Below are 72,089 nucleotides of genomic sequence, written 5' to 3'. Positions count from 1 at the left end.
CTCCCCGTGCCTGCGTGGTTTCGCCCCCACAACCCAAAGATGTTCAGGGCAGGTGGGTTGGCCACGCTAAATTGCCACTTAATTGGGAAAAATGAATTGGATACTCTAAATTTTTTTTTAAAAGATGAGAAGAAACTTTTGCTCTCAGAGGGTGACGAATCTTTGGAACTCTCTTCCTCAAAAGGCGCTGGAAGCAGAGTCTTCACATTTTTAAGACAGAGCTAGATTCTTATTAAGCAGGGGGACAACTTTTGTAACGTAATCAGGGGCAGGTGGGAATGTGGAATTGAGGCTACAGTCAGATCAGGTATGATCTTATTAAATGGCAGAGCTGTCTCGAGGGGCTGAATGGCCCACTCCTGCACCTAATTTGCATGTATGTAATTTAATATATATTAGAGAAACGGAATGCATAAAGACGAGGAAGAAACAGGAGAGTGCAACTAATTGGATTGCTCTTTGAAAGAATCAGCACAGAGTCGAAGGGCCAAATGGCCTCCTCTGTACTATACTATTTTATATTTCTTCAATTCCATAACCGTTCTTAAGACAAATTTTTTTTTAAACGTAACATCAGATTTTAGAAATATGCTTAGGTCAGTCAGAGTGAGATGCCATTTTATAAGATTTTATCCCGGTTACAATATAATCAAATGACGCTTCAAAAACATGGAATTCCTTCCCTAACAGCACTGTGGGTGTCCAGAAGCCACAGGAACTGCAGCGGTACAAGAAGCCGGCTCACCACCAACTTCTCAAGGGCAATTAGGAATGGGCAACAAATGCTGGTCATGCCAGTGACCCCCACATCCTGTAAAGGAATAAGTAAAAAACATTTGACTGCTCATAGAGCCAAGCCAAGAACATGTCTTTGAGTCTGTTAACACATGTTGGCATCTCCCAGTCATTCCTCTTTATACAGAATTTGATATTTGAGGATATGTCATCAGAGTCAGAAAGTTCTGGTAACATCATAAATGGGAACAATTGGGTGTAGGCCTCAGCCGGAGCAGGATTTCACAATCTTACACAAGGGTGGGATATTTCCCAGAGTATCTGTTCCTGGGCTGAATCTGGTCGTGTACATTTGAACAAAGCTCAACGTGCAGAAAGAAATTAACGACTGTGGTGTGCGTGCTTAGTCCCTCACACCCTCCACTGCTCAATTTGCTGTCCACTGTTAAACTGAACCCGACGGGCTGATTCTCAACTCTGATCCAAGATTGGCAGTGGTCAATTGGCATCAGTGCCTTAGGAGAAAGACAATCATAGATTATCATAGAATTTGCAGTGCAGAAGGAGGCCATTCGGCCCATCGAGTCTGCACCGCCTCTTGGAAAGAGCACCCTACTCAAGGTCAACACCTCCACCTTATCCCCATAACCCAGTAACCCACCCAACACAAAGGGCAATTTTGGACACTAAGGGCAATTTATCATGGCCAATCCACCTAACCTGGACATCTTTGGACTGTGGGAGGAAACCGGAGCACCCGGAGGAAACCCACGCAGACACGGGGAGGATGTGCAGACTCCACACAGACAGTGACCCAAGCTGGAATCGAACCTGGGACCCTGGAGCTGTGAAGCAATTGTGCTACCCACAAGGCTACCGTGCTGCCCCGGTACGGGCACGATTTTGCAGGTCCATTAGCCGCGGGTGCAAATCCTGTTATGGCTGCTAAATCGTGCAACAGGGACGTGACGGGATTTGCATCGTTGAGATATCGGTTTGAAACCTCACCCCCATTCCAACCCCGAATTCCCCCCCCCCCCGCCAGCCCCCACTCGCCGCCCCCACCCCCCCACCCCCCGCCAGCCCCCACTCGCCGCCCCCCCCCCCCCCGCCAGCCCCCACTCGCCGGCGATGTGATCAAGTTCAGGCCCGGGTGTAAATGGATAATTGATGTAATTAATGCAAATTAATTAATGCCCAGAAAGGACGTCAACCTGATTTCCATTAATTACATTAATTTAATATAATTAAACGGCTTTTCCCTGTGGGGTCTGGCCCCACGGAATGCTCCTCCCAATGGCAGCATGATGTCATGCTGACGCGAATCATTACTGGTTTTCGAAAGCGAACACTCCCTCCCCCAACACAGAAATATCGAGCAGCACTCTCCTCCTCTGCCCCACTGCATTGTTGTTGGCGTGCACTGCTTTCACCCAACCGCACATAAAGAAAACCCCCCCCGGAAAAGCCAAAAACAATCATGCTGATCACGCTGGAGTTGTGGAGGTGCCTGGAGGATCCGGAGCTGAGGACTCGGATCACTGCCCAGGGGTATGGAGGTGGGCACTGCCAAGGTGGGAAAACCTCCTCCATTGGGGGTAGGGTGCTCCCTATGTGTGGCAGGGGTGAAAGGAGTGCGCGTCGACAACAGCCCAGGGGAGTGTCCCTCAATACTTCCCTTTTGGAGGGGTGGCCCAAAGATTGAGAGATGGGGGGGGCTCCTCCATTACCATGGGGGGGATGGTGAGCAGAATTTCTTTTTCACAGATTGGGGTAGAAGGTACGCTTTATTGGCAGCTATCCCTCTTAGATCTATTTCTCAATTACTCAATATTTATTTGCACAAGATAAAGTAGGTGTCAAGTGCTTACGTTTTCTGCTATTGATACTTCTGTGTGCTGGTTCATCAACACCTTTATAGGGCTGTAGTAAAAGGAGTTTTTTGTAAGAAATTTATGATCAAATTAAGTTTTTAAAGCTTTTTCACACAGATGACATTGTTACCATTGGGTTTATTGGTTCTGTACAGTTTATATACCAGGTAAATGGGCAATTTTGGCAGAGGTTGACATTGCGGGTCTGAGCCGCCACAAGGGGTCGGTGGGGGGCATGATTTGCCAGTGAGAGGACATGGAAAGTGTGTGGCGGTGAGGGGGTGTGATGGTGAGGTTTTTATTGTAAATAGGATGAAATCCCAAAGCACCGAGATGGGCCTTTCAAAGAGCCCGCCTCCTCACCCAGCAAGCCATGTGGCTTCTTCCAAACTGCATTTGGGGTCAGAGGGCCTGACTCCAGATAGCCCCTGCCTGCCCTGGAACAAAAACCCCGCCTTTGCGGGCACGTTCTCTGAGGCAGGCGAACCGAGTCTGGAAGTTTCCCGACTCCCGCTGCCCACATCAAGAAAGAAAATACAACTTGTGGTGTCTTCTTGGTGCCATATTGCACCTCTGGGTAAGTCAGACACAGAATTTCTCCATGTAGATACCCTCATAAGACCAGACAGCCTACAAACCTTTGAATTAATTGCTTTGGTACACTTTGTAGTACCAAAGCCACAAGTGATGACTGATGGTCATGGACTCATTAACAATATATATTCATAGAAGTTGCTTACAAGTAAACCATGATTTAAAATAAAATAAATATTCCACAGTGACTTATACTCAATGAGGGCATTTGTCACCATGCTACTTACTGTCACTCACTGTCACTATAAGCCCACTAGCGGTTACCTGTGTCACATGCAGCACGGTAGCAGTGTGGTTAGCACAATTGCTTCACAGCTCCAGAGTCCCAGGTTCGATTTCCGGCTTGGGTCACTGTCTGTGCGGAGTCTGCACGTTCTCCCCGTGTGTGCGTGGGTTTCCTCCGGGTGCTCCGGTTTCCTCCCACAAGTCCAAAGATGTTTGGGCCGTTGCTGTTTGTCATTTTTATAAATGACCTAGAGGAGGGCGCAGAAGGATGGGTGAGTAAATTTGCAGACAACACTAAAGTCGGTGGAGTTGTAGACAGTGCGGAAGGATGTTGCAGGTTACAGAGGGACATAGATAAGCTGCAGAGCTGGGCTGAGAGGTGGCAAATGGAGTTTAATGTGGAGAAGTGTGAGGTGATTCACTTTGGAAAGAATAACAGGAATGCGGAATATTTGGCTAATGGTAAAATTCTTGGTCGTGTGGATGAGCAGAGGGATCTCGGTGTCCATGTACATAGATCCCTGAAAGTTGCCACCCAGGTTGATAGGGTTGTGAAGAAGGCCTATGGTGTGTTGGCCTTTATTGGTAGAGGGATTGAGTTCCGGAGCCATTAGGTCATGTTGCAGTTGTACAAAACTCTAGTACGGCCGCATTTGGAGTATTGCGTACAGTTCTGGTCGTCTCATTATAGGAAGGACGTGGAAGCTTTGGAACGGGTGCAGAGGAGATTTACCAGGATGTTGCCTGGTATGGAGGGAAAATCTTATGAGGAAAGGCTGATGGACTTGAGGTTGTTTTCGTTAGAGAGAAGAAGGTTAAGAGGTGACTTAATAGAGGCATACAAAATGATCAGAGGGTTAGATAGGGTGGACAGCGAGAGCCTTCTCCCACAGATGGAGGTGGCTAGCACGAGGGGACATAGCCTTAAATTGAGGGGTAATAGATATAGAACAGAGGTCAGAGGTGGGTTTTTTACGCAAAGAGTGGTGAGGCCGTGGAATGCCCTACCTGCAACAGTAGTGAACTCGCCAACATTGAGGGCATTTAAAAGTTTATTGGATAAGCATATGGATGATAAGGGCATCGTGTAGGTTAGATGGCCTTTAGTTTTTTCCATGTCGGTGCAACATCGAGGGCCGAAGGGCCTGTACTGCGCTGTATCGTTCTATGTTCTATGTTCTATGTGCAGGTTAGGTGGACTAATTAGGTGGACAATTAAGGCTAAATTGCCCTTAGTGTCCAAAATTGCCCTTAGTGTTGGGTGGGGTTACTGGGTTATGGGGATAGGGTGGAGGTGTGGACCTTGGGTATGGTGCTCTTTCCAAGAGCCGGTGCAGACTCGATGGGCCGAATGGCCTCCTTCTGCACTGCAAATTCTATGATTCTATGTCTCTACAACAGCTTGCACTTATTTATTTTTAAAAGCTACTTTATGCCAAACACATGTAACATCAACAAAATACACAGTCCATCAAATCACAATCCAGTTTGTACAATTTTTCCCCTTTTATTCCTTCCCCTCCTCTTCCCTCTCGCGATGAACAACTCCTCAAGTAACATCATGAACAGTCTCCGCCGCACCTCAAAGCCCTCCTCCGACCCCCTCAACTCGAACTTAAACTTCTCCAACTGGAGATAGTCGTACAGATCCCCCAGCCAAGCTGCCACCCACGGCAGTGTATCCGACCTCCGATGTAACAAGATCCTTCGCCGAGCAATCAGAGAGGTGAAGACTACAACATCGGTCCTCTAGAAGCTCCAGCACGTACAAGACGCCAAAGTACGTCACCATAGGGCCTGGCCTAACCTCCACCCCCATTATCTTGGATAACCTTCCAAACACCACCTCCCAATAGCTCTCTAGCTTCTCACAGCCCCACAGCATGTGAGTATGATTCGCCCGCCCCCCGCCCACACTTCTCCTACCCATCGGTCACACGCTGGAAGAACCCACTCACCCTTGTCCGAGTCATGTGCACCCTGTGCACCACCTTGAACTGAATCAAGGTCATCCTCGCACAGGAGGAGGTTGAGTTCACCCGCCGCATCGCCTCAAACCACAGTCCCCAACCTATGTCCTCCCCAGCTCCTCCTCCCATTTATTCTTGATCCTCACCTCCTGTGCCATGCCCTGCTCCCCCAACCACCCGAATATATCTCCAATCCTGCCCTCCCCCAAGTCGTCAGGAAGCAGCAGTTGCTCCAACAGTGTGTACTCCGGTAACTGGGGGAACATCCTCCACTCCTTTCGCGCAAAGTCTTTCACTTGCTTATACCTAAACTCACTGCCCCTCGACAGCTCGAACCTCTCCCGCAGCTCGTCCAATCCCAGAAACTTTCCCTCCGAGAACATGTCCCTAACCTGCTCCAGCCCCGCCTCCCTCCACTTAACAACAGTGCATATGTGAATGTAAGAACATCGGTCAACATCCCAGAACTCTGTCCCTAATAGCACTCTGCTTCTATTTTCTTAACCAAATAAACAAAATCAACAAACTGAGGTATAAATTAAACATGCAGTTCCTTAAAGGGATATTGCATCAAAGTAAACAGAATATCAAAGGAAATTTAAAACATCAAGACAGCATGTGATTAAAAGGGTGGATAATGAACCCCAGGCCCCGCAGTGCACCCTAATTGCGCTGTGTGCGGACCTACACCACATGGACTGCAGAGGCTTAAGGTGGCAGCTCACCACCATCTTAAGAAGGGCAATTAAGGATGGGCAATAAATGCTGGCCTAACCAGGGACACGCCCATCCCAAGATTGAATAAAAGGAATAGGAGCAGTAGTAGTAGGTCACCCATAAGTGCCCTCGAGCCTGATAAAATTCCAGCCGAACATTTACAACAGCTTCCTTTCCTGCCTTCTTCCCATATCTGTTGATACCCGATGTCCCAAAATTGCTGTAACATAGTAAAATATTCCCTGATCCTTCAGAGGGTGTCATGCTGCGCAAAACCTGGCACCAAGCTATTAAAGAGACATTAGTACAGATGACCAAAAGCTTCTTTTTAAAAAAGTATTAATGTTTGTGATAAAGAAGCAGAAAGAGGAAATATGTTTTGGGGAGGTAATTCCTTGAACTTAGGGCCCAGGTCACTGAAGGCAGTGCCAACAATGTTAGAGCAATTAAAATCGGGATGTGCAAGAAACCAGAATTGGAGGAGGGTAGAGATCGTGGGGGATTTTTCCATTTTAATTCTTTCAGGGTGTCGTTGACAGGGTCAGCATTTGTTGCTCACCCCTAATTGCCCTTGAGTTGTGTGACTTGCGAGGTCATTTCGGAGGACAGTTAAGATTGGACCATGTTGCTGCGGGTCTGGAGTCACTTGCAGGCCAGACCAAGTAAAGGAGGCGGATTTCCTTCCCTGTAGCACATTAGTGAACCAGATGGGTTTCATCAATCAATAGCTTCATGATCGCCATTTCCGAGACTAGCTTTATATTCCAGATTTTATTGACCAAATTTAAATTCCAACAGCCGCAATGGTGGGATTTGAACCCAAGTCCCCTGAGCATTAGCCTGGACCTCTGAATTGCTAGTTCAGTGACACCACCACTACAACCAGGTTCCAGGGCTGGAGAAGATGACGAGAGATAGCGCGACACAAGGCCATTCTGTGATTTGAAACAAAGGGTGAGAATTTGAAGATTGGGATGTTGACGCGAACATAAGTCAGCAGTAATAGAAGTGACGACCGAACAAGACTTTATGAAAGTTAGGACCCAGGCAACACGAGTTCAGGACGAGCTGAAGTTTAAGGAGGGTGGGAGATGTGCGATGGCCGGGAGAGTGTTGGAGCATTTATGTCACGAGGTAACAATGGCAAGGATTAGGGCTTTAGGAACAGATAAGCTGAGGCAGGCACAGAGTCAGGCAATGTTGCAGTGGTTCTTCGCACATATCTCATGAAACATGATAATCATTCAAAGCTAATGGTATTTTCTTTAAATCTGTATATTGCAAAGAATAACAAATACCTGACAGTAGGATTTAGGCAATAATTCAATCTGGAGGTTCGGCTAATGTTCACAAATCATTTGTGCTCTGTTCTTGTGGTTTGTGATGTCATTGTAATGGCTATATTGAATTACTACTTGTACCGAGCTGCCACTCATTTATTATCTGATATTAAATATAAGGCATGGAGAACCACAAAGACGATAAAGATCTACATCTCGAACAGGGTGGGAAGTGTTTGGTTTTCTTCTTGCATTCCGGTTCAAACACCTTTCACCGTTTGAAGCGAACTCTTCCATATCATTTCGCAACTGGGGTTAAACGTAACTTTTAAAGTTCAGACCATTCCACTTGGATCACAGATTCATACAAGTCCAGCTCAGAAGGAAATCATTCAGCCCAGTTAGCCAGATATTGGGTCGATTCCTTCACTGTCGCTGGGGCAAAATCCTGGAACTCCCTCCCTAACAGCACAGTGGGTGTACCTACACCTCAGGAACTGCGGTTCAAGAAGGCAACTCACCACCATCCTCTGAAGGGCAAAGAGGGATGGGCAATGAATGCTGGCCGAACGAGCGACGCCCGCATCCCATAAATTAATTTAAATAAAAATCATTGAGCACCTCAGCAGGTTGTGGGGCTGGAGAAGATTATAGAGATGGGGAGGGGGCATGGATGGCATTTAAAAACACAAATGAGAATTTTAAAATCGAGGCAATTCAGGGGTGATGATTCTATTTGCAGCAGGCACAGGTACAGGATAAGTCAACAAAGGTGCTTTCTGTCTGCAGGCCTTAATGAAAACCAGCCTCAATATGTGACATAATAATATAATACTGCAAAGACGTTACTGTGAAAAGCCCTGAGTCACCACATTTCGGCGTCTGTTCGGGTACATAGAGGGAGAATTCAGAATGTCCAAATTACATAACAGTGCGGCTTTGGGGACTTGTGGGAGGAAACCGGAGTACCTGGAGGAAACCCATACAGACACGGGGAGAACATGCAGACTCCGTACAGACAGTGACCCAATCCAGGAATCAAATCTGGGACCCTGGTGCTGTGAAGTCATAGTGCTAACCACTATGCTATCGTGCTGCCCACAGTATTTGTGTCAGGTCCTGCTCGGAGCAGCTATGGCCTGTGCAAACAAAACCTGCCAGTCAGGAGGGGGGCGCATGTCCACTTGCTCTTGTGTGTAAGGGTTTGAGAGGTCTGTTTGCCTTGAGAGGCTGCATTCGGGCTGTTTTTACTGCCCGCTTCTCTTCCCTGCTGGCTGCTATCTCTGAATTAACGAGGAGCTGTGAAGCGATGGCATCAGCATTGATTCTGGGTCACTGATGTGGTTGTTGTTCAGCTGTATCCCAGGCAGTCTTGGTTTTCACGGTGCTTAGCTTAAGTGAGTGAAGTAATTCTTTGCTGATTCCTGTCATCTCAAAGAGACTCAACAGACTCCAACCTTCGCGTGGTTCTCCTATTAAAAAAAGCTTTCCAAACTGAAAACCTGTAAACTATTGCCGCCAAGAACCCCAGCCACCAGGCTCCTGGCCCAAGCAGTAGAAACCCTCTGGGAAACAGAGTAGGTGAGCTGACCTCCACAAGATTATACAAGATACCAAATGACCTGTGGCCCAACGTTTGTAATACAGCCTTCAGCACACCCGAATGTCTATAAACCAGCATCACATCTCGGGCTAGCTCAGCAACAACACTGCGGTAGAACAACTGTCAGACTGGACCTCCCCATGCTTGGCCTAAATCTTGTGTATGACTCAAAGCAGCCTGGTACATTCCAAGACTACTGACCTGAGCTTTGCTTCATCACCCACAACAGCAACGAGCAACCACTGAAGTGCTTCTCGACAAGAAAGCTGCCCACTTCCAACATTGCCGAACCGTCACTCACATCAGTCTCAAATCACAATCTAGAATTGCAAAGCCCAAACTGCAGTGGAATCAGTGGAAGGGTAAACTGAGCAGCAGATGAGGTAAGAGAGGAAAGGTGCATTGTTACTGAGGTTGAAATAGGTGAGCTTTGTCTTGGAAAGGATTGGGGGGGGGGGGGGGGGGGTCAAGAAAAACAGCTTGCTGTCAAATAGCTTACAAACAATCAGGTGCAGCCTGAGGCAATGGTCTGGCAGGAGGGCCACAATGAGGAGCAGGGGCACAGAGTTTTAATGGAGGCTGAATCCAATAGATTTGGTCTTCCAGGTATTAATAGAAAAACCTGCATTGCATCCAGCAAGAAAGAAAGAACTTCCATTTTTTACAATGCTTTTCACAAGCGCAAAGAAGTTATGGGGAGCATCAGGGATATCAATGTGTTATTTTTGTTATTGGCCATTCTAAGTGAACCGCAGCAGTGAGGTCAGTCTTCTCAGTGTGCAACACCCTGTATTCCCCTATCATGGGCATCCAAATCTTGCCACAGTTAAGAATTTTGCAACAGAATCTGGGCGAAAGTGATAATTGATGAGGCCTGACAGGACAACATCATGGACTTACCTAGCACATTATCGGGCGGCACAGTTGTTAGTACTGTTGCTTCACAGCGCCAGGGTCCCAGGTTCGATTCCTGGCTTGGGTCACTGGCTGTGTGGAGTCTACACGTTCTCGCTGTGTCCGTGTGGGTTTCCCCCGGGTGTTCCGGTTTCCTCCCACAAGTCCCGAATATCGTGCTGCTAGGCAATTTGGACATTCTCCCTCAGTGTGCCGGAGTGTGGGATTGGGAAATTTTCACAGTAACTTCATTGCAGTGTCAATGTAAGTCTACGTGTGACAATAAGAGCGATTATTATTATTAGTGCAGCAAATTGTCCCAGGGCACTTCACAGACTGGGGGAAGCAGGACATTGAGCTGAAAGTGGAAATAGAACTGGGGTGACGACCAATGGTGCGCTTGAGTAGAGGCCACGCGGAGGTGTCACAAGGCCAAGAAACTTGAGGAAAGTTCCAGAGTACACAGATTGCAAGATTATCTTCCTGAAGGCAAAGAAATAACAACACATTTTTTGCTTCCAATAATGAAAATGATGTAAAGGTTGGAAGGTTTTTGCACCAGAACAGTGAGAACCTGGTGCTATTATTATTCAAAGGAGAGAGTTGTTCATCAGCATGTTATCAAAATACCACAAGGATGTAGCCAATCTATTCATTTTGCGATATTGAAATAAGAAGGTCTGTCTTGGTGCATTCTCAAGGCAGATTTCTCCCCCTTTTGCAATGCTCCCCAAGCTGCACGGAAAACGAAAGCTGTAGTGTGTTACCCATCAGAGCAAAGTCTAACTCAATAACAGGTGTATACCAAGACTAGGAAGTAAAATCAGGGTGTAAGGGGGGGAAGACTGGGTTTTTGGAACTTACATTTTTGAAATGACATCTATAATTATCAGGAAAAGACTTAATTGAAATTTGCTGCAATTACCGCAGCAAGGGTTGAAATATGTTATTGAAGTAGGCTGCTCCCAGGACAGGTTAACAGCTGCTATAACTTGTCTTGCAGTATTCTTTACCTGCCAAAAAGGCTCCAAGCTAAACTGAAGTGGGCGGTCTCAGACACGGACATTAAATTTTCAACAGTTACCAGTCTTTACAAAGCACAGACAATTATGATTAGAATGTGACTCGGTGCCAAATAGAAGACGCTGCTGTAGGGATGGATTTAGTCTCCATTTTATCACCTGAGAACCTGCTTTTGGTAGCCCGCTTAAATTATAATTAATATCGCCTGGCAAAATGTCACGTCGATGTCCTGAAAGGTAAAATGGTCTCCATTTTCTTTTGCCTGAGCTTTCCACATAGTTTCCTAGACTTGTGTTGTTGCTGTAAGGTGGGTTTATGTTTATCAAGGGCTTTAGGGAGCCATAATGCATTTCAACATGAGATTAAAAGCCAGCTAAATCTTTGAGTCAGCTGTCAACTATCCGACTTCACAGCAGTACCTGTGACACCAGACAATGAAAAGATCTTGAACCAGAGCCAAATTGTCTAATCATCGTTAATTTTAATTAGGGGTCAGTACAGAACTGAAACCTGAAATCTAAACACATCCAAATCTTGGGCGGTTCCATTGGGTTGGGCTAGAATTGGACCTCATCCAGAAAGCCCTCGAGCTTCTTTAATTAAAGTTGGGAAAGGGTTTTTAAAACAAACACTAGCTCATGGGATGTTTGTAACGAGCCCTTTTGAGCCCGACAGTGACCTGGGCTCGCCAGCCTGTCAATGTGAACTGGGTGCAGAGAACAATCCCCAAGCCTGAAAGAATAGGCCCGAGGCGGATCAGACGTTGGGCCTCAGGCCTTACTTAAATGAGAGCAGCAAGCTGCTCACACTTGCTGACTGGCCTCCTCCTTGCAGCTTGTTGGTGAAGAGAACTTCAATTTGTCACCAGCAGCTACCTTCAGGTAGGATGTTAGGATCAGATATGAGGGGGAAGGGGGGGGGGGGGACCAAGGCAAGGGAGGGTGACCTGGAATTGATTGGGAAAGGGAGTGCATTTGAGATATTGGGATGGAAGCCAGGGGTTCAGGGGGTGGAGTTGGGGGGGGGGGGGGGGCATAATATCAGGTCATCAGAATATCAGGACAGGGCGAGTCAAGTTGGTATCAGGGTGGGGAAGATAGGGGGAGTGCCGTGTCCTGGTCAGTGGTAGCTTGTGGTTTCAATGCAGGAAGAGGAGGGGCACTCCAGATTGAAGTGCTTGTTGTTTACAACCCCACCTTTTTGCAGGCAGCTTTCAGGAAGCCAATTTTGTCACATGTAGACCTGGATTTGTTGAACTTTGCAATGAGGGCTTCAAAGAGGCCTCAGGCTCCTTGGTTACGTGTGCTAATATCTGTTACAGCTGCAGAGCCTGGAAAGGCAGATGAGACGTTCTGGCTCTTCATCAGTGTTTACTTCCTGCCCACTATCTGCCCCAGAGAAACCAGAAAATGTCTCCAAGTGGTTCCAGAAATCACCAGTCTCAGATATATCTTTCATTTTTACGGCTGATTTCAGCTAATTTCTCTTGTTATTTCAATGAGAATGCAAAAAGAACCAAATATTTTTCTATACAAATGGGGAGTTCTTGTTAATTTACTCATTCCCTGGAATGCAGGCGGGATTCTCCGCCGGCGGGATGCTCCATTTTGCCGGCAGCCCGGAGGTTTCCCAACGGCGTGGGGCTGCCCCACAATGGGAAACCCCATTGACCAGCCGGTGTATCGGAGCATCCCGCTGGTGGGGTGAAACGGAAATGTGGTGCGGCGGGGCGGACAATCCAGCCTGTGGTTCTTGTGTACATCCATTCATAAACTTCAGAGATAACCTGCTACAGGAACCCCTAAATCTCTAAGGTCAGAGTTGGATAATTGTCTGCAGTTCCGGGCACCGCATTGAAGAAAATATCTTGGAGAGCTGGAAAGGTTGCAGCAATGATTCACAACAATATCGAGGAGGTGAAGCTGCAATTATGACAGAAAAAGGCTTGAAAATTTTATATTTTAAAAATCTGGATGGGAGGAGGACACCCGAGGATCTAGTCTTCTTCTGAGGCAGTCTCTCGGGATCATATACACATACGTACGTGCATAAGAACATACCAACATACCAATTAGAAGCAGGAGTAGGCCACTCAGCCCCTCAAACCGAATCCACCATTCAGTATGATCATGGCTGGTCTGATTGTAACTTCAACCTTGACACTCCTGCTACCCCGATAACCTTTCACCCCCTTGTTGATCAAGAATCTATCTAGCTCCGCCTTAAAAATATTCAAAGATTCTGCTTCCACTCATCTCTGTCTCAAATTAGTGACTCTTTGGGCGGGATTCTCCGACCCCTCATCGGATCGGAGAATCGCCGGGGGGGGGGGGGGGGGGGGGGGGCGGCGTGAATCCCGCCCCGCCGCTCCGACGCCGGCTGCCGAACTCTCCAGCGCATATTTTTTTGCGGGTGCGGGGATCGCGCCCCGCCGGTCGGGGGCCGTTGGCAGTGGCCCTCCGGCCATCCTCCGGTCCCCGATGGGCCGAGCGGCCACCCGTTTTCGGGCAGTCCCGCCGAATTAGATTAGACCAGGTCCGTACCGGCGGGACCTGGCTCTGAGGGTGGCCTGCGGAGTCCTCAGGGGGGGGCGCGTGGGTACCCAACCCTGGGGGAGGGCCCCCACGGTGGCCTGGCCTGCGATTGGGGCCCACCGATCTGCGGGCGGGCCTGTATCATGGGGGCACTCTTTCCCTCTGCGCAGGCCTGTGTAAAGCTCCACCATGGCCGGAGCGGAGAAGAAACCCCCTGCGCATGCGCAAGAATCAGGCCAGCAGTTCTGGGAACACAGTGGCGCTCCTGCGCATGCGCCAACTCGTGCCGGCCAGCAGAGGCCCTTCAGCGCCGGTTGGCACGGCGTCAACCACTCCAGCGCTGGCCTAGCCCCCGAAGGTGCGAAGGATTCCGTACCTTCCGGGCGACCCGATGCCGGAGTGGTTCACGACACTCTTTGGCGCCGGTACAGCCCGCCCGCCGGATACCAGAGAACCCCGGCCCTTATTTTGAAACAGTGGCCCCTAGTTCTAGATTCTCCCGCAAGAGGAAACATCCTCTCGACATCCACCCTGTCAATACCCCCCAGGATCTCGAAGGTTTCGATCAAGTCACCTCTTACTCTACTAAACTCCAGTGGATAGAATCCTAACCTCTCCAATCGTTCCTCATCAGACAACCCACACATTCCTGGTATTAGTCTCATAAACCTTCTCTGAACAGTTTCCAACACATTTGCATTTTCCCTTAGATGAGGAGACTAATATTGTACAGGATTCTCCAGATGTGGTCTCATCAATGCCCTGTACAACTGAAGCATATTCTCCCTATTTCTGTCATAAATTCCCCTCACAATAAACACTAACATTCTATTAGCTTTCCTAATTACTTGCTGTGCCTGTAAACCAGCCTTTTGTGATCGAGGATGACATGCTTCTACTCCAGTTTAATGGGTTCGGAGATAGCTGATAATTCCAATGCACAATCTGCAGACTCTGCCACATGTGGGACAAATGTTTTGCGGGGTTGGGTTTATGGGTTGTTTGGTGGTTTGTGCACTTCCTCCGGTGCCTTGACTTTGCCTCTGCACATTCCCAGTGAAGACTCTCAAAGTGTCCAACACTTGCCCAGATGGACCTTTTCGTTTTTGGTCAGTCACAAGCCAGGGATTCCCATGTGTCGGCAGAGACAGAGAGCGGTGGGTGTGGGTGGGCCCGGGGGGAGGAGATTTTCCGGTTGTTCTCGCCAGCGGGAACTTCCGCTCCCAGTGATGCCGAACCCCCGTTGCGTGTTTCCTGGTGGCAGAGAGTGGAAACAGTGGGAAAACGCATTCCCAATGCCGGGAATCGCGCTGCAGGGGGCACGGAAAATCCACCCCCCCCCCCATAATATCTTCAAGGATGCTTTGAGGACATCTGGAAAGTATCTCCACTGGATCCAATAAACCTCCCATTGCACATCCAATTGGCTCGGAAATGATTCCAGGCATCTCAGATCCACCATTCAGTAAGGCGTCCGTTCTATGTATTGATAATCTAGCATTAGGTAAAGAAGAATTTCCTGTCATCAGTCTTAAACTTGCCTTGCACTTCATATGAACTTGAGATCCTCTTAGCACATTACAATTTAATTTAAATGTAAATTGAAGGATTTGCCTTTCCAATGCTGTTTATTTCTTATCTCTAGGTTTTAACCCTCACGAGGACAACAGGGGATCACTATTCGATCTCCCCATGGGACACGTGGAGTCATAGTGCAAAAGACTGGCCCCGTTTTGTACAAGGTAAAGACTAAAGAGAAGATCATACAGAAACGCATGGACCCTCTGAGGAGCAAGGAACCCTCCACTGTTGAAACGACTCCGGACGCCCAAACCTCCAGGCTGAGGACTCAGTCAATGGTAAACCTGAGAGCATCTCCCTCAAGGGCGGGGACTCAGGAATGGAGACTGGGATGACTGACCCCAGGCAGAGGCCAACGTCGAAATCGAGCTCACAACAGTGGCCCTTCGACGCTCTGCCAGGAAGCTACGATCCTCTATCCACTTCACGCCACCCCGACCCGTCTCCACTGATGGTTGACTCAAGGCCGTGCGCCAAGAGGCGAAGGAGGCCTCATCGTCATGGAGGTGGATGATCTGGACTTGGGGGCGGGGTGGGGGTGGGGGGAATGTGATAACCCTGACGAGGACCACGGAGGATAACTACGCAATCCCCCCATGGGACTCATAGAGTACGAATTCCCATGTTAGTGGGCTAAGTCCTGCCTGCTGAGACATGTTAATGAGCCCTTAAAATGCTGCTCCCAGACCCGGCGTTCTGACACCCCCCGGGCTGGAACATTAGTGCTGTACATCGTGGTGGCGGCTGTACATTTTGAGTTAAAATAAACCTGTTTAGCTTCTTCTTCGTATCTACCAGATTACTATGCTCTATTTCAGATGTTTCTCTTCCAGTCTGAAAAACACATGGCTCCATTCTTTCCCCGCAACTTTGGTGCAAAGGATCAGTCTCATGACATCTTTTTTCACTGCCTCCAGCACTTGAATGTCTCCCTTGTGACTCAGTTACCAAATTGTTTACTTCACTCAAGATGTGGCCTGACCAGAACATTGTACAATGTGATCATTACTTCCTCTAACTTGTATTCTACTAGTATCACTGTACTGTTCAACACTCCATTTGCTTTGCATGTTGCTCGACGTTAGTTGGACATGTTCAGCGTTGGCTTCAGGGCCTCTTTCATCTTCAGCCTTAGCTACTCCAGCATGGAGAGGCAATGGTGCAGAGGTATTGACACTGGTTTGGTAATCCGGAAACCGGGCTAATGCTCTAGGGACCTGGGTTCGAACCCTCAAATAACCCACCGACCCAGGTCAGCACGGTATCACAAGTGATTAGCACTGTGTCTTCACAGCGCTAGGGTCCAAGGTTCGATTCCACGCTGGGTCACTGTCTGTGCGGAGTCTGCATGTTCTCCCCGTGTCTGCGTGGGTTTCCTCCGGATACTCTGGTCTCCTCCCACAGTCCAAAGACGTGCAGGTTAGGTGCATTGGCCATGATAAATTGCCCTTAGTGACCACAAATCTCAGGAGGGTTTATTGGGTTACGGGGATAGGGTGGAATTGGGGGCTTAAGTGGGTCGGTGCAGACTCGATGGGCCGAATGGCCTTTCTGCACTGTATGTTCTAATTTGAATTTAATTTTTAAAACATGGAATTAAAAGTCTAATGATGGCCAATGTCTTAAAAAAAACATCTGGTTCATTAATGTCCTTTTAGGGGAGGACTCCTACCTGCTCTAGCCTACATATGCCTCCAGATCCAAAGCAATGTGCTTGACTCTGAAATGGCCTCGCCGACTCAGTTGAAGGGTAATTAGGGATTCCCACATCCTGTAAATTTTTAAAAATCACTTATGAAGTGTGTTAATTGACCATTTTTCTTTCCTTCATGAAATAATTTCCACTCTTTGACAAATTCAATTTAATGTGTTTCTGCTCACTTGCTCATTTTGTCCGACACCTGCCAGTCTCTAAGCTGCCTTCCCCGATTTTCTCAGCTTGGTGCCATCCGCAAATGTAACCAATTCACCAGTTCAGCTTCTGAATTCAAATCTTGGGCATTCTTCAGAAACAGCAGCGACTCCCAATGCTGACCCCTGAGGAACTCCATTCGTTAATCCTGGACCCCCTCCCTCCCCACGACCACTACCCCGGCCACCAGGAAAACATGGGGCTGGATTCTCCGTCGGCGGGATCCTCCGTTTCATCGGCTGCGCACTCACGGCCACGGATTTCCCGACAGTGTGGGGTGCCCACAATGGGAAACCCCATTGGACAGCTTCCGGGACGGAGAATCCCGCTGTCGGTGCCACACCAGAAAACGGGTGAGGCAGGACGGAGAATCCTGTCCATGAATTTGAAACTGTCACCAGATGTAGCAATAGAGGCAGGAATTCACACAGAGGATTTTTTTTTTTGCTCGTCTAGTAGATTATTTTATTGCAAACAGAAGTTGGCTTCTCATCCCATATGCTAGTTGCAGCCCATCTAGTAAGGAGTCCATTGCCAAATTAAGGTGGAAATTGTAACATCATTTAAAAGGGAATTAGAGATGTGGTTGAAGGAAAGAATAAATAGGAAATGAGGAACTAAGTAGGTCATGTATTTCTTCAACTGTTCAGCCTTTCAATGAAGCCAGGATCGATCTGTAGCTTAATTCCGTCTACCTGACCTGACTTGGTAATCGTTAATACCCTCGTCAAACAAAAATCTCACAACCTCAGTCTTGAAGTTTTCAATTGACCACCAGCCTCACACAGAACTTTGGGGGAGAAAGTTCCAGATTTCTGCTACCTTTTGTGAGGTGAAGTGCTTTCTGACATCACCCCTTACCTGCCGAGCTCGATTTTAAGTTTGGGCCTCCTTGTTGTGGGCCCTTCCTCCAGAGGAAATAGTTTCTCATTGCTGACCCTATCAAATCTTTTTAATAATTTTAAATATCTCACTAGAACTGCCCCTTAATCTTCTACTTTCAAGGGAATACAAAGCTATTCTACGTAACCGGCCCTCGCAATTTAAGCCTTTTTGTTTTGCTATCATTCTGAGCATGTCGAGAAAGAACAGGCTAATAATAATAATAATTTTTATTAGTGTCACAAGTAGGCTTACATTAACACTGCAATGAAATTACTGTGCAAATCCCCTAGTTGCCACACTCCGGCACTTGTTCGGGTACACTGAGGGAGAATTCAGAATGTCCAAGTCACCTAACAAGCACGTCGTTCGGAACTTGTGGCAGGAACCCAGAGCACCCGGAGGAAACCCACACACACACAGGGAGAAGGTGCAGACGCCGCACAGGCAGTTACCCAAGCCGGGAATCGAACCTGGGACCCTGGAGCTATGAAGCAACAGTGCTAACCACTGCTACCGTGCCACCCCACTATCTCATTGTATGAGACAGTTCCTATTGATGAGATAGCTTTCGCACAGCCAGAAGCTCTGAATGGTCTCCTCCTGTGCTGTCAATTCTTGGACCATTATCTGAGAAAATTTGAACTGCTATGTGCAGGTGTTCAATACTGTCTTCAGTGCAAACACAGCCTTGAGCATTAATCTAGGGAGTCCGGTACATCCCACAGAGGAAACATGAGACGTCTCATGGGATAAACCTAAAGCCCTGATTTAGATACGTCTAGAATGTCAACTTGGGAATGTCCACCAAAGAATAATAACTATTATAATACTAATGTTTATTGTCACAAGTAGGCTTACATTAACACCGCAATGAAGTTACTGTGAAAAGCCCCAAGTCGCCACATTCCGGCGCCTGTTAAGGTACACAGAGGGAAAAGTCAGAATGTCCAAATTACCCAACAGCACATCTTTTGGGACTTGTGGGAGGAAACTGGAACACCCGGAGGAAATCCATGCAGACACAGGGAGAACGTGCAGACTCCACCCAGACAGAGCCCCAAGCCGGGAAACGAACCTGGGACTCTGGCGCGTGGATCAGATTCCATCTGCCGCATCCATATCTTCCTGTGGCCCAAGACTCTCAGCCTCACTGTTAACCACCTGGCCTATCTTTGTGTCATCCTGCAAGTTTACTAATCCTACCCCCCACATAGTCATCTAAGTCATTTATATAAATGACGAATAATAAGGGACCCAGCACAGATCCCTGTGGTACGCAAATGGAGACTGGCTACCAGTCACTAAAGCAACTGTCTGTTATCACCCTCTGTTTCCTACAGCTCAGCCAGCTTTGAATCCACCATATCAAATTCGCCATGTGCATTTGCCTTCTTTATAAGACTCCCATGTGAGACCTTGTCGAAGGCTTTGCTGAAATCCATGTAAACTACATCAACTGCACTACCCTCATCTACACACTTTGTCACGTGCTCAAAAAAGTCAATTAAATTCGTTAGGCATGACCGCCCTCTCACAAAGCCATGCTGACTATTCCTGATTAAACCTTGCCTCTCCAAATGGAGATACATTCTCTCCTTCAGAATTTTCCCATGTAGTTTCCCCACCACTGAAGAAGCATCTCTGTGCAGTCGACTCGGAGTAAAGTTTGACACTTGATCTGAGCCTTCTGCAGTGTCCAGTAGCAAAAGCCTACAGCATTGATCCAGGGAGCTTGGAAATGCTGCAAGCAAGGGAAGTATCCTTCAGGGCAACTTTAAACTAAAATGATTCATTCCTCTTTTTTTAGATCAATGTTCCATGTTGGCAGCGAAGTTAATATTCTTAATGCACTCCTCGATCTTTGGCATTCGAATTGGTGAAGAGGAATTTAATATCTGGGCGTGTTTGTATAATATCTGACATGATAGTTTGAAAAATAAATAGTCTTGCTATGCATTCAATAAATTTTCATCAACTTAATTGAAATTGAATTCCTATACGAAAGCTAACTCATTGATTCTTAGTTTTGAACTCACACTTACTGTGTCCACAATCAATTTAATCAGCATCAGGAGAGCTAGCTGACTGAGAGTTCACTTGGTAAACATTTTATTTTTTCATCCACTAGACTGAGGACTGCTCAGAAGCCTTATCTAATCATTGTGTCTGTCTCAAAGAATAATAGTGCTTTTAATTCCTCCTAAAGGGGGACTATTCTGTCTGCGATTAAATAGACATAATCTGAAAGTCTAGCTGAAATGACAGAGTATTTTGATAAAGGAACGAGTCAAAGCAGAACATTAGCTTCTTTGTGGTCCAGGATAGCACTGGAACCAAAATTGCAAAGCATATAATTTTCCCTGAGATAGGTGTGCTCAAGTACAATTTTCTCCCCTTTCCTTCTGTAGCGCCTGGGATGTGTGAGAAAAGCATTGGTGAGAAAACATGGGGTGGGCACGGCACTAAACAACAAGCAGGGATGTTTTCCTTAGATTGGGCAGTCGGAAACAGGCTCCTAAGTTTTCATGAAGATTGAAATAATTTTGGTTCCTTCCAACATCGACAGATTTTTGTCAAAATGGGAGAGCAAAAAATAGGTTCCTTTCGGGATCCTTAAATGTGTTAATTGTTCAGAGTACTTGACGGGCAGCACGGTGGCAGTGGTTAGCAGTGCTGCCTCACGGAGCCGAGGTCCCGAGGTTAGGTGGATTGGCCATGATAAATTGCCCTTAGTGATCACAAAAAAGGTTAGGAGGGGTTATTGGGTTGCGGGGATGGGGTGGAAGTGAGGGCTTAAATGGGTCGGTGCAGACTCGATGGGCCGAATGGCCTCCTTCTGCACTGTATGTTCTATGTTCCTATGTCCCAGGTTCAATCCCAGCTCTGGGTTACTGTCCATGTGGAGTTTGCACATTCTCCCTGTGTCTGCGTGGGTTTCACCCCCACAACCTAAAGATGTGCAGGGTAGGTGGATTGGCCACGCTAAATTGCCCCTTAATTGGAAAACATTAATTGGGCACTCTAAATTTATTTAAAAAAATAATTGTTCAGAGTACTTGTGGATGGTATTTGTGGTTAGCACTGTTGCCTCACAGCGCCAGGGACTAGGGTTCGATTCTGGCCTTGGGTGACTGTGTGGAGTTTGCACATTCTCCTGGTGTCTTTCTTTTGTGAAGTTCAATATGCTTTAATATGATGCAGCTAAAATTTGCAGATATATTACCATACATTTTCTGATGTGATACAGTTACAATTGTACATTTCATCAAAAAACATTGACATAGTAATTTTGAAAGAACTTTCTTAGTTCAGTAATGAAAATGGCTTATTATTGTCACAAGTAGGCTTCAATTAAGTTACTGTGAAAAGCCCCTAGTCGCCACATTCCGGCGCCTGTCCAGGGAGGCTGGTACGGGAATCGAACCGTGCTGCTGGCCTGCTTGGTCTGCTTTAAAAGCCAGCGATTTAGCCTGGTGAGCTAAACCAGCCCCTCTGATGATGATGAGCCATCTGACAAATTTGGGGGATGAAAGACTTCCTTGGGAATCAAAGAGGAATTTGATCATGATCTTTCTCTTTCAGGATCTGAGTTTGAAACCTTCCCGTATGATCAATGTCTCTGATCTCAAGTGGTGTTACGGCAGTAACTGGACTCTGGGCCGTCCAAACCCAGAAGCTGCAAACTGGGCAGGTTTGGCAATTTCATTCAGAGGTCATAAGGTTGGCTGGTTTGTCACATTATTAAGATGGGGTGGGGGAAAGAAATGCTCTTCTGGGGTTAGGATTAAGACATATCAGCATGACAGCTGACTGCGCAACTCTGACTTGGAAACCAAACGGAATATTTTCGAACATTAAAGTCATTCACCTTCATAAACATGAAATTTCGAAGAGGAAAACATTCAAGCTACCTAAGCAAACACATTTCTTTCTGCAGGAAATAGAAGTCACGACATTTAATAAATGCATGAGCATTTAGTCAAAGAAACTTGAATCGTACTTAGTCTAAAACATTTATCTATTTTACAGTTTGATCTTTCTATCATTCCTAAAGCTACCATTATGTTAACTGTTCAGACATCAATAAAACAGAATAAAACTTAAATTTATAATGAAATGCAAGTCACAGTTGAAGCAATAAGAACACTGATTAGCTATCTAAATGCCATTTCTATTAAACCTTTTAAAGTGTGGAATTTTAGTTGCTCCCCAGGTGTTGCTGTCATCTTTTGTTTGAAATCAGGTGAACATTTATTCACATTATTTTAGTGGAAGATATTGGGATAAACATAATCTCAAATTAAATGCAAGGTGGTTCTCCCCAGGTCTGTGTGGATTTCCTCCGGGTGCTCTTGTTTCCTCTCACAGTCAAAAGATGTGCAGCTTAGGTGAATTGGCCATGCTAAATTGCCCCCCAGTGTTCAAAGATGTGCGGTTGGGTGGATTGGCCATGATTAATGGAGAGGGTTACGGGGACAGGGCGGCGAAGTGGGCCTAGGTAGAGTGCTCTTTCGAAAGGTCGGTGCAGACTTGATGGGCCGAATGGCCTCCTTCTGCACTGTAGGGATTTGTGGTTAAAAGAGAGGTGATATGATGATGCCAATATCTCAATGAGGTGATGATCATGGCATTATGCTATTAAACCATCATCTGCCACAGCGTTCTTTCGTAGAATTTCAAAGTTGGGGAACATCATTGCTCCCACTGTCAACTATTCCTGTAAAGAATGTCAACCTCGATGAAATGTGGAAGCTGTAACTCAGTTGGCAATCTCTGTTGTAGGTTCAAGTCCCACTCCAAAGAGTTGAGCACAAAGGTTTAGGTTGCCGCTCCAGTGCAGTACTGAGGGAGTACTGTGATTTCAGGTGAATACGAAAGGTCCTTCGACAGCCACCCTCCAATAAGCAAAGTACTTCAGGCGTTAGAATCTGAAGCAGGATGTTGGTTTAATTTGCTCATTTAACCAGCATCCTCTGTTCTTGTGCCTCCAACACCTGGTTCCCTTTTATTCGTTCTTGGGAAGTGGGTATCATAGATCATAGTATCATAGAATTTGCAGTGCAGAAGGAGGCCATTCAGCCCATCAAGTCTGCACCGGCTCTTGGAAAGAGCACCCTACCCAAGGTCAACACCTCCACCCTATCCCCATAACCCAGTAACCCCACCCAACACTAAGGGCAATTTTGAACACTAAGGGCAATTTACCATGGCCAATCCACCTAACCTGCACATCTTTGGACTGTGGGAGGAAACCGGAGCACCCGGAGGAAACCCACGCACACACGGGGAGGATGTGCAGACTCCGCAGACAGTGACCCAAGTCGGAATCAAACCTGGGACCCTGGAGCTGATAAGCAATTGTGCTAACCACTATGCTACCGTGCTGCCCAGTATCACTGGTATCACTGACCATCCCTAAATACCCTTGAGAAGGTGGTAATGTCAGTCCTGTCCTCGACTTGAAACAGACTTTCAACAGGAATCCCGCGTTAGTAATTAGGAGTGGGAAAACCAGCTGATTTCCGACTTTAGCATTCCCAATGCTGCCTCAGCTTTGGCCAGTTAATCCAGCATCGATTGGTATGTGGATATGTGGAGTCCGTGTTTATATTGCTCAGTTATATGACTGAGCTTGAGGGAGCTCCATAAAAACTACCAAACGGAAAAGGCAATTAAAATCTTCACTTTGGACAAACTACAGCAAAATAAAATGTTCTGTATATTGCATGGTGACTATTCAGTACGCAGGATATTGTTTTCATCTCCAACACTTGTACGTCACTCTTGTAGGAGGATAGGGTTTGATTAACTTCAATGCACTACATCCATAAAGAATCTTTCGATTTAAGCAGGATGGGTAAAGGTGTCCCGGATGCAAAGCAATGATCCATAGCAACGAAAGCAAAAGGAAATGCCCTACGTCCTAAGGATGGTGTCGAAAACAGATTACTTTAAAGACCTTCATTGTAGGATGACTGTTTCATTTCCAGCCAGTTATCATCCCAGGCTTACAGGCAATGTGCTTGGTCACAGTGAGGAAGGCAATCAAAGGACTCCGAGATAAAGTGACTTAAATAACCGCTCCAGTATTTGGTTTAATTAAGTAGTGGATGGATCAACAATAGATATCAGCCGCCCAGATTTGAGCTGACCTTTCGGACAACTTTCCGAAGTAGAAGTAGAATCTGAAGCAGGGCTGACCTTGCTCAAATTACCGATTCGGATTCCCTTGCTGGGAGATAAAGAAAGTCCTACTGAAGACCAATTAACAGAAACAACCTTAAAAAGGCGATATCTGGAATTGAATTTTTTTTTTAACCGGAACGAGTCTTTCCCTCTAAAGGCTTTGCATGTATTGTGGGCACTTATCTTGAAACCCAGCAACTGAAACCACCTTGTTGCGTGTGCAAGGAGGCTGAGTTTGTCTTAAATTGGAAAACCATAGCCCATCATGTAAGAACCACAGATCAGTACAAGTCTCCCCAGTGTTAACTTATTCCATTTCTCTTTTTTCTCAATTGCATTGTGCAAATTTTGTAGATTGCCTACATTGTGAAATCAGCAACTATAAAGCAACATAAAGATGACTTTTCAATCAATGTACACTTAGAAGAGGTTCACTGTACGAAAAAACATGTCCGCTCCAATTCTTATGTTAGTACTTTGTGTTACTAATTATAAACATTTTGAGCGGATTTACTCTATTCTTCCATGTGATGTTATCTTGGAACAGGAGAGCTTGGAAAAGGGTAACTATGGAATGGGAAATCAATTTTGAGAAATAAAATCTTTCATTTATAATGACCTTCACAACCTTGGGATGTCCCAAAGCAGCTTGAAGTATAGTCACTGATGCAATGTAGGAAATGCAGCACCAGAAGTCACTAAATAATAACTCTGTAGTCTGTTTTTGGCAATATCGATTGAGGGATTAAAAATGGGTCAGAGAGAACTCTGGCGCATCTCTTCAGATCATGCAACGGGACCTTCGACATCAGCTGAGAAGACAGACAGGCTGTAGTTAAATGTCTCATCCAAAAGACAGGGACTAAATTCTCCGATTTGGAGGCTATGTCCAGAGGATCCGTGGCATTTTACGTGGGAAAAACTGGCGGAGCCCCGGCACTGATCCTCCAACCGGTGAGGGGTTAGCAGCCGCGCCCCGTAAAACGCCCGGCCTCCACGACAAAAATGGCCCGAGAATTGCCGGGTCCGCGGCAGCACATGCACACGCCGATGGGCTGCAGCGATCGCGCCGTACAACATGGTGCTGGCCGTGTGCGGACCTGACCTGTCAAATAGTGCCCCCATGGATACCCCCGCACCAACCCCTGACCACCCCTCACCAGTCCCCCTAGTCATCGTCGAAGCCCCCCCCCCAGCCAGCAGTATGGCTCCCGCCCGACTGTAGCGACGCAGGACACAGTCCGCAGCCACCATGCCAGGTTCCCGACCGCTGAGACCATGAGTCAACTTCGCGGTGGGGAACTCGGCCCATCTGGGGCAGAGCATCGGGGGAGGGCCTTCAGGTAATGTCCTGAGGCCGTCCCAGCGCCATGTGCTCCTCGATGATGCCTTTTTCGAGGTGGCAGAGCAGGCGAAAAGAGGCACCGCCCCCGATTCCATCGTAAAAAGGGATTCTCCGCCCGATCGCCGATTACGAAATAGGCGTCAGGAACAGAGAATCCCGCCCAATACCCCTTGCACTGGAACACTCCTTCAGTGCTGCATTTGAATTTTGTGCCCCTAGAATGGGGCTTCAATCTTTTTTGTCACTGTCCGTCTGGAGTTTGCACATTCTCCCCGTGTTTGCGTGGGTCTCACCCCCCCAACCCAAAGATGTGCAGGCTAGGTGGATTGGCCACGCTAAATTGTCCCTTAAGTGGAAAAAATGAATTGGGTACTCTAAATTTTTTTAAAAGATTACAACGAGAAGCAGAGAAATTACTTCATAGAAATTGGTAGTGGAGTTTTTGCACCAAAAGTGTGAATTATCACATTTAGAGACAAACTGAATTGATTCTAATGCACCCAAACCCATTAAAATACGTCTAATTCTACCCTAGCAGGTAATATTTCCCTCAATATTTTCCCTTAATAAAGCAGTTGAAGACTTTGGGTCTGTATTCATTAGAGTTTAGAAGGATGAGGGGATGAAAGGATTTGATGAGGGATGAAACTTACATAATACTGCAAGACCTGGATAGAGTGGATGTGGAGAGGATGTTTCCACTAGTAGGAAAAGCTAGAAGCAGAGGACACCATTTCAGATTGAAGGGACGATCCTTTAAAATAAAAATTTCTTCAACCAGAGGGTGATGAATCTGTGGAACTCTTTGCCGCAGAAGGCTGTGGAGGCCACTTCACTGAGTGTCTTTAAGACAGAGATAGATAGGGTCCTGATTAATAAGGGGATCAGGGGTTATGGGGAGAAGGCAGGTGAATGGGGATGAGAAAATATCAGCCATGATTGAATGGCGGAGCAGATTCGATGGGCCAAGTGGCCTAATTCTACTCCTATGTCTTATGGTCTTAAAATACGTCTGAAAGAATTTTGTCTTTTACCGCCAATCATTAGTCTTCAGGTACCTTCCTCAGTTACAATCATAGGATAAAACATCATTGAGGAAAAATGGACAGTTCTCATTTTAATCTGCTTTTATTTTTTGGAATGTCCTGCATTTAAATAACTTCAGGGGTAGAGCCATAAACAACACCAGGAGATGATGATAAAAGTGGCTAAATGAGGAGGGATTAAAGGCATTTAATATGCCGATTTGGAGGTATTCAGACCCTGCACTGCACTGGAACACAAGGTACTTGTAATGCATCATAACTGGTACTAAAGCTTGTAGTGAAACCATCCAGTCTGGGGTTGAGGGTTAGCTCAGTTGGCTAAGAGCGTGCAGAATGATGCCAACAGCATGGGCTGAGGTAGATCTTGGGGCCTACATCCTTGCCTTGTCCCAGAAAGATCAACCATGATTAAAAATCCACAGTGGACTGCGGCAAAGGGTGAAAACTGGAGAAAAGCACCCTGTACTGGTTATCCACTGCGGCTGCCAAGCTAAAATGCCTTGGACCCTCCGGGGCCATGTGAAAGTAATTGAGCGAGTAGGGGCAGGAGCAGGCACTCTTCCTTCGCTGGAATCAAATTATTTTGTGCACATTTAGCTGCTAAGATTGTAATCTTTGAAATGACATCGAGCTTGGACATCATAGAATCATTGAATCCCTTCAGTGCAGAAGGAGGCCATTCGGCCCATCGAGTTTGCACTGACCCTCTGTAAGAGCACTCCTCCAAAGCCCACTTCCCTGCCCTATCCCAATAACCTCTCAACTAACCTACACACACCAGGACAGTAAAGGAGCAATTTTAACATGGCCAATCCACCTAACCTGCACATCTTTTGGACCATGGGGGAAAACCGGAGCACCCGGAGGAAACCCACGCAGCCACGGGGATAATGTGCAAACTCCACACAGTCACCCAAGGCTGGAATTGAACCCGGATTCATGGCGCTGTGAAGCAGCAGTGCTAACCACTGTGCCACCGTGCCGCCCAACATGGCCAAACACAAAGTGGTCCACCTGCACTACCCAGTTTGGGGAGATTTGTCAGCTCAAACTGAGGAATGAGAACTTTTCTACTGCTGTGTTTAATATAATTGAAACATTCCACCTGAAGCCTATATGGAGGCATCCTAGCCCTGATAACATTCATGGTTTACCGAGCAGTTCGCGGAAGCAGAATCCCTGACAGATGGCCACAAACAAAAATAACCACAATGATAAATGGCATTTCAGCTCACCCAGGATGACAGTTAGGGAAAGTTTTGCTTTTAATGAGATCTCTAAGGACTCACGACTACAATGCCTTTGTCATCTATCTGGATACGAGTGTGTCAGTGCCTGTGATCAATGCAAATAATAAACGTAACATCTTACCTTCAGTTTGGGGAGATTTAAGATCTGTACACGCAGCAGGCGAAGCATGTTTGAATATCAGCTGAATCTAACTTCATCGGGAGCCATGTAAAACTTTCCAGTGTGCTTCCCTGATAGCCAAATCGAAGCCAGTCGCTCATGACATCATGAGGTCCAGCACAATGAGTTAGAAACAAGCTGAAATATGAAGCTACCATGATGTCATTACCTGAGCAACAGGAAGAAAGGTATGATAATGTAATCAATTGAGCAAATGCAAGTGTCCCAATGCAAACGGACGCTCAGTCACACGCAGTGCAACGGTAGGTCCTAAAGGGCTGTACTTGGGAAAATATCTTCTCTTTACTCTGCACTAAAATGTATTTGTCCAAATAAATCATTTGAAATGATATTGTGAGGTGATGCTGATAACTTGCCAAGCTGATTTAATTGAGAGTGCCAAGGGCATCATTCAGGGCCAGGTACAGGGGCTTTGAATGTTTGATCTACATTGCTCCCAGTAGTACAGCTGCACTGGCACTGAGGGCTAGAGGGTAAGAGAACAAAGGGAATTTTATGTGTCGGAATAGAAATTCCTGCCTTTGAAATGAAGCAGCCGGAATGGGCAATAAAACAGGAAAATGGATTTCCGTCAGCATTTGAAGTTAAGCCTTTAGTGTCAAGAGCGTCTCTTTCTTTCACCTTTTATGGAGAAGGCCTTTGGAGAGGGTTAAGTCCTGCGTTTCACATCAGAAGCTGTAAACATGTGAGGGGGGGGAAAAAAATGACTTATCAGAATCACTTTTACTTATGGCGAATCTTTCTCATTGTGCTACATTCTCTCATTTGCGATCAACAACATGACTGCGGCTGTAAAGAGGCCGTTAATTCAGCGTTCAGACATGAATTTAGCAGTACATTAAAGTAAGCAAGACGTTCAAACTGCCAGTGTGTCAGCACCCTGTTTACTCGGAGCAGGAGCAGGTATAGGTTGGGTATTGGTAGTTATCAACAGAGGGTATCTTGTAAGATTAAGCATTGCTCTGCAACATCACTGAGATTTTATAGAGGCTGGGAATTATGTGGCAAGAACTCACCTCCTGACTCCCCAAAGCCTGTCCACCATCACAAGTCAGGAGTGTTCTGGAATACTCTCCGCTTGCCTGGATGAGTGCAGCTCCAACAACACTCAAGAAGCTCGACTCCAGCCAGGCTGGGGACTCGCGATATTTGGGGTAGCAGCGGAGCCGGGAGTGCAGGAGGCAAAAGAGGCCGGTGTTCTGGCCTTTGCGTCCCTAGTAGTCCGGCGTAGGATTTTGCTTCAGTGGAAGGATGCGAGGCCCCCAAGCGTGGAGGCCTGGATCAATGACATGGCGGGGTTCATCAAGTTGGAGAGGGTGAAATTCGCCCTGAGAGGGTCGGTGCAAGGGTTCTTTAGGCGGTGGCAGCCTTTCCTGGACTTCCTGGTGGAACGGTAGGGAAATAGGCCGGCAGCAGCAGCAACCCGGGGGGGGGGTTTGGTTCGGTGGGGGGAGAATTGTGTACATGGGTTGGTTGGATGTGGCGGGTGTTATCTTTTTCCTTTTTGTTGTTTGCTTTTTTGCTTTTATAGTTGCTGGGAGGGGGGAATTGGTTGGTGTTCTTTGGTTTTTACTATGGTTGTCTTGTTAATATTGTTTTAGAACATAGAACATAGAACAGTACAGCACAGAACAGGCCCTTCGGCCCTCGATGTTGTGCCGAGTAATGATCACCCTACTCAAACCCACGTATCCACCCTATACCCGTAACCCAACAACCCCCCCCTTAACCTTACTTTTTAGGACACTACGGGCAATTTAGCATGGCCAATCCACCTAACCCGCACATCTTTGGACTGTGGGAGGAAACCGGAGCACCCGGAGGAAACCCACGCACACACGGGGAGGACGTGCAGATTCCACACAGACAGTGACCCAGCCGGGAACTGAACCTGGGACCCTGGAGCTGTGAAGCATTTATGCTAACCACCATGCTACCGTGCTGCCCTTTTGTTGTTTATATTTTGTGAAAATCTTAATAAAATTATTTCTTTTTTTAAAAAGAAGCTCGACTCCATCCAGGACGAAGCAGCCCACTTGAAGCAGGGTGCACCATCTACAAAATGCACTGCAGCAACTCACCAAGGCTCCTACAGCAGCACTTTGCAAACCTGCAACCTCTGTCACTTTGAACGACAAAATGCATCGGAATGCCACCAACTGCAAATTTCTCTCCAAGCCACACACCATCCTGACGTAGGACTATATAGTTCTTTCACTGTTGATGGGTCAAAATCCTGGAACTCCCTTCCTAACAATACTGCAGTACCTACATTATATGGACTGGAGATGCAAGAGGTCAGCTCACTAGCACCTTCTCAGGGGCAATTAGGCAAAGGCAACAAATGCTGGCCCAGCCAGCGACACTGCAAGAAAGAACACATTTTTAAAATTGAGGCATTGACCCCCTTCACTGGGCTTAGCACTAGAATATAAATACACATCCAACCGTAACTGAATCATAGACAGCACAGTTAAAAGAAAGGAAGGTCATGCATTTATATATCAGATGATACAAAGTTGGGTGGGAGGGTGAGCTGTGAGGAGGATGCAGAGATGCTTCAGTGTGATTTGGACAGGCTGAGTCAATGGGCACATGGATGGCAGATGCGGTATAACGTGGATAAATGTGAGGTTATCAGGTAGCAAAAATAGGAAGGCAGATTATTATTTGAATGGGTGTAAATTGAGAGAGGTGGATACTCAGCGAGATCTTGGTGCCCTCGTGCATCAGTCGCTCGAAGTAAGCACACAGGTACAGCAGGCAGTAAAGAAGGCAAATGGTGTGTTGACCTTCATGGTGAGAGGATTTTAGTATAGGAATAGAGATGTTTTATTGCATAGGGCATTGGTGAGGCCACACCCGGAGTAATGTGTGCAGTTTTGGTGTCCTTATTTGAGGAAGGATGTTCTTGCCTCCGAGCCCCTGAGCTATTCCATAGGATGGGGATGCGACCAGAGCGAACTCCCTAGGCTCCCCCGCCAGTTTTGGAATCCTGGTCTCGTCTTGACCAGAGTCTCAGTGCTCGCGGTCATGGAGCATAGGGACTGGGCCACAACCCTCTGGGTCGGTGCCAAGTCACTCAGTGTCTGTGCCAACTCCCTCCGAGACTGGTGCAGGTCAGCCAGTGCCCGGGCAATGCCGGCAACACCCTCAGTCATAACCTGTTGTGACTAGGCCAAGCTCTGGACCGGGCATGTCGTTGAAGACTCCGGCTGAGCAAAGGGGCGGTGAAGCATATCTGCAAGATCAAGGCATACCTGGCACCACGGAGGCATGGGGGAGGATGCCCGCTCCAGATGCATGTCAAGGTAATGGTCGCCCTGACCTTTAATGGCATGGGGTCGTTACAGGTGCTGAGTGGGTATCTGTCCGGGATCTCCACAGACCTCGGTGCACAGGTGCGTTTGTGCCATCATGGAGGCCCATATGCCTAGTCGACACAATATATCAATTTCAATGTGGACCAAGCCCACCAGGATGCCCGGGTAGCGGGGTTTGCCGCCATCACTGAGATCCCCGAGTCCAGGGGGCGATCGACGGGATGCGAGTTGCCTTACGAGCACCTGCAGATACCAGGCCGGTCTTCAGCAACCGAAAGGGGTTCCACGCAATTAACATGCAGCTGATGTGTGATCTTGAGATGCGCATCATGCATGCCTGTGCCCGATACCCGGGCAGTGTAGATGCACATTCATCCTGGCACACTTAATGGTTCCTGGCCCCTTTGAGGCCCCCCCACCCCCTAATCCTCCGGCTATAGAGTTGGTTCCTCAGCGACAAGGGTTATCCATTGTGATCATGGCTCAAGACGCCTAGCTGGAGTCCACAGACTGACGCAGAGACCCGTTACAACGGCGCCCATGCCACAACCAGGGGTACATTCGAACGATGCTTTGTCATCCTGAAAATGCAGTTCAGGTGCCTGGACTGTTCTGAAGGGGCCCTCTGGTATAGGAGGGTCTCCCACATTGAGGTAGCCTGCTACGCCATCCACAACATCGCGCAGCAGAGGGGCAACGTGCTGGAGGAGGACGATGAATGGCAGACCTCGTCTCATCAGGAAGATGCGGAGGAGGGCAGGGATGGGCAGGATATGGGATGGGCAGGAAGATGATGACAGCATGCTCTGCGATGAGCTCTGGTGCTCCATATCGCTCGCCAATGTCTGACTTCTACCCACGGTAGCACTTTCCACAGGTGATCCCTACGTGCAAGCTGACCATTGCATCACACGGTCCCATCGAATCCCTGGGGTGGCGGAGGTGGGGACGGGGGAGTTGGGGGAGGTGGAATGGGATGGGGCACCGGAGGGATGAGTGCTAAACCGCGGTCCCTTGGCCATGCCCACCCCCAATGTCTGCCCATTTCCCCCCTGCGCTGTCCTGTTCTGCCCACTGCCCATGTGATGTGCCAGGGACAAGAGGGGGTGTCCGAGGCACTACGGTCTTCTAGCAGCTCATGCAGGAGTCGCCAGCACAGTCCCCATTGCATCCTCCTTCATCGGGGTGCCCGATGGCCCCCGGGCTACTCCATGGGAGGGGGTGTGAGTGGAGCTAACTCCTGAGGTTCCCCGCCATTTGGCATTGTCAGACCTGCTCTCGTCTCGATTAGGGTCTGCATTCTCGTGGCCATGGAGCACAGGGAGTGCATCACCTCCCTCTGGGACTGCAACACATCGAGCTGCCGCTGTGCCACTACCATCTGGATCTGTGTCACATCAGCCAGTGACTGTGCCACCTCCCTCTGGGACTGGACCACCTCCCTCTGTGTCTGTGCCATGTCTGCCAGCACCTGGGCAATGCCACCAATACTCTCAGCCACAACCCATTGTGACTGGGCCACACAATGGAGCGTCGCTGCAATGTCCAGCTGGCTCTGGGCCTCGGCCACCACCTGCACAGATTGCTCTCGGCTTTGGGCAGCTTGACCCATGGCCAAAACCTTTGTCCTCAAGGCCTCCACCCCAGATGCCACCCGTGCGTTGTTGGCCTGGGTAGCACATATGGTCGGCACCGCCTCCTGCCCCTGCACGCGGCTTGACTCCTCCAAGTGAACCTGCAGGTGTTGGATGCTCGCCGAGAACCCCTCATGCAGTCCCTGGCTCTGCGATTGCATCTCTACAATAGACGGGATCATTCACTCCAGAAGCCCAAAACCCATCTGGGCAGCAACTAATCCCTGGCATCAGGCATCATGGCCGCGCGCCCTCCAACCGTCCGCCCCCTCAGAGGTTCCTACCTCCATCTGTTGTACCGCAGCATGTGTGTGGTGCGCACCAGAGAGTGTCCCCGGAGCATCTTCACTCACGCACCAAACCGAGGTGAGTGTCTCTAGGATGGTGGGGGGCGTTGTAGACAGCTGTGACGGAAAGTTAGTGTTTTCCCCCGGACTCGAGCTCTGTGGTGTCACGGGATGCGGGTCGAGGGCTCCTGTCCATGTCCGTGTCCTTGTCGTCGCTGCTCACCACTTGTGGCTGTGGTTGTGGTTGGGGGCAGGGGACACCAGATGGGCCCACGCCATCAGCAACAGCTCCAGCGAGACACAAGACAAGATGCGTGATTGCATTGTGTGCCGGAAGGGAGGGGGTTGGGGTGTGGGGGGGGGAGGGCAGTGTGTGGGGAGGGGGTGGTGGTGGGGGAAATGGGGGTGGTGAGGGTGGAGGGGTGACACACGTGCCTTGGGGAACCTGGAATCAGCGGGGTCTCACTTCCTCGCCCAATGACGACCTTTGCCTCGGTGACTGTCCTTTCTTCGGGCCCTCCAACCATTTCCAGAGCCCTCTGTTCAGTCCCAGTGAGGGGCCGCAGTCTAGCGATCCCCCTCAAGTCTTCACCCACTCTCGGCGATTATGAGCAGCCTTCGCCTGGGGGACGGGGAGGAGATAAAAAGCGTAAAGTGTTAGACGGTCCGACACATGCAGCCCATGAGTTAGGTAGTTGGTGGCTTCAATGGCCAGGACACCCGGCCATGTGGCCGGTATAGGTGCCGTCGTGTGTTACAGGATCGGGGTGCAGCCGCCCTCTGGGTGGGGTGGGGTAACGGGCGTGTGGGACAGTGGTTGGTGCTAGGGGCACAGGGCTATCTACTCACCCTGGCCACTCTGAAGAAGTTGTATTGTTTCTTTTGGCACTGCTGGCCGGTCCTAGCAGTGTTGCCCACGGCGCTGATGACCTCTGCCAGCTGTGTCCAGCTATGGCAAATGGCGATGGCTGGCAGGTTCCTTCCCACCCTGGGGTACAGGATCGCCTTCCTCTCCTCCGCAGCATCTAGCAGGCTCTTAGGTCCGGCGTCTGTGAAATAGGGTGCCGCTCTCCTTGCTGCCATCTTGTTGGCTGGGATCGTGTGTGTGGGGAGTGGTTTGTATATACGGCTGCAGCTTGCCAGCCTCCTGAGTGTCAATCCTGAACCTTGCGAATCCGACATCGTTTGAGTTCCACGTGGCGCCGGTGCTAGCCCCTCAATGGTCGATGAATTGGTCCAGCTGCGTCGCCAGTTTTGCTGTTGTAGAACTCCACTGATCCTGCCTGGCGTCAACACTTAGGCCGGGTTTCTCCAACCTTGTGCCGGGTCGGAAATTCCCCAGGGGGGAAGGGGCGAATCCTGCCCCAACACCGGCTTCTCTATTATCCGCCACCACGCCGGTCGGGGGCCGGTGACAGTGCCCCCCCCCCCCCCCCCCCCCCCCCCGGCGATTCTCCGGGCCCCGATGGGCCGAGTAGCCGACATGTTTCGCCCAGTCCCGCCGGCGTGGATTACTCACCTCACACATGGCGGGACCTGGAAGGTAAGTGTGCGGGGGCCGTCCTGGAGGGGGGGGAGGGGGTATCCGACCCCGGGAGTGGTGCCCCCACAGTGGCTTGGCCTACCGATCGGCGGGCGGGCTTGTTCCGTGGAGGCCTACTTTACGCCGGCCCCTGTAGGGCTCTGCCATTTTGCCCGGGGGCCAGTGCGGAGAAGGGAACCACCGCAAATGCGTGGAAATACGCCAGCCATTCCGCGCATGCGCGAACTCGCGTGGGCTGTTCGGTGCCAGCTGGAGCTGCGGGAACCACTCCGGTGGCAACCCAGCCCCCTAGAAAAGGGAGAATTCCTCACTTTCGGGGGTCGTTGACTCCGGAGAGGTTGGCACAAGTTTTCACGCCGGCGTGGGGAAATAGCCCCATTATTGGAGAATTCCGTCCTCAGTCTCAGAAACGGAGAATCCAGCCCATATCTTTCGATCACTCCGCATCTCAGTCCTCCTTTATCCTCTAGCTCTCCTCTCAATTCTCCATCAAGTGCACAATACTGATCAGCAGATGAGTGTCAGAATTAGCCAAAACTAGGTATCAGGGGCGGACCCCTGCCGGGTCGGAGAATCACCGGGAGGGCAACGTGAATCCCGCCCTGCTGCTCCGACGCCGGCTACCGAATTTTCTGCAGGCGGTTTTCGAGCTGGGGCCTGGATCACGCCACACCGGTCAGGGGCCGTTGGCAGCGACCCCCCCCGGCAATTCTCCGGGCCCCGATGAACCGAGCAGCCGCCCGTCTTCGGCCAGTCCCGCCGGCGTGAAATGGACATGGTCCATCACAGCGGGACCTGGCTTGTCGGCCGTCTACTGGAGTCCTCGGGGGGGGTCGCGTGGGGATCCGGGATGGAGGCCTGGCCCGCGATCGGGCCCACCGATCTGCGGGCAGGCCTGTGCCGTGGGGGCACTCTTTCCCACCATGCTGGCCTCTATAGGGCTCCGCCATGGCCGGCGTGGAGACGAAACCTCCTGCGTATGCGCAGGAAACACACCAGCGGTTCTGCGCATGCACCAACTCGCGCCGGTCCACGTTGGCCCTTCGGCGCCGGTTGGCATGGCGCCGACCTAGCCCTCGGAAATGCAGAGGATTCCGCAACTTCCGGGCGGCCCGACGCCGGAGTGGTTCGCGCCGCTGATGGCGCCGGCGTCGAGTTATCCAGCCTGTTGCGGGAGAATCCCACCCAACGTCTGGCATATCCCTTTAATTCATTCATCATTAAATACATCATTTGATATCCTTTTCAGTCCATTCTCTTCATTCCAGTGAAATGCCAGATGGCACCATCATTGCAGTTGCACAGGGTTAAGGGGAGTTACAGCAAGTGACATCATGATGACAGTGAATAAATAAACAAGTTTGAAGAGAATTTCTCAGTAATGATGATGTTTTTACACTATTTCTTTCACTTTGGAAGATTTTCAAAACATGTTATTCAAGGAAAGGCAGCACTGGATGATAGAATTCTATAATCATGCACTGTCCAAGCTCCATTCGGACAGTCATCCAAGTCCGGAACTGAGCCTAGGTGCCTGGTGCCATGAGGCAGCTGTGCTAACCACTGTGCCACCATGTCGCCCTTACTAGGTGCAGCTTGAGCTAGAGTGGGTGGGGTACGCTCCATCCATTTGTACAGGAAAGGTGCAATTGGACTCCTATAACTGATGATGTAGGAACCCAATTTGCATCTTCAACTAGGGTGTACTAACTAGATGGATAAAGAACTGGCTGGGCAACAGGAGACAGAGAGTAGTGGTGGAAGGGAGTGTCTCAAAATGGAGAAGGGTGACTAGTGGTGTTCCACAGGGATCCGTGCTCGGACCACTGTTGTTTGTGATCTACATAAATGACCTGGAGGAAGGTATAGGTGGTCTGATTTGCAAGTTTGCAGATGATACTAAGATTGGTGGAGTTGCAGATAGCGAGGAGGACTGTCAGAGAATACAACAAAATATAGAGAGATTGGAGAGTTGGGCAGAGAAATGGCAGATGGAGTTCAATCCAGGCAAATGCGAGGTTATGCATTTTGGAAGATCAAATTCAAGAGCGGACTATATGGTCAATGGAAGGGTCCTGGGGAAAATTGATGTACAGAGAGATCTGGGAGTTCAGGTCCAGTGTACCCTGAAGGTGGCAACGCAGGTTGATAGAGTGGTCAAGAAGGCATACAGCATGCTTGCCTTCATCGGACGGGGTATTGAGTACAAGAGTTGGCAGGTCATGTTACAGTTGTATAGGACTTTGGTTCGGCCACATTTGGAATACTGCGTGCAGTTCTGGTCGCCACATTACCAGAAGGATGTGGATGCCTTGGAGAGGGTGCAGAGGAGGTTCACCAGGATGTTGCCTGGTATGGAGGGTGCTAGCTATGAAGAAAGGTTGAGTAGATTAGGATTGTTTTCGTTGGAAAGACGGAGGTTGAGGGGGGACCTGATTGAGGTCTACAAAATTATGAGAGGTATGGACAGGGTGGATAGCAACAAGCTTTTCCCAAGAGTGGGGGTGTCAGTTACAAGGGGTCACGATTTCAAAGTGAGAGGGGGAAAGTTTAAGGGAGATGTGCGTGGAAAGTTTTATACGCAGAGGGTGGTGGGTTCCTGGAACGCTTTACCAGCGGAGGTGGTAGAGGCGGGCACGATAGCATCATTTAAGAAGCATCTAGACAGGTATATGAATGGGCGGGAACAGAGGGAAGTAGACCTTGGAAAATGGGAGACAGGTTTAGATAAAGGATCTGGATCGGCACAGGCTGGGAGGGCCGAAGGGCCTGTTCCTGTGCTGTAATTTTCTTTGTTCTTTGTTCTTAGTCTTCCTCATGCCTGTTTTGAGCTGGAAAACTGGGGCTGGATTCTCTGCCCCGCCACGCTACTTTTCTGCCTCGATCCGCCGGTGGAATTCTCTGTTACGCCGGCCGGTCAATGGGGTTTCCCAGTGTGGCACACCGTCGGGAAACCCCCGGGCGCCGGCAAAACGGTGAATCCCGCCGGCGGAGAATCCCGGCCCTGGTCTCCCATTTAAAGGCCATTCTGAAAAGTGAAAATTCTGAAAAGGTGCCTCAGATGCCAAAGGTATGGCCAAGGGGCTCACCCGATATCGCGCAAGTGGGATACGGACGGAATTGAAAATAGATAGACCGGGCTAACATCAACCCTGATGTTTTTCTCTTACTTAATTGCAAACAATGAAGTAGCATTGTAGCATTGTTATTGGCCATCTCTAATTTCCCTCGAGAATGTGGTGGTGAACCTCCTTCTTGAACCACTGCAGTCCTGGTGGTGAAGTTGCACCGCAGTGCTGGTGGGGAGGATGTTCCAGGATTTTGACCCAGCAATGGTGGAGGAACGATGATATATTTCCCAGGCAGGGTGGTGTGGCTTGGGGGGGGGGGACCTTGTCAATGGTGGTGTTCCCAAAGGTGTCACAAAGTCTGAAACTCCACCCCCTATACTTGACAGAACGCGATGGAAATTTTGGAAAAGTAGACTGGACATTGATTTGGAGGGAAAGGAATGTGGTGGGGGGGTGGGGGGGGGGGGAGAGCGGGGGGGTGGGGGGGGGGGGGGGGGGGTGGAGGAGCAAGTTAGGCAGGACCCTTATTGATTAACATTAGATCCAAAATTAATTTGTTATAATGGAGGACTTTCTATTTTGTATCAATCAGTAGTTAGCACTGTTCCCTCACAGCGCTACTGTCTATGTGGAGTTTGCACTTTCTCCCGTGTCTGCGTGGGCTTCTTTCGGGTACTCTAGTTTCCTCCCACAGTCCAAAGATAAGTCAGGTTATGTGGATTGGCCATGTTCAAATTGCCCCTTTGTGTCCAAAGATGTGCAGGTCAGGTGGCTAGAAACATAGGAAATAGGAGCAGGAGGAGGCCATTCCGAGGTAGGGTGGGGTAGTGAGCCCAGATAGGGTGCCCTTTCGAAGGGTCGGTGTAGACCCAATGGGCCGAATGGCCTCCTTCAGCATTGTAAGGATTCTATTCGCTGGAATAATCTTACCAGTGGTCACGGGCCACGCTGGAACATTAGTTTTTTAAGTAGCTTCGAGGATTTTTGGAGGCTGATAACATTCACACTCCTTCTTTGCCAGTCCTCCAGCCTGCTGCCAACCTGTGCTGCCCTCCCACCACCAGCAGCCTGTCTCATCTCCTGCCGACCACCCCCCCACCCCACCCCTCCGCACCTCTCCTGAACATCTGTTTAGTGGCTGCAGTTTGCTGGTCAAATTCAAAATTAGCCCAACCTAGAAAATGGCTTTCTGCTGATTGGCTGTGCATCCAATCGAACCTGGAACTTATCGCTTGTGTCAGGAGCGGACAAGGTTTAGGAGAGCAGCCGTTCAGCCTCGGGGTTTGCTAGCCCCATGCTAATGAGAAGCAGCCTTCAAACAGGATCAACCGCTGGCAGAACCAGCCGAGAGTTTTCACCCTGTGATGTCCATTAGACCAGAAGGCATGGGGGCAGAAGTAGGCCATTCAGCCCATCGAGTCTGCTCCACCATTCAATGAGATCATGACTGATCTGATGTGATAATTCTCAACTCCACTTTCCCGCCTTATCCACATAGCCCTCAATTCCCTGACTAATTAAAAATCTGTCGCTCTCAGTCTTGAACATACTTAACAACCCGACCTCTCTAGTAATCGGCGTTAAAGAATTCCACAGATTCACTGCACTCTGAGAGAAGAAATTTCTCCTCAAACAAGTCATTGTAACTCCTTTGATCAGATGGGTTTAATATTTGGTTGTGCTTCTTATCGTTTTCTTTCTTCCCCCTTTGAGCAGGAAGGAAAGCATTTCCAGCAGATCATTCGGGGAGTATTTTGAGTCAATATTTTTGAACTCGCCTCTTAATTTTAAAGAAATAAAAATGAGCTGCTTTATGAACAGGTGCAAATGTGCTCATTGATAAATGTTTTTCTTCCTCAGGCCCAACCTTAGTCAGAGAGTAAGATTCCCGAACAGGAGCCTTATCCAACTCGGAACATTAACATTGGAATTTTGAGCTAACAAGTGCTGTCCGCGATTTACAACAGCTGGATAAGGAGAACCTGCCGACCTGTGAGCGTGGGTTTGGTGAGGGGGATGGTATCGGCATCGCAGGCTTTAGAGGCCCTTCATGGCTGTGAGCCTCTAGGTTTAAAGGGGTCTGGCGATTGGTATGCAGACAGCGCTACCTGTGTCCCCTTAGCTGGGTCTGGGGCGATATAACCGCTGAGGGAGTGCCCTTCCAGAGTGACAGCTGGAAAGTAGGTGTGAGGAGGTGAATCCATAGGGTCAACATTGGGGGTGACTGTGAGGTCTCCGCCTGGGGTCCCATTAGATGTCAGGCTGCATGGGCAGAGTGGGGGACCCTGACAAAGGGTTGTTTCTCGCCTCATGAAGCCTGAAGTCCTTCACGCGTGGGGAGGACGACTGCAGTGGGAATGAATCCCCACGTTCAGGCAGCACTTTGAAGCCAGAGGCCATCAGAAGTCTGGAAGTTCAAGGCCACTGGTTCTGGAGGTCAATCTGTCAAGGATTAGTGTCTGGGCGACTTGTTGGTCAAGTTGGAAGGCTCGTTTAATCTGCAGCCCATGAGAGCTGGGGAAATGAGGGTGCATGATGAAGTGGATATGCTAATTCTAGTCTTCACATGCATCAGATGTACCTTGCCTGATGAAAGGGGAAGCCAATTGCCTAATCAGCTCTCTGACCGTTCGTTGAAGAGTCAATTGTGCCAATTTAGTCAGCATTGCAATGCATGAGTGTGCCCCTGATTAGTGCCCAATTTCTAACCCTTTGGAAGCTCCCCTAGAATTGAACTCCACGCCTGCATTGAATCCGGCCTGTGTCAGCCAACTGTAGCAGGAACAGCCAGCCAAGTTCAAGACCAACAATCTCTACCTGACGGATGAGCCCAGCAGAGACAGAGCCACTTCTTCAAACCAGCCACGTGAGATCAAGATAAAGGCCTTATCCACTTGCATAGTGCCGGTCATCCTGAAGTTACGCATAGGTTATTGTAGCTGATAGGTATAGTTTAACTTGTAGTATATTGTGTTTGCATGTCGAAGTAACCCTTGTGTGCAAATTAACCATCTTTGAACTTGAACTGACTAACTGGTTGTGTGGTCATTTGACCGATATACTGGAAAGCCTTGTGGTTCAGTAAGAGAAACAGAAACACCCACAGTATTGGCGACGCTGTTGGGATATGACATCATATTGGCGACTTTAAAGAGCAACATTATTGGCGACCTCTGACGAGACTCGATTAGAAGTGATTTTGTCACTCCGAGAGAACACACAAAACTTTGAAATCCAATTGCGAGAGAAAGAAAGAACCACAAGTGCAAGCCCATATCGACCAAATCACTGAATTTCGGAAGTGTGCACTAACCTGCATGCGTACTAACAGGGATATAAGGTAAACTTGTTAGATTGTGTCAAAGCTATCGAGGGAATTGTGAACCGGAAAATAGCTCAGGCCATATCCGCAGTTCAAATCGCCGCCTTATCCCTCTGTCCCAAATTAACGATAGGAAACAGAGATTAACGGTAGGAAACGAGAGTTTAGAGGTAGGAAAAGTGATATTGGAAGCAATGGCCACAAAACGATGGAACATTTAATGAACCCACAGGAACCCGAGGTCACAGCGACCAACAGGGCAGAGCAATGCCCCAAATGAGACAAAGAGTTGAGGAAGTATTTGAAGGGGAAAGGATGGCCCCTTTGGTCCAATTGTTGTGCGAATGACGAGTCAGGTCCAGGAAGCATAGGACAAACTTGGTGGGACAACCTCACTGAGGTCCATAAGAAAAATGCAGTGAAAGTCCGAAAGCCGATGGCAATAGTGTCCTGTTTGGCACAGTTGCGAGGCACAGAGGAGGTCGTGAAGACGCTTCGCAGGCAGTTAGTTGAGAAAGACAAGACGAATGAGGGAAACAATAGTGAGGGGTGACCTGACAGAGGTCTACAAAATTATATGGGGCATAGACAGAGTGGATAGTCAGAGGCTTTTCCCCAGTGTAGAGGGGTCAATTACTAGGGAGAATAGGTTAAGGTGCGAGGGGCAAGCTTTGGAGGAGATGTACGAGGCAAGTTTTTTACACAGAGGGTAGTGGGTGCCTGGAACTTGCTGCTGGAGGAGGTGTTGGAAGCAGGGACGATAACCGAAAGGTGAACACCAATCTTGTTTAGTTCACCTTAGCAGCTTTCAGACCCAGTACGATAAAGTCTACCAAGATACACAGCGCGCAGTGTTGGTACGAGAAGAGACAGAACAGCAGGTAGCACAGTTAACGAGTCACTGCGCGGATTTAAAGGCAGCTTTGCGAGCACTCCACAGCTCCACTACAGAACAGAGACAGAGCACAGTAGACCACGCGAAATGCCGACAACAGATAGAGAAGTTACAGTCACTGCTCTCAGTGCAGAATGGATTTAGGTATACTTTTGGCCAGGATTTAGATGAGGAAGATGCTCCCGATTGGCAAGAATTAAACAAAAGCGCACAAAGGTATGCAGAGGACACGGGAAGCCAGAATCGAGCCCCCCACACCCCAAAAAGAAAAGCACCCGCACCACCGACTGCACAGGCAGCACACACCCCCACTCACATTTCGACTCCCATGAATCCGGTCACCACACAGCACAGGTCATCGGATCAGGATCAGCCTGATATCGTTTACACCACCCCACTATTGGGAGGGGGTGGGTGACAGCTGTGATGCCTCTTCAATGCTGGTCGCCAAGATGTCTACCTCAGAGCTGCTGGGGTATGTGGTCTCTAAGGCTGGCAATAATGGTCTGGGCTGGCCTGCTGATTGACCCGCAATGCAACTTAGATGGCATCAACGCAGGACAGGAGAACACTGATAGGACAAGCGTCACTCACGTGAGGCTTGAGTCGTGGCTGGATATGTTGAGGGTTCTCACTTGTGTTTTGGCCCTCACCTTCCCCTCTGCACAGGAACGATCCTCCTCCTCGCCAGCAAGCTCGAAGGCTCATTCCTCAAATGGGTTTCGGGCCTCACCCTCCGGCATCATTCTGGCCGGCTGTGTCCCTCACGTCTGTTGTGCCGGGGTTTGTCCTACAATGGGATAGAAGGGATGAATGTAGGCGAGAGTCGTGCCACGTCGTTGGCGATGAAGACTGGCATGCGTGGGAGGTGAGTGGGATGGGCATTTGTGGGGCACGGGAGCTACTGGGGGTGTTAGGAGGTGGGGGTGGGGGGGATTGGAACATGACAGGTGCTGTGACCCCCATGAGGTGGGTGGGAGTGCAATCACCATGGAAATGTGAGGATTGTGTTAAGAGATGCTGAGGGAGATGTGAGGATGCAGACTTATCCTGGTAGCACGAAGGTTATTCGTCTTCTTATGACACTGCCCCCCACCTCCTCTTTTGGTGTGAGCTGGCGCTGACAATCGCAGCCATAGCCTCCCAGGGGAATGTTGGCCACTTAGCTGGATGGCCGTCTGGCCGATCGTGGCCGAGAGGGTTTCCCACCTCTGCTCGACACTACGGAGAGGTTTGCTGAGGAAAACATGGAGCTGACTTCCTGACAGCAATTCCCCCCCCACACCCCCCCCCCCCCCCCCCCCCCCCCCCACACCCCCGCGCCCGACTGGGCTTGAAACAAGTGCTGGGGAGGCGTTTAAAAGGAGTACCCCAGTGAATACAGAGTTGAAGTTTTCCCGTGCAAGCATATGAGAGGCAAGCCGCCACGTGTACGGCACTAGTCATGTGGGGGGGGGGGGGGGGGGAAATAGTCGAAGAGGCCGAATATACGGTGCGTTTTCCCACCGGTGCCGACCATTTTCTCACCGGAATCAACACTTTGAATAATTATGGTAAGATTCCGCCCTCTCTATCTCCACAGATGCTGCCAGACCTTGAGTGTTTCCAGCACTTGCTGTTTTTATAACAAGATTTACTGAGGTTAGCTGTGTGGGCTAGGCCTTACACTATTGTTGTAAATTCGCTGAAAACCTTTGGACCCTTAATACCTAACACCTCAGGGGTCAAAGGTGAGGGAGGGGGAAACATTTTAAAGATCACCTCTCTATTTTTTTTAATTTTTGACATTTTAAACCAGCCCGCTCAAACATTCCACTGATTTTTAGTTCCTTCCCCCCTTTCCAGTGAAAAACTGGAATTCTTAACCACAATGACCATTTGAAACACAGGCAGTGAGCCACAGATGGCTGTCTCGAGGTAGCTACTCAAGCCTGATGCACAATCCATTTGCTCATCTTATTAACTATGTCACCTGACTGTGTTCCCATTGGTTGTGAGTCGCAAACTGCACAGACCAAAACAACTTATTATTTACGCCTAGCGCACTCCTCCAAATTCCAGCAGCTTGCACTAATTAATTGAAATAATAATACTTCCAGCAACACAAGTTCCAAACTTTGTTTTCCTCTCTACCCAGTCGAAACCATTACTGCTTCGGAAAGTTCATTAGTGGTTTATTTTTCCCCAAGGTGATGAAGGTGGGGCCTTCTGCTACTCCTAGATGAGATGTACAGTAAACAAGAAATGTCTAAACAAGACCCTCTTTACTCTGAAATTTGGTGTATGCTGAAAAGAAACGCTCACCAGGATGTGTTGCAGCTTCTCCTCTTTCTCTTCCTCTCCTCTCCGTGTTAGGGAAATGGATTCACAGACATGGTGCACCCCAAGTGGTCACGGTTCATTCCTGGAACTTTACGCTGAGCATTGTAGGCTCTTTTGCAGTGTAGCAGTTATACCTGGTCCTGTCTTCATTCAATACTGACCCATATGCACTGAGGTCACTGGACACCCACCAGGAGCAGGAAGCCTGGCTAATGTTCTAAGAAAGAACAAAGAACAAAGAAAATTACAGCACGGAACAGGCCCTTCGGCCCTCCAAGACTGCAGCGACCATGCTGCCCATCTGAACTAAAAACCCCTATCCTTCTGGAGACCCTTCATTCCTATCCTATTCATATATTTGTCAAGATGCCCCTTAAAAGTCACTATCGTCCCTGCTTCCACCACCTCCCCTGGCAGCGAGTCCCAGGCACCCACTACACTCTGTGTAAAAAACTTGCCTCGTACATCTGCCCCTCATAATTTTTAGACCTCTATCAGGTCGCCCCACAACCTCCGTTGTTCCAGTGAGAACAACCAAGTCTATCCAACCTCTCCTCATACCTAATGCCCTCCATACCAGGCAACATCCTGATAAATCTTTTTCTGTACCCTCGCCAAAGCCGCCACATCCTTCTGGTAGTGTGGCGACCAGAATTAAACACTATATTACAAGCGTGGCCTAACTAAGGTCCTATAAAGCTGTAACATGGCTTTCCAATTTTTAAACTCAATGCCCCGGCCGATGAAAGCAAGCATGCCGTATGCCTTCTTGACTACCTTCTCCACCTGTGTTGCCAGTTTCAGTGACCTGTATGCCTGTACACCCAGATCCCCCTGCCTGTCAATACTCTTAAGGGTTCTGTCTTTTACTGTATATTTCCCATCTGTATTAGATCTTTCAAAATGCATTACCTCACATTTTTGTCCGGTTCTGTTCCTTAACCAACTGGTATTGAGTCCAATTTTACACTGCAAACCCCACCCTGTTTTAGATGACTTAGCTCAGCAGGCATCAAGCCTGACACCCTCCTAGTTTGCACAGAATTTCTCAACACCTGTTGTTGTGGAGCCTCAGACAGGTTCCGTCTCCTAAACAGCAATAACCTGCAGTTATATAGCGCCTTGTAATCCAGATGGGATAAGAAAAGGAAAACACCAATCTGAAGACCAAATGCCGAAAAGGAGTGGCCAGAATTTTGTCAGATGTGTTTTCAAGACAGTTTTGGAAAAGAAAAGGGAGGTGGAGAGTTGAAGGAGGGAATTCTAACATATGGCTGAGTATTTAATGCCCATTCTTCATACCCTGCCCCATTCAGGCCTGAACTTGGGGAAAGATAGCAATCCATCACTCTAAATGGTCTCTGAAGCTGACTAATTCATGCGTAAATAATCGCCACCCCATCTCCAACCTCCTCTGCTCCCCAATGTGGTTTTTTTTTTATAAATGAAGAAAACCCAATTCATTTTTTCCAATTAAGGGGCAATTTAGCGTGGTCAATTCACCTACCCTGCACATTTTTGGGTCGTGGGGGCGAAACCCACGCAGACACGAGGAAAATGTGCAAACTCAACACGGACATTGACCCAGAGTGGCAGCAGGGCTAACCCACTGCGTCACTGTGCTTCCCTCCCAATGTGCTTTAACGTGCTTTTATCTATCAGATCTGTGTCTATTTTCCTGTAATTCCTGTTTGAATGCCTCCAACCAAATTGCTACATCTGCACATCGCCAATGCAGCCTTAAACAAACCATAAGAGTTTTTCTTCATCTACATGCCGCCCGTGACCACATCATCTCCCGCCGTTGGGATTCCCTGTTCACGCCGACCCCGCGCCACTGCCCGCCCACAGGTTTCCCAGCAGCAGAGGGTGGCTTCAGTGGGAAATCCCATTGACAAGTGACAGAGGTAGAGAATCCCGCTCCCATAGAATGGCGCGTCGGAGAGAAACGCGTGGCTGGGGGGCCGGAGAATTCAGCCCTTGATCTGTTCATCACAGGACACAAAGCACAATAGGCCAGGAGATAAATTAGCAGGAGGGAATAATACAGGCAGAAGTAGAACGAACTTCAAATTCCCCTTTCCACTGACTGTCACCTAAAATAACACAGGGGGCTGGATTCTTCGTTTTTGTGACTACGTCCCCACGCCATTGTAAAAACCGTGGCCTTTCACGCCAGAAAAACTCCAGTGGCCGCGCTGTGCTTCATGGCAGACTCATACCGCGGAGCTGGACCCTCCAAATAGTGCCCCTGAACAGTCGCGCGTCCGACACGGACCACCCAAAATTTGCCCTCCAATCGGTCCGGCACCGACCATGGCGGCCGCGGACTGAGTCCCGACTATTATCCCGACCGGCAGGACCATGCTAGATCCACTCCGTAAGGACTTTGGCCGTTCGGGGGCGGAGAACGGCGGGGCTGACCTCCAGCAATGGCCGCAGGTAGGCGATATGCGGCGTGGCGTACTCACCGAGTACGGCGCTTTTTGGGACCCAGAGCATTGGGGGACCAGCGCTGGTCCTGATTCCATGCAGGAAACTGGATTCTCCGCCCCGGCGGCAGCCGCAATTCCGGCGTCGGGGTGCGGAGAATCCAGCCCAAGATTTTCAGATGAAGGGGCATCAACGTGAAATTTTAACTCTCTTTTCCTCTGCACAGGTTTTGTCTGACCTCTTGAGTACTGGCGCCATTTTCTGTTTTTCCAGCCGAATTTTGGTACCACTTTAGAAATTTCCAATGACTCAAGAAATTGCATTGTGGTGAATACTGGAGAAGGGGCCCATATATTGACTATTAGTTGCAGTGGTTCGATTCATTTGGGTAAGAACATGGGCATCAGATAGTGCCTACAATTCCTCACTGGTGATGACAGCCAATCCATCAGGTCATGATGCACAGAACAGGGGCTAAAGGCTTCACTGAAAGAAAGGGAAAACTGAAGGGTGACTGTGTGGGGTTTGCACGTTTTCCCCATGTCTGCGTGGGTTTCCTCCGAGTGCTCCAGTTTCCTCCCACAGTCCAAAGATGTGCAGGTTAGGTGTGTCATGGCGTTGCTGGAATGGGCTGGGGGAGTGGGACTGGGTGGGGTGCTCTTTGAGGGTCAGTGTAAAATTGATAGGCTGAATGGCCTCATTCTGCACTGTAGGAATTCTATGGTTCTTCTATGGTTCTAATATTTCTGTTCACTTTTGTTTGACTTCCTAAACAGCAAAAGAGGCATCATTTGCCCAGGAATAGGCTCGTAGTCAAAACCATTTCTTATATGGGAAGGAGGCATGGCACAAAGCAAGCCAACTTTGAAAGATAAAGAATCATAGAAATGTTACAGCAAAGAGGAGGCCATTCAGCCCATCTTGTCTATGCCAGCCCAAGGACACCCAGGTTCCCTTTCTAATCCCACCTTCTTGCACCTGGTCCATAGCCCTGTAACTTAGAGCACTTAAGGTGCAGATCCAGGAACATTTAAAAAAGAGTTTAGGGTCTCTGCCTCCACCACCAGCTCAGGCAGCAAATTCCAGACTCCCACTACCGTCTGTGTAAAAACATTCTTCCTCATGTCCCCTCTACACCTTCTGCCACTTATCTTGAATCTATGCCCCCTGGTTCTAGGATTCTCCGCCAAGGGAAACAATTTTATCCTGTCCACTCTAACTCTTCCCCCCTATAATTTCATACACCTCAATTAAGTCACCCATCAGCCTTCTTTGTTCTGCCGGACGGGCAACCCACAGAATCAGGCGGAATGTCAATTTTAACGCTTGTCCAACATTACTTCCACTGACTTCAACCCCAACATTACTTCCACTGACTTCAACGGTGAGCAAAATCCGGAGGAGTGTAAACTCAGCATTGCAACCAATCCTGAGGGATAGTTGGGTTCAAATTGCCCTTCATAAAAAAATGAGGGCAAAAGCATAATTCTTTCTGTTATGGAAATGCAACTAAATTAAAATAATTTTAGAGCTTTTCCTTGAAATGATGGGCCTTCTTGTTATGAGAATACGAGAATAATTTCTGACCCAAAATAGCCAGAATAACATATCTCAATGTGCATTACCATTCCTTAAAAGAGATGGGTAAATGAGACAGCTGAACAACTGCACCATGGAATCAAATTGCCTTTCTAATCACATAAAAACCATTAAGAAAGTAGGAAAACCAAGCACGTGCCCTCCATTCGGGCAAAAACGAATGCTGTTCATTTCAAATACTTTACAACATCTATAACATCTGTACAACAATTGCATGACAATGTCATTTGTCGTTAAATACAAAAAAAATTCCAAAATTAAAGGCCTTCCAGCAATGTATTTGTAAATATAATCTCATTTAATCCAATGAACTCGGCAAGCTCTGAATGTAGCTCTACTCCCACTCGCTATGTATCACTTAAAAGTTTTCTTTTTGAACATTCTTTTGATTACAGACTCTTTTGCTTTTGCTGTGAGTTTTATTGATGTGATTTATCACTGTGAAATAACATAGAGTTTTCATGCAAAATAAAAGGAAGTAATACTATCAAAAACGCCAGAGTTCTTTCATCGTTTAAAATTGACAGGCAAAACTCATTTTTCAAGATTTGCTTTTGCAATTGAAAGGAAAAAAAAAAGAATACCGTCCAATCTTCACTTTAATTTGTCTTTGAACAGTTATGAGTTTCTCAGTACTGGGGTTGAGGGGAGGCGAAGGGAAAATTAGATTCGCCTCTCCGACTTCTCCTGTTTATTAAAATGGCTTTCGTTGTCCGACATTTTTGGCTTGCAAGCGAGGAAGTGCTCTGTGCTAATGGGGCAATACACTCTGACTAATTCAATTTGTGGTACATCTTCAAGTCTGCCATTTTATTTTTTTCTCATCTTTTCCCGTTTCTTGAATATCGCTCTGCTCTTCTTCTCCTGTTCTTATTTCTCAAACCAAACTCGATTCACCAAACAGGTAACTGGGGCGGAATTCTCCGACCCCCCCGGCCGGGTTGAATGAACAGAGTGAATGTTTGTGGATGGGTTGCCAATCAAGTTGGCTGTTTTGTCTTAGATGGTGTTGAGCTTCTTGAGTGTTGTTGAAGCTGCACTCATCAAGGCAAGTAGGGAGTATTCCATCACACAACTGACTTTGTGGATGGCACACAGGCAATGGGGAGCTCGGAGGTGAGTTACTTGCCACAGGATTCCTAGCCTCAGGCCTGCTCTTGTAGCCACAGTATTTATATGGCTAGTCCAATTCAGTTTCTGGTCAATGGTGACCTCCAGGACTTAACCGCTTCAAAAGAAATATGGGCTGGAATCTTCGAATGGTTGCAAGACACATTTCCCGCTGGCAGTGCACCCCGCCTGCGGGCATCCCAGTGGCATGGGGTGGCTTCAATGGGAAATCCCATTGAGAAACGGTGGGAAGACAGAATCCCGCTGCCAGCGAACCGTGCGCGGCCGAACGACATGCAGCTGGGGGACTGAAGAATCTGTACAACTGCAATTATCTTTCCATATGTAGGTGCAGTGAGAACACAGAAACGTAATTATCAAAATTGTTTTAATCTGTCTTTCTGTAATTACGTGGAAAAGTTGGTCAATCCTCGTGCTGTACATTTTTGTTTCTGAGAAGGTTATCCGTGGATTATTTTTCAATGCCACTTACCTTGAACTAAGAACGCTTAAGCATTACATTTATTTGAGGACATTAAAAAGAGAACAATTAAACAGCTCACCATGAGGCTGTTAACCTCTTACTTCTTTCTTTGGTAAACAAGGCATCCAGCTTCCTTTGCTCACGCTGGCATTCAATACCAATGGCAACATGCAGTTTATTTTACTTAAATGTGGACAAACTCTGACCTCTCACCCTACTGCAAAACAATTTGGACATTGAGCAGGGGGGTTAATGGAGAAAATAATTGAATTAGGGTCACTGAATAGGAGGAGTTTGAAAGCAGGGATGGATAATGTGGTCAGGGGGAGAGATTTAGGGAGGGAGCTGCCCCTAATAACTAATAATAGTTGTCATTATAAACCTTTATTTCCTTTTAACAACTTGGCGTGCGCTCCTTGGGGGGGTCTACTAAACTGGCGACGAGGGTTCAGCTGGTTTGCTGTCGACACTGCTACACTGTCGGTTAAGCCACCTCCCTAACCCTGCCAGATAAAGGTTGGAATCATTTCATTTACCATGCCTCTGTTCGGAAGGTTAGATGTATTTGACGCCAATTTGGAAGATCGGACTCAGTATGGGGAAAGAATGCGCTGCTTTCTCCGGGTCAATTGTATTAGGGAGATTTATAGCCAGACAGTCATCCTGTCAACTGCCTCCGGTGCACATAACTCTGGTGTGATACGAAGCATCACCTATCCTGTGCCACCTGATATTCATGCTTTCGAGCAAGTAACACCAGTGGGGCAACATTTCAACGCAACACCATCTGTGCTTGTGCAGAGGTATCGCTTTAATACAGCAGAAAGGACTCCAAGTGAGTCCGTCACTGAGTTTGTGTCAAGATTACGAAAGATAGCCAAATTCTGCGAATTCCGTCGGAAATGCTGTGCGACCGTTTGGTATACGGCATCAGTAATCTGACTATTGAAAAGAAATTGTTGGCCGAACCGTCTTCAAATCTACCGCAAGTTGTACAAATTTTGCTAAATCCCACGATGGGTGCAGGAAATCCAGGAAATGGAAGTTCACACCTTAGGACGCGCCCCCTCCCAGCGATCGAACCCAAGGGTGGTACCCCGGCCTTATTGAGCGCCGTGTAGGCACAGTCCATTGGTTGAAGCCCGGGTCATCCTGATGGGATACCTCCCCAGAATCTACAGAGGGAGAACCGGGGCATTTTGGGGGCGTGTGGTCGTTGGCCCCGACATGAGTCCAAGCAACGGGGCAGCCAGTGGTCCCGGCACTCCGGTAGAGGTTGGCGTCTGCCTAGGGCGCGGACGTCCATCTGGATGAACCAGAGCAGGAAGACTGCGTGCAGCTCAACTGCGTGGCAGCGCCTCGGGTTGCCCCCCCCATCAGTGAAGAACACTGAGGCTCGATTGGTCACTTCCACCTGTGAGCCGCTGGACCTTGCGGGGACCACCATGGCGTCGGTGGTTTCTGGACAGCAGTCAGTGCACTTCCCGTTAATTGTAGTCAAGGGTAATGGGTCCAGCTTATTAGGCCGCAATTGGTTGAGCCATCTAAATCTTGATTGCCAACACTCCGCCAAATGGAATCCATGGGCCTGAGCGAAGTACTGGAAAGAACCCTGATGTCTTTCAGCCTGGATTGAGGAAGATAAAAGGTACTGTAGCCAAAATCCATGTTGACTCGGGTGCCCACCCGAGATCTTTCAGAGCCTAACACCTTTCGGCGGTGCTGGCAAAAGTGGAGACCGAGCTCAACCGCTTGAAGGATTGGGGATCATCCGGCCCGTGCACTTTGCAGACTGGGCAGCGCTGGTGGTTCCAGTGTTGAAGCCGGACAAGACGGTCCGGTTATGCGGGGATTATAAACTGAATGTGAATACGTCGTTGGGTTTGGACTGCTGCCTGATGCCCCGCATTGAGGACCTTTACGCTAAATTAGCAGGTAGACTCTCATTTACTAAACTCGTTATGAGTCAAGCATATTTGCAGCTCTAATTCGACTCTGCCTCCCGCCGTTACTTCACGATCAACAGGCCAGTATGAGTACGCCCGGTTGCCCTTCGGCATGTCGTCAGCCTGTACTATATTCCAGCGGGTGATGGAGAATATTCTGCATGGGTTACCATGTCTAACGATATTTCGGTGATGTGCTGGTCGCCGGAGCGAGCGTGCAGGAGCATGTGGACAACCTGGCAGAAGTTCTTTGGTGTTTTTTGGAGTCTGGCGCCTGCCTACGGAAAGCCAAGTGTGTTTATCACGCAAAAGAGGTGGTGTAATTGGGTTATCGGGTGGACCACGAGGCCTTTCACCCGGTCGCAGAGAAGGTGTGTGCCATTCAGCAGGCCGCAGCCCCTGTGAACACCACAGAACTTCGATCACCGTTAGGGTTAGTGAACTATTACAGAAGTTCATCCCGAATCTCGCAACGATACTGGCCCTCCTGCATCTACCTGTGAAGAAAAATCATGAGTGGGCATGGCACAGGCCGCAGCTTTCAGACAAATGAAGAAACAGCTTTCGTTTTCCGGGTTGTTGACTCAGCATGATTCCGCCAAATCTCTCATCATCACATCTGACGCATCGCTACACGGAATTGGGACCGTTCTGTCTCACCGGATGGCATATGACAGGGATCGGCCGATCACCTTCTCCTCCTGGAAGCTGGCTGTGGCCCAACGCAAGTACACACATGTAGAAAAAGAGGACCTGGCGGTGGTTTTCACGGTAAAGAAATTTCACCAATACATCTACAGCCGCCATTTCACCACCATCACCAAACACAAACCGTTGCTCGGTTTGTTCAAGCAGGACATTCCACCTATCGCTTCCACAAGGATCCAGCGGTGGGCCCTTTTGTTGACCGTCTATGAGTACTCGCTTGAACATTGGCTGGGCACTCACATTGCGCACGCCGATGAATTGAGCCAACTACCTTTGCCGACTAACCCTTCAACTCCGCCCAGGGTAGATGAAGTTGTTGACACCCTTAACTTTATGGACTCGTTGCCGGCCACTGCGTCTCGGATCCGTGAATGGACCCAAACGGACCCAGTTCTTTCCAAAGTTTGGCATCTCAGGTTGTATGGTGACCAACATCGACAGCTTCCAGCTTCCCGGTGAATTGCGAGCTTTCTCATCAAAAATGTCTGCATTTATTGTGGAGGATGGTGTCTTGCTTTGGGGTACACATGTCGTCATCCTGAAAAGGGCCAGTGTTTGACGTTGAAAACAACAACGGGCTGTCAAAAACACGGGTTGCAGAAACAGTCTTCGGAGTCAATGGACACTAGGTTGGCCCGATTCCACTTTTGTTGCCGGACAATGCCCATGTGCCATGACTGGAGTGCCCCGGTTGAGATGCTGATGAGTCAGAGGCTTCAGACCAACCTTAGCATGGTCTTCCCGGAAATCGGCGGGAAGGTGCGCCACAACCAAGACCTGCAAGGACGTTGCCCCATTTGGCATTGATTGCCCAGGCACTTTGTATCAGGTGTTGCAATGTATGTCCAAAACTTTGCAGGGCCGTCATCCACCAGACAAGGCCAGTTTCCTATCAAATGCAAGTCCAGGGTCAAGTAATGCAAAAACACTTAGATCACATCAGGTCCAGGCGACAAATTCTTCGTGGCTGACAAAAGTAGGGGACAAAGGAGCAAGTTGAGGAAGCAACGAGTAATTGCCCATCGAAAAGTAGAATATTCTTCCGTTCCAGTTGGGGAAAGAATTACCAAACGTATGTTTATTGTGAATGAAGCTATCATGGGAGGTTGTAGGCGATAATATAGAAATCCCGGAGCAGTTTACAACACTCGGTGTGCCGGTTAACCTGACTCACATGCATTGATGACAATCGGATGAGAAGGTTGCTCCTTTGATTAATCAATTACTCTGCCTCACTGTTGATATTAATTGAATGAAATTTACACTGCCATATAAGCCTTTTGAAGCTTTTTAATGTTACTTCAACATATTTATCATAACCACCACAAATGCATTACTTGGTGTCTTGAATGAAGGAGAAATTACAGTGGGAACGTTGTAGATTAGTTTTGAAATCTCTTTGTAGCAAAACAGCGCACAGTATAAATGCTTAGCAGAGAATTTTATCAATAAAGTAAGTTTTATTTAATAGAACGTGTTTCATTTTGATTGGTGCAGCATTCCCTTAAAAAGATTTCTTGCTCTGGTTATTAACAGGAGTGGAGTTTGTAAGTTTAAATTAATTTGTGGCAACCACAGAATCGGTTGCTTCTTAATAAAAAAGATTGTGACTGTTTAACAAATCGACTAGTCCAGATTTCAAGCACTCGTTTTTCTGATGAAAATATTTGGAGATGAGTATTGAATGAAGGGTAAGTACTCCTTAAGGTCTGGAAAATAATCTTGACGTTATTGGTTTGGAGTGGAATTTCGGTTTGACAGGTAGAAGGGTACCAAATGCATTCAGTACCAATTTTCAGCGTTGCTTCGCCAAGTGTAATCCTAGCTCACCTGGCTGGACAGCTGGTTTGTAATGCAGAGCGAAGCCAGCAGTGCAGGTTCAATTCCCGTACCAGCTGAGGTTATTCGTGAAGGCTCCACGGTGATCCTCAGGTCAAATCACCACCAGTCCGCTCTTCCCCCCCACCCTCAAAGGGGAAAGCAGCCTATGGTCTTCTGGGACTTTGGCGAATTTCAGTCCGAAAGAGGCAATGCATCTGCAATCTGCTCATAATTTACACAAAGAGTCCATCACCTAACACTTAGCTTTATGACTTGCAGTCTGGACTCTTTGGGCAGAATGTTCCCAGTCTGTTGGTGGTGGGTCAAGAGTATGCAATCTGGAACAGTCCCTGAAATCAAAGTTAGGTCATGATCTTGACATGACCCCGCCCTCTGGCAACACTCCCTGGGTGGGATTGAAAGAGAATGAGGGACCCTCCCCCTTAGATACTTTGGATAGGTAATGAGGAAGTGTTTGAGGAGGATAGGAAGACATTGATCCTAAATCCTAAATTTCACAGTCAGGGTAAATGCAAGCAACTCACCATGGTGCTTTGGTGAGTGCACAGCAGGAGGAGATACTTCAGTGAAACTGACACACTGGGGAAAGCTTTGATCAGTTACATTGAGGCACTCCAGCCATGGCCATTGAGAGACTGGTGATCACTCTCAGATTGTGCTTTCACTGCTGGACAGGTGATTGAAACTGTTTGGAAGGCACTTCACCTGTCCAGCACCCTCACTCACCTGCAGCTTTATTTCCCTGCTGCAAATCTCCAGCACGGCATGAGAGCAGTTTGTGCAGCTCAAAGTTCCAACCTCTGCTGAAGGGCAAGAATGATGGTCACATTAGCCTCCAACTGCACCAGCAGCAGCAGGAGGAGAAACCAACAGCCCTCACTAGCTGCCATCTCCTCAACTGCCCCTCCACCGTCTGGACACCAAGATCCAGTTGGAAGCAGGTGAAACATCTCGCACAATGTCGACAGGCAAGGGACCCGTTGACTTGATAGGTCTGAGCACCAATGCCTCAGGAGGTGCAGGCTTCCACAGCCAGTCACTGGTGACATCTGCACCTTCCTGGAAAAAGACCCCTTTCCCAGGCAAGCAGGTGGGCATGCGTTGCCAAGATATCTATCACTGTACACCTGCCCCCTTCCTGCCTCCCATCCAACTGTATCTCCGCCTCTTGCCAACCTGTGTGCTCTCTGCATGGAGAAAAAGCAGGGAGCTGGGGGCACAGGTAATGGCTTGTGCAGAGAGAGGTGTGGAGGGTGATTATGAGGCATGGGTGTGAGGAGACAATAGGCTGAGGATGAGTGTCTGTTGCCTGCTCAGATGGGGATGTGAGGTGGCCGGGCAGCGAGGAATGAGTGGCGTTTTAAGGGGTGTTGACCTGAGTTGTGTTGGGTAGGTCAGAGGAATAGTTACACAACCTATCATAGAATCATAGAATCCCTAGAGTGCAGAAGGAGGCCATTCGACTCATCGAGTCTATACGGGCTGTGGGAAATAGCATAGTACCCAGGCTCACTCCCCTACCCCATGCCTGTAACCCCACAACCCTACCTAACCTTTGAACACTAAGCGGCAATTTAGCATGGACAATCCACCTAAACTGTACATCTTTGAAGTGTGAGAGGAAACCGGAGCACCCGGCAGAAACCCACACAGACACGAGGAGAATGTGCAAACTCCACACAGACAGTCAGCAAGGTCGGAATTGAACCCAGGTCCCTGGCGCTGTGAAGCAGCAGTGCTAACCATGGTGCCAGCGTGCCATCATGCTCTCCTGAGGTCCCTGGTCATCTTGGTACACTGTCTCCAGATTGAAGGGACCATACTGCTGCTGTTGACATCCTTGGCCTCTCCCATCCACACCCTCTTGGATGGAGAAGTTGTCCTTCTGTTCATGGTGGTGTTAACCTCACCGTGGGTGCTCATATCTATCAGCAGGATTTCTGGGTAAGAGTGGGAGAACTGAAAACAGGTCTCCACCCCATTCCTGTTGGTGCTGCAGCCTTTGAAATCCAAATGAGCTTTTCTGACCCATTCCTTTGACAGAATGGGCACATTATCCTGCCTTCCCTCCCTAATTTACTGTGGAGCCCAGAGGCGAATCGATAACATGGGGTTGCTGTGGTAAAAGCCACGGCCAGCCACACAATACAGACTGCAGGGTCCCAAACTCAGAAAAACAGTCTTGCCATTCTAGCAGAGACTAAGGTGAGAAGATTCCGTCCGTAATGTTTTTTTTAGAGGATGTTGGTTAACTTTTGCTCAGTTCCTTTGCCATTCTACAATAACCCACGGGACAACTATGGCAGCCAACACTCATCATGTGGCCCAGGTTAGTGGATCCTACAGTCAGGTGCGTATCAAGAGTTGGTCTTTTCAGGTTTCCAACCCTCCAGGATTGGCCTGGAGTCTCCAGGAATTGAAGATTAATCAGCAGGGCGCTGCTGTGTGCAAAATTAACAGGCTTTAAAAATAGATTCGTTTTTCTTTGAACATTTCTCTTAATCAGATGTAAAACCATTGAAAATAAGTGGGGGGGGGGGGGGAGGGGGGGAAAGGCTGTTTGGCTGACTGTCAAGCATCACCCAATTGAGTAATGAGTTTTTTTACTTTCCAATTGGTGAAGAAAGGCAGTACACCACAATGATGTTGGCCGATTAATGGCTAGAGCGTGGGGCACAGGTCGTGTGATGAAAGCTCCAGCAACACATTTTATCACAGTTGGTAACCAGGGGCAGCACGGTAGCATAGTGGTTGGCACAGTTGCTTCGCAGCTCCAGGTTCCCAGGCTCGATTCCCGGCTTGGGTCACTGTCTGTGCGGAGTCCACATGTTCTCCCCGTGTGTGCGTGGGTTTCCTCCGGGTGCTCCGGTGTCCTCCGCACAGTCCAAAGATGGCCTTTCTAAATTGCCTTTAGTGTCCAAAAAGGTGAGGTGGGGTTACAGGGTTACAGAGATAAAGGGAGTAAAGGGCATAGGGTGGAGGATTGGGCCTTAAGTAGGGTGCTCTTTCCAAGAGCCGGTGCAGACTCGTTGGGCTGAATGGCCTCCTTCTGCACTGTAAATTCTATGAAATCTATGAACCCTAGCTGAGCTAGGATGTCCCTCTCTCCCTGTCTCTCTCCTAGGATGAATCAGCATGCACTTATTGGGGAGGTCAATTATTGGGAGAAAGGAAAATTCGATTCCAGCCAAGGTGCAAGGTGCCCTACAGCAACATGGAGGACAACACCATTTATTTATCTCAATGATCAGGAGGATCGGAGGGATGTTAATTATTTGCCTTTCATTGGTGCTGAGTCTACACTTGGTGATGAAGCTCTGCTATAGATAACAGCGCATATGGTAGTGTTATCACCAGGGCTTGTTCCGAAACAAGATTTTAAATTCCGGAATATATGTGCAACTGAAGGCATTATAACTAGGAGAATTTCATAAATCCCTATCTGAAATAAGTTACCACCTTCAAGTGATTGAGTGGCTTGGGTGCAGACCATGGTTCAGTAAATCACACATAGCCTGTGGAGAGAAGCAGTTTAATGGGCCATATGGCCTTTCCCTATTTATGGTCTTTTCTTTCTTATGTTCGTACTGATCTCCATTAATATATTTGCATTAAATTAGCAATTACGGGCTATGTTTTAGTCAGCATGTTGCCTTGAGAAACTGAGCATTTGCTGGACAAATAGCGGAATAATCTAATATTCAATTCCATCAGTTGCCTGATGAGGCTTTTGTTTGCTTAGGGAGTTGCTGTATAAGCTCACCTTTAAATCTCAGTTTCTCAGCTTTGAATGATTTTCACATATCATTCTCATTTTGAAACATTTACATCAGCACACGTTTCTGCTTTTCGTACAGTCTTTCTCCCAATTCCAGTGTTCAGAAAGGAAGAATATGCAATTATGTAGCATCTTTAACCATCAAAGGGCACCCCCAAAGTGCTTCACAGACAATGGAGCTCTTTACTTGTGAAGTGTAGTCACTGCAGCAATGTATGCAAATGTGTCAGTCCATTGTTTCAAGAAGATATCACTCCATCTTTACAGCTTCAATTATTTCAGGTAGTCTTAGCTGAGATCAACCGTCCTCCCTTGACTGTTGTGCATAAATTTCAAACAGCAAGCTTTCAGAGATAAATATCAATTTGGTGCAGATCGTAAAGCCTCTTCTTTCAGGTCCTGGGTTCAAGCATCCATCCAGGACTATTTGAGGCAGTACTGAGGGCGGCACTCAATTGTTAATGCTGCCACCGATCACACGAAAGGTTAAGCTAGGGCTCTGCCTGTTCGGGTGGGCAGATGGTAAGGGCCCTGTGGCATTAAAAAGAACAATGAGTATAAATTTAGGGGAGCTTTAAATGAGTAAAATGTCTCAATGGAATGTCACAGGAGCATAATCTGGCAAGGATTGATGGTAAAACAAAGAAAGGGATATCAGAATAGGTAGCCAGATCATTGCTGTTTGCGAGTGAGTGAGCGTCGTTACACTTACCTCCCTACGAACAACCGCGATACTCGAATGTAATTTTCATTACTTAAGATATTTTGAGGTATTTATTCAAGATTTGATGAGAGGCTACAGCAATACAAGTCCTTCTTTCAACAAACATTAGCTCAAATCCCTAGCCAAGTGATATTTTGTTGGGGGTGGTGGAAAGGGGGGGGGGGGGGGGGGATATGTTTGTTTCTGAATGATGTACTTGTCCCCCAAGTAGGGCAAAGGGTTAAAAAAATAAGCAACAGTTCCTGCTGTGAAGTCCCATCTCACTGCACAGCCGTTTTGGCATGCAACATTAAAATGTAATAGCACATGATTCATCCCTCACTACCTATCGCAGGCGCAGGTTCGAAATTTCAGTTGCGATCCAGCCAAGAGTACGATTTCAAATATATGATTCCCTTTTCACATGAAATGGAGTGACTTCGCTCACCACACCACAGATTTCCTAACGTTACACCGTGTCAATAATCTCCAAATCGAAGCGAGATCCTCCAATTCCCCTGATTGCGCTAATCTTCCTAATGACAAATTAGCATTCTTCACATTCTGTTCTTATATTTCAAAATTAACACCCCCAGCTCCAAGGGAGTAGGAATCAGCCATGCTCCCTAATGCCTCCACGGCCTGCTTGGCGCATAACAGATTTCCAACATCCCTTTTAAAACATTTCAGCTCGCGAAGCACAAGAAATAATTTATAATCTGGCTATCAGATGCAGCTATTTTCTCATAATATGCTGGGGGCATGAGGGGGAGGGGGGAATGCCAAGAGAAAGGTAGGAGATACAGCAAGTCCTGATGACAGGGAATGACTCCATCAAGCAGCCGATTTGTACCCATTTCAGGAAAGATGAGGTCAAAACTCGCACAGCTTTTGAAATAAATTGCTATAAATATCGAAAATGAGTTTTGTCTATTCGATTCTAATTACCATTCCTCAAAATTCAGCCTTCCGATTAAGCTGTGGATCATTCTGAGATGATTATTTGAAGCGGGGGAAAAAAATTAAAAATAAAGCCTTCTGCTTTGACAAATCCAGCAAAGTTCCCCCATCAAACAGAATACGAGAAGTGTGGCGAAATTTCCATTTATTTTTGCACAATCTCCAGGCTCGAAACCTCAAGAGGTTTTGGATATTGTCATCGGAGATTCTATTAAATCCTAGGAAATGGAGCACAAAATCTTATTGGAGTTTGCAATTTGTCCCACAGGATTCTTCAGGATTTTTCACCACCAACTTCGAAGAATCAAACAGGATTTTTTGAAACAGATCTCCTTTGGGGTATTTTTGGATGGAATTTACAGGAGGGGAGAAAGTGTTTTTAGTGTAGTGTAGCTGATCATTCCCCCATTGCACCGTATCATTCGAGCACCTTAGAAGGGTTAGGAACATGGCTTCATAGCCCTTTGGCAGAGCAATGTTTCAGATAAGGAGCTTTAACTATTTAACTTCTGAAGATCATAATCAGCTTCTAAGATGCTTTTCCTTATAATATAATAATAATCTTTATTGTCACAAGTCGGCTTACATTAACACTGAAAAGAAGTTACTGTGAAAAGCCCCTAGTCACCACATTCCAGTGCCTGTTCGGGTACACGGAGGGAGAATTCGGAATGTCCAAATTACCTAACAGCCTGTCTTTCAGGACTTGTGGGAGGAAACTGGAGCAACCGAAGGAAACACACGCAGACACAGGGAGAACGTGCAGACTCCGCACACACAGTGACCCAAGCCGGGAATCGAACCTGGGACCCTGGTGCTGTGAAGCAACAGTGCTAACCACTGTTAATGTGCGGGGTCAGAATATCTTCTGACAATTTTTGAGAGCTACTGTTCGAAAGTAGGTCTAAACTCAAGCATTGGAAAATATTCCGACTTTGTGAGATTCCTTCACAGAATTACAGGACCGTGGTGACCTGATGATGCGGAACGTTGGTGCACAAACATTGGAAAGGCATAAGGCAATGATCCAAACATCTCAGCAAGATAAAGGGCAGCACGGTAGTACAGTGGTTAGCACTGTTGCTTCACAGCTCCAGGGTCCCAGATTCGATTCCCGGCTTGGGGCACCGTCTGTGCGGATTCTGCACGTTCTCCCCGTGTGTGCGTGGGTTTCCTCCGGGTGCTCCAGTTTCCACCCACAGTCCTGAAAGATGTGCTGTCAAGTGAATTGGATATTCTGAATTCTCCCTCTGTGTACCCGAACAGGCGCTGGAATGTGACGACTAGGGGCATTACTTATTTGAGGAAGCACCACTTTGACACAAATGCCCCCAAACCCCACCTTTCCCCCCCGTTGGGAGGCCAGGAAGATTAGATGCCAAGTCAACCAGCATTTATGCTGAGAAACTCCAATCATTAATAAGCATGGCAGTATCCTACCTCAGAATGGGGAATGACACAATGTGACTGGAAGACAGAAGACCCAAAGACAACATATATTAATTGCAAACAAACAAAAACATAAATCTGTTGAGTCCCTTTCTATTCACCTAGTTCTGAAAGGGTTAAGCTCAAAATAACTATTCACCAAAATCTGACTAAAATCTGTTTGTATCAAGATGGAGTCACTTCTAATCGGAATACCAATACCCCCTGAAATATAAATACTCGTCAGAAACAGGAGCAAGAGTTAAATATTTCTACCGAAAGTGATTGGAATGAGAAAGGGAGTCTTCATTCTTCTTCGGGGCTTCAATGGGAAATCAGAACCCGCAGAGTTAAACCTATTAGCCCCCCCCCCCCCCCCCCCCCCCCCCCCCCCCACTCCAAACAATTTTTTTTGGAAGCTAGTCAGGGAGAAAAAGAGATAGCAGTAGAAGCAGAACCTCCTCCCCAAACCCGATTTGCATACACCATTAAGAGCATGTTTTATTTATTTTTAATCAAAACCAATTGACAGAGAAATTAATCAATGAAGTCGAAAGCGCAAGCAGTATCTGACCATCTGGGGAACATACTTTCTCTCCCCCTTCCCTCTTTCCCCCTGCATTTGCCACAGTCCATATTGTGGAAAGTGAACTTTTTCGAGAGCGTTGAGAAGCTCCATATGGCTGAGATCAAAGGTGTTGCTGGGTGCATGGTTATGCTTTATTGCCAGCCAGTGCTGTTAATTAGACAACAAGATCAGAGGCAGTATTAAAATCTAATTAAATTGATATGAACAGATTGCCAAGTGATGTACGCTAATGTATAATTGAGCACCATGCAAATCTTGGTCGCTGTCTTTTGTTTTCCCCAGCTCTGAATGAATGATGAAGCTATGAAGTTTCGCCGCAGCAGATAAACAAGTTAATGTGCTGAACTAAGGGGGCCGGCGAGAAAGCATTACTTCGCTGACTGCTGCAGAATTAAAGCTGTAATACTAATAGGTTAACAACTCTCCCCGGCCATTTGAGACAGAGGGGTGGACGACTGCCGAGCAGGCGAGCCAGAGTGAGAGCCACTGACTGCACACCCAACTTCAAGTCTCCGACAATTGTCTCCGACAGTTCCCTAATAATACATTTTTTTTAAATCAAATTAAATCGCTGAAATAATAATGTAGCAGTAATTCCATTTGAAATAGAGATATAATTTTCCCATCTTTGCATCTGAACCCGCAGCAGAAAAGCCTGTAATTTTTTTGTTCTCTGACATCATTCATCCATTGTTTAATTACAAACACTGTCACCATCTGCTCACCTGTGTACTCTGCATATTGTGACAATCCATTCACACACTACATCTCAGTAAAACCATCAAACTGCATTAAAATGAGTACACTATACGTTATATGGAATAGCAGATGGTCAGGGAGGGATTACCAAAGTAGACATGGCCTCTCATTGGTTTGGGGCTATATCGCATGAGGCCATATCAGCCTCAAACTACATACGCCTTTTTGATGCAGTCGCCTCATGCATATTACATCACTTAACTTCCATTAGAGAGAAAGGTATTCACTGTGACATTGCAACACAGATTGCGGCTTTCAAAATCGCAAGCACAAAAAGATCACATGCATTTTTATTTGTTGTTTTTTTGAACTCGCAGACATATTATCAGATCGTCACTAATAATGCCCATAGGGAACTCGGGGTGGGGAGGGGAGGGGGGGGGGGTATCTTCTCAATCCAGGGAGTGTAGATGCATTCAAGGAGAGGCGAGATAAACACAAGTGAGAAGAGAATAGATGGGTAGGCTGATGGGGTGAGGTGAAGAAGAGTGGGAGGACGCTCGTGTGGAGTCCATGGGCGGCACGGCGGCATAGTGGTTAGCACTGTTGCTTCACAGCGCCGGGGTCCCAGGTTTGATTCCCAGCTTGGGTTACTGTCTGTGCGGAGTCTGCACGTTCTCCCTGTGTCTGCGTGGGAATCCTCCAGGCGGTCCAGTTTTCTCCCACAAGTCCCGAAAGACGTGCTATTAGGCGAATTGGATATTCTGAATTCTCCCTCTGTGTACCCGAACAGGCGCCAGAATGTGGCGACTAGGGGCTTTTCACAGTAACTTCATTGCAGTGTTAATGTAAGCCTACTTGTTGTGACAATAAAGATTATTTTTAAACATTGGCTGAGATCAATTGGGCCAAATTGCCTGTTTACCTAATATAGTTGGAATTGACATCAGGATGCTAACACAGCTGTTGGGCTCCCAGACATGGCATGTCCGTCTTTCAAGCCTGAAACAATCTTCATCATGATTACAATGATTTACTATAGGGTGCACCACCCATTGTTTAAACGGGATGTGCTTTGCCCTTGGGAGTGTTATCCGTGTGTGGACTGTTGTTGCATGCACTATCTATGGGGTATATTTGCCTTTGGTGAGGTTTTATGGATGGGTCAGTGACTGTGGGCAGTGGTTCAGTGTCTCTTAGTCAGAAGTGCGCTCAGGTCTCACTGGAGAGAGCATTAAAATCTAAACTGCTACTTCTGTGTCGTACAGAAGAAGCATTGCACTGTGGGAGTCATGGTGTTGACCTTTGGGTGAGAAATTAAACCGAGGCCTCCTCAGTTGGATGTCGGCAAGACCTAATATCGCTATTTTTAAGAAAAGAAGCTGTCACTAGCATCCTGATGTCACACAAGATAAAAATGTTCCACAGCAGGTTGAACACCAGCCTCCGCCCTCCACCACCGTGCCCCCATCCCACAATTCAGGTGACCGCATTGAACGTTTTAATTCCATACATGGAGTCTGCGATACTCCGAGTAATTTTCATTTGTTCCCGCGGTAACTCAGGATTAACAACAGCGGCCATGTGACACAGTTTTGAAAGGTCACAGAGAGTCAAGAGCATATTTTATTTTCACTCGACTGGTACCTGGGATGAAGGGGGTGAGGGGCGGTTGGGGGAGGGGCAGCGGGCGGATTATTTTATGAGGGATGGTTGGATTTGCTGGGTTTATATCCTTTCGAGTTTACAAGAATTAGAGTTGATCTTAATGACACATATAAGATCCTGAGGGGACTGAACAGGGCGGATGCTGAAGGGACGTTTCCCTTTGTGGGGGCATCTAGATTAGAACAAGGTGATACCATTTAAAAATAAGGAGGCCTCCTATTTATGACGGAGATTAAAATAAATGTTTTCTCACGACGAGGATCATGAGTCTTTGTAACTCTCAGGGCCAATGAATATTTTTTAAGGCAGAGGTAGATAGATTCTTGACTAACAAGGGAGTTAAAGGTTATTGGGGGCAGGCAGAATGTGGAATTGAGGCCACAATCAAATCAGCCACGATCTTTATTGAATGGTGAGCAGGCTCGAGGCCTCTTCTTGCTCCTAATTTGTATGTTTTGATAGTAAAATTGTTTATGAACATGCAAGGGACATACATTTGCTGACCTAAAAATGATGGTCAAAGGAAACTATATCATCCATTCGTGTCAAGAAACACATAAAACAGTTCAACCCCTGTTTTCGGACTGGGCCTGGAATTCAGAGGCGGGACATTTCCCGGCTCCGCCTAGGAGAAGGCGGAACCGGAAGGTAAAATTTTCATTTGGGGCGGCGAGGTCACCTGGGAGATTGGTGACCCCCAGAACATGTGCAGAGGCTGCTGGGTGGGAAGTTTTGAAAAAAACCAGAAAAACACAAAACAGCCCTTACCCCTCACATCCCCTCACACCCAAACACACATTTTCCATGTCCCATCTATGCTACCTTGTGCCCCCCACTTACTCCCCAACGCGTCTCATATGCTCCATGCCAAGCTATGTCCCTCTACCCACCCGCAAAAGTCTCTCATTCCCTCAATGTCAAACTATTCCCATATGGCCCTTCATATCCTCCATGCTGACCTCTACCCACTGCCAACTTCGTACCAACTCATGCCAAGCCATACCCCCCACCAACCATCCTTTGCCCTGATACCTAACATGTCAAGTCACTTTATCCACGGTGGGCAGAGCTCCGGACCCATTCTAAGATTGAATAAAATAAAGCTCCAAGAATCTATTGCAGACTTTATTTTAAAAATCACTCTCATTCATGAAACCTTATTTACCACATTTACACTCCTTCAGCTACGTTATCCCTTATAACAACAAACATTCAATTCAATTGCATAATCGCTTATAAAGTTAAGCATTGGAATTAATAGTCCCACTTTGAAGAGTCCATAACTACTTGGTGCTGTCGATTAAACTACATGGCACCCTACTGTGATACTGTCCTTTGTGAAATCAGTAATGCGGCACTAATCCAATAATGGTAGCCATGTCAGAAGAATGAAATAGCCAGCCATCATTTTTTGTTACCATTCCAGAAAGTTTTTTCAAAGTGTCAAAGAGCAGGTGTTTTAAATATCTTGACATCTAGACCTCGCCCTTTGTTAGTTCAACTTGACACTTTTGACAGTTGCTTTTGACAGTTCCAATGAGCTTCACAGTTCCAATGAGTTTATACATGTTTTACGCACATTCATGCCTAATTTTAAGTTTCGCAAAGGGCACCTGACCTCTCCCAAAGGGCACTTTGCCTTCTCCAAAGGGCACATTACATTCTTCTAAAGATACCTTCTGACAGGAATTCCTGGTCTAGGAGTGGGTAAACAGGAAAATTCCGCCCATGAATTCCAACTCAAGCCCTTTTCAGCCTCCGCGAAATTGGTAGGAACCGTGTTCGGTGGTGGGATTTGCGGATTCGGGCCTCTGCCACCAGTTTTGCAATGCCAGAGAGGCTCTCCATCGTTGAGAAAATCCAAGCCTTAATTTGAATCAGGTCTTCCCAAAGCCAGTGTGCATACTGCTGACTGTGTACCTTTCCGTACTTGTTAAGTCTCACTTTAGGAATGCAGGCAAAACCTGGGTGAAAAACGGGGACAATCTCATTTTAGGGAACCCAATTATTTATTTCTAATTAAGTGGCAATTTAGCATGGCCACTCCACCTGAGATGTGACCATCAATTTACTCGAGACACGATAGGAAGTAAACTGTGGTTTTAATAGACTTACAACTGAGCCGGCCTGCGACCAGAAGAACTGAGGGCAGACTCACAAGGCTGCAGCACTTTATACTTTCAGTAGTGGGAGGGGTCATGGGCGGAGCCATGGGCGGAGCCGAGGGTGGAGCCCTGTACAAGCTCCTCATCTCCCCCTGTGGGCAGAGCCGTGCAATGGCTCACAGACAGAGCCCACAAGGACACAATGCTATATAGTGTGAATGCAATACTATACAGTGTGAATTATATGATGTATATTTACCACAACCTACACATCTTTGGGTTGTGGGGATGAAACCCACACAGACACGGGGAGATTGTGCAAACTCCACACGGACAGTGACCCAGAGCCGGGATCGAGCCAGGTCCTCGGTGGCATGAGGCTGCAGTGCTAACCACTGTGCCACCCCAAAAATAAAAAAAATGGAACAAGCTCAATGTGGACAGTTCCATGCATCTGAAACAAGCCCATAATTTCAATCTTGATTTGGATATGCTCAGGTTTATGTGTTTGTTGCTGAGAATTAGGGTTAAAGGGGCACCGTCTTTGAGAAAGCAAAAAACATTTTATAAACCTGTTGTTGGGTGTGTGTCATCCATCAGGGTGACAGCAAGATTAGCGGAGGCAGTCACAAACAACATTGTTGAATTGCTTGTTTGGGAATTGATGAAAAAAGATTTAAGTCGTTCCCCTTTTAAGGGAGGGAGTTCTTCGTTTGCAAGAGAAGACTTCGGAGCTGAGATAGAATATTACTTTGCTATGGCTTTTAATCAGGGAAATATGACTTTAGAGGGACAGCTCTAACAGGGCAGCACAGTAGCACAGTGGGTAGCACCATTGCTTCACAGCTCCAGGGTCCCAGGTTCAATTCCCGGCTTGGGTCACTGTCTGTGCGGAGTCTGCAAGTTCTCCCTGTATCTGCGTGGGTTTCCTCCGGGTGCTCCGGTTTCCTCCAACAAGTTCCGAAAGACGTGCTGTTAGGCGAATTGGACATTCTGAATTCTCCCTCTGTGTACCCGAACAGGCGGCGGAATGTGGCGTCCAGGGGCTTTTCACAGTAACTTTATTGCAGTGTAAATGTAAGCCTACTTGTGACAATAAAGATTATTATTATTAACTTATCTTAGAGTGGCAGATCTAATTTACGGTTAAGATCCAGTCACATCCAACCAAAGCACTTAAAAATGAACGATATAATTAAAGATTAAAGTGACGATCATTTAATGAAATGATAGTCAATCCAGATGTGGAATTTCCAAGAAATATTTCAAAATGGAATTAATTAGTTCCTCTCAAAAGTGTATTTTCTCTCAACCTTCCGTGATTTATCTAATTGGCCCACTCTGCAAGAGCTGATCTGATTGTGATCCTCAAAGGGCTGGCGGTCCTCGTGCACTCAAACCTATATACATTAGTTTGTTTTCTTTCCCCAGATATCTTCCAGCAGCTTAAAGGGCCATCCACCTGGCCTCACATGTGGGCTAGGAATCCCCACGATCACACACACAGTTTTTGACAACATCTCCGGCCTTGGCTGACTGTTTCTGTGGAGTTTGCACATTCTCCCCATGCCTGTGTGGGTTTGCTTTGGGTACTCCAGTTTCCTCCCACATTCCAAAGATGTGCAGGTTAGATGGATTGGCCATTATCAATTGCCCTTTAGTGTCCAGGGATGTGTAGGTCAGGTTGAGGAGTTATTGGGATAGGGTGGGGAAGTGTGCTTGGGTGGAGTACTCTTTCAGAGGGTCTATGCAGGCTCGATGGGCTGAATGGCGTCCTTCTGCACTGCAGGGATTCTATGGTACTATGGATGGAAAATGGGGTTGAAAACGATGAAGCAGTGGAGATGATTAAAAACAACAAAAAATATTTGACTCGAAGAACTAACAGCTATATAAAGCTGGCTGAGTGTGAGGTGGAAGATTGCAGCTCAATGTAGTGACACTAATGTTGTCGTAAACCACAAGAACAAAACTTGAACACTTTATGGACATCAGTGGAACCCTGCAATTTAATTACCGCCTTAAAATCACCATCTCCTCATTTTAGCTGTTCAGCAACAGGGAACTCAATAGAACCAACTGTTCTGATGAAGAGCATAAGGACTCAAAACATTAATTCTGCTTTCTCTCCATACAGATGCTGCCAGACCTGCTGAGTTTTGTCAGTGTTCTCTGTTATTGTTGTCGAGCCAATGGGATATTGGATAAAGTGTATTGTGGTGTAATCTTGAGATTGGGGTTCCTACAATGGGGTTGCAAACAAATGATCTACACGTGATACAGTATTGAGGAATGTATTCAATCCAGTAAAGATTCAGACGCTGTGCACTGTACACATCCCGGGTATGGTGAATGAAACAATTCCGGAAAGTTGGAGGCAGGCATTAATGAAGATGACATGCGTTACAGTCTCACTGGAAATCTTGGAGAAGGTGGGGTTTATGAGGTAAAGATATGGGGCGGGATTCTCCATCCCGACGCACCTGTTTTCTGGTGCGGCGCGCCCCCGATTTCAGCGGGATCCTCTGCCCCAGCAGCCGGCCAATGGGGGTTTCCCATTGTCGGCACCCCCACACGGCCGGGAAATTCACGGGCGTGAGTGCGCTGCCAGAAAAACGGAGGATCCCACCGACGGAGAATCCAGTCCCCAAGGGATCTGCTTGTTGTTGTTAGGTAGCATTCCGTGCAGTCTGGAGAAGAAAGATTATCCGACACTGGGCCGACAATTCTCAATAAATACACGTGCAAAAATAAATCACAAATAACATTATAAACAATGAGATTGTTACACAAGGTTGCAACAAAAATTCCAGGACTAGTTTTCTCTTTATGGCCTTTGCAAACTAAGTTCTTTACATGTTTATAAGCTTTACACCATAGAGAACGCCCCTTTAATAAACCAAAGAATGTCACTATCATCCATCAATCTTTAGGACCCTGTCACTTGTAATCAGAGTTAGGTGTGAACACAAACTTCATCGCAAGAGAAGGTACATTTTTCCTTTTTTACACACAGCACTCCTATCTTAAGTATGGTGTCAGCATTCAGTTAAGGAACGACAGTGTGAGGGATTTGAGCGTATTCCTTTTTACATCTAGTGACAGTGCCAAGTGCTCCGAGATCAGGTTAACACTAGTAAGAGCTTCCTGTACCTTCTTTTGTACTATACACAAAACTTCGAATATCCCAATTCCACGTTAGTGCGACATGTACCCTTCCAAATGGTGTCTCTGAGACAGATTATTAACGAGTGCCACTGAGTGGCCTGATTGGCGGGGGTGGGGGGGGGGGGGGGGGGGGGGGGGGGGGGGGGTTGGGGGGGGGGGTGGGGGGGGGGGGGGGGGGTTGGGGGGGGGGGTGGGGGGGGGGGGGGTGGGGGGGGGTGGGGGGGTGGGGGGGGGGGGGTGGGGGGGGGGGGGGTGAGAACTGAAATCTCTGGGTGTGCAGTGGCCTGAAATTTGTTTCTGCCACAGAGAATCAATTAAGAAACCCTAAAAGATCAGCTCAGGTTGATTCAATTGACTCAACCGGTGTCGCAGGTTGTCATTTCAAATGAGTGTCCTCGATCGTTGCGCAGTATGCTGGAAATATAAACCACTGTATCGCAAAATGTTACGATGTGTGTTTCCATGTGATGAATTCCTAATTTCAGACATGCTGTCAGCACAAATACATCCAGTTGAGACCGAATGACCTCCCGTCAGGCAGGGGATTGGGGGAGCAGGGTGGGAAGAATTATTTTAAGCTGTCCCCAACACCTCCCGGAAACGCAGTCTGCTGTCCTTGCCCCAAGTCAGGGAGACGAATAGGCAGAAAGGGAGAAAAAAAAATGCTTTAAACTGCTCACTTGTGTAGAACTCTTAATATGGGTGGCACGGTAGCACAGTGGTTAGCATTGTTGCTTCATAGCACCAGGGACCCGGGCTCAATTCCCGGCTTGTTGTCAATGTTTGTGCGGAGTCTGTATGTTCTCCCCGTGTCTGCGTGGGTTTCCTCCGGGTGCTCCGATTTCCTCCCACAAGTGGCGAAAGATGTGCTTGTTTGGTGAATTGGACATTCTGAATTCTCACTCCGTGTACCCGAACAGACGCCGGATTGTGGTGACGAGGGGCTTTTCACAGTAACCTCATTGCAGTGTTAATGTGAGCCTACTTGTGACAATAATAAAGATTATGCATTATTACCTGTTTATTTTGTTGCAGTGACAAAATGGATCAGGACCCGCTTCCCACCAATAAACGGTGCTGATTGTCACCTGTAGTTGAAGCATTAGGCAGGAGTCTCCAGTCCCCAGCCGTGTGTTTGTCAGCGGCACGCCGCGCTGTTCACTGGCGGTCGAATTCTCTATTCCCGCCGATATCAATGGGATTTTCCATTGAAGCCACCCCGCGCCTCTGGGAAACCCCCGGGCAGGGGTGGGGTGGGGGTGGTGGGGGGTGCTGCCAGTGGGAACTGAGAATCCCAACAGCCCAGAGAATTCCACCACTGACTCTGAGTGAGAAGGTTATGGTTTTCAGTCCCAGTGCAGAGACTGCCGTGTATAGGTTGATGCTCCAGAATGGTGCTCAGGAGTGCAGCAAGGTTGGAGGTACTGCCTTTCGGATCAGATGCTAAATCGAGATCCAGTTGGCCCTCTTCACTAGACTGAGATCGCCACTGCGCTACCTCAGAATAGGAGCAGGGAGCTTCTCCACATGTCCAGGCCAAATCCGTATCCCTCAAAAAAAATAGGTCATCTGGTAACGAATGAGTTGCTGTTTGTTGGACATAACTGTGTGCAGATTCACTGCTATGTTTCCCATATTGCAATGGTGAATCTATTTCACAAAGTACTTCATTGACTGTAAGGTGCCGTATAAATACAGCTTTTTCTTTATGGAAGATACTTTTATATAAATCTCAGTAGAGGCCTATTAAAGACCCAGGGAATAGTGATATTGCAGCTTTAGATTACTGCGCTCTTGGTAAATAAGTCTTCTGCAAAGACAAAGAATTAAAACCTATTCCCTTGATGAATGGCATCTGCTCTCTGTTATCCAGATTTAATGATATTTTACTGTTATTTCTGCTCTATAGACCATGCTTTAAAATGGTGTGCTGGAGGGAAGAAGCCTTGCTATATTTCCAGACTGGAGCGTGTGCTGCAGATTGTTTCCATTGCCACCTTTGGGTCTGCAAAGGACAGGACCTTCTCCCCAAGTGAGCGGGAGGAGTGGACAGATGCAACAGTCAGCTCATTTAGTCCAGTGGGTGCCTCTGGAAAAATAGTGTAAGTTGTATTGCATTTACGTTTCCACCGAATATTGTGGACGGTAGTGGATAATAGTTTCACATTTCCACCACTAAATACTTATTGGTGACGTGCTCCAGATCATAATTTTGGCTCCAAGCAACCGATAAGGTGCCGATGCTATTGTGGTGAAGGAATATGACTACAATCCTATGGTCATACCATGGCCGTTTGTGCCATTGAATGATACAGCAGAGAAAGAATGAGGCCATTTGCCCCATCATACCTGTTCCAGCTCTATGAAAGACCCATCCAATTAGTCTTGCTCCACTGCTCTATTCCAAAACGCGGATAGTTTTCTCCCTTTTCAAACATGTACCCCAACATCCTTTTGAAAGTTCTGATTAAATCTGCTTCCATCACACTTTCAGGCAGTGTATACCAAATCACAATAACTCGCTGCATAGATATTATTCTCTTCCCCCCGCCCCCTTCTAGTTATTTTATCACTTACTTTAAATCTAGGATCTCCGGTTACTGACCTACATGCCAGTGGAGCTTCTCCTTATTTACT

At 47.8% G+C, this 72,089-nt stretch overlaps 1 long non-coding RNA gene across 1 annotated transcript; it reads right to left on the bottom strand.

Annotated features, from left to right (window-relative positions):
• Window positions 1-42,563: 42,563 nt before the first annotated feature.
• On the bottom strand, window positions 42,564-62,591 carry LOC119962355. Its single transcript, XR_005459838.1, has 3 exons — window positions 62,538-62,591; window positions 44,215-44,449; window positions 42,564-42,700 (listed from the first exon to the last, which is right to left on the bottom strand). It is a non-coding gene; the product is annotated as an uncharacterized LOC119962355 (long non-coding RNA).
• Between the last annotated feature and the right edge of the window lie 9,498 nt (window positions 62,592-72,089).

This window comes from Scyliorhinus canicula, chromosome 2 (genome assembly GCF_902713615.1).
Source record: "Scyliorhinus canicula chromosome 2, sScyCan1.1, whole genome shotgun sequence".
NCBI lineage: Eukaryota > Metazoa > Chordata > Chondrichthyes > Carcharhiniformes > Scyliorhinidae > Scyliorhinus > Scyliorhinus canicula.
The sequence above is the reverse complement of the archived record's forward strand: the minus strand, read 5'-3'. Positions and strand labels throughout refer to the sequence as shown.